The following is a 72,089-nucleotide window of genomic DNA, read 5'->3' on the forward strand; positions in this document are numbered from 1 at the left end:
AACTTAATCTACTGAATTAATCACAATGTCCATTTGACATTTACCATTTTAAAGCTCTTCCACTCTAATTACCTATTCTGACCCTCACTGGAATGAAATATGTGTTACTCAGAACAATAATGAAGTTCTGGTCTTCCCCCATTTTATACCAGTATAAACACAATTTATACATTTGACAAGCACTTACTGAGGGGCTTCTATGAGTCAGATTCTAGTAGGTGTTGTCAGGATAAAAAGATGACCCAAATTAGACAAAGATCATTCTCTGAATAAAATAAGCAGTCAGGGTATATTGTTAAGGGAGGTGGTGAGTATTAATATATGTATATGCATAACATATTGAAAATAAAATGTTAATAGGCATAATATTTACAGAGACAATAAAAGTAAAAACTATGTGTTAGTAACCTGCAAAGACTTTCTGAGAAACTTCGGTAGTATTATAAACTCTGAACTTCAGCTGTTTATGTAACTATCCCTGCTTCTTTTTCAGTGGTTCTTTAGAAACCTTATTGACTCCACAACCTTCTACAATGAGGTGTGATCAAGGAGCCATCACAAAGTTAAAGACAAATAGATCTGATCTTGTCAGGACTGTTCCACTCACTCACTGACTCAAGGAGTTGTTTATTGACCTCTCAGCCTCTATAGTAAACTACAATTTCTAAAAGTATTTCTCTTCCAACCTTACCACACACCATCAAGAGAAGTCAATTTTTCTCCCTTTGAAAGTGAGCATTATTTGCAGTAACTCAATAATAAGCTAAATAAATGTGGCAAAAGTTACTGCTACCATTATATTCAACATTATTCCTAAAAATGGACACTTGTTTCCCCTCCTCTCTTGTATTTTGCTGTCAACAACACACACTTTTCTAATCCATCCACTATGCTTTTAGAGAATACAAACTAACCATGAGACAATATCACCAAGAGATCCAGAGCAATATCACAAACAGATGCACCTTTCAGCATTAACTGCTGGACCTGAGAGTGGCTAAGACTTCCATTCATTGCTGACCTTGCCTTCAAACTTCCTTCCTCAGACATGAGGTGGAGAGACAAGCCATTCCTGTCTGAATTTCTGAGCCACAAAAATATAATAAATGACTATTTAGTGTCATTTGTAAAAAGACTACAATAACCGGAATACTCTCTAACCTTGAAGACCTATAGTACAGGATGGAGGAATATACAGTATATGACCAATTAATATGTTGGATGAAAAACACTTCTAAAAGTAAATGTCTAGCTAATAATTTTTCATTATCTAAGCAGAAACATACTTTTCATCATTCCTACTGCCAAGTCAATATTATCCTTTTTTGTCTTTAAGTCTGCACAGTCTGGCCCTGAACTCTTGGCTTAGAGAATTACTCTTGCCTCAACCCCTTGAGTAGCTGAAGAGTAACTCTTGCTATTTTTTTTCCTTCACTGGCACTTTGAAGACTTGCTTGCATAAGAGATTAATTCAGCATTCTGAATCTACTTTCCTTCTGGACGTCTTATTCCCTTCATTCCTATACACAACACTGCCTGATAGAACCTCTTGGTACTCTGAGTGCTGCCTGACTCATGAATTATTTTATTATTTTGATTATTGTTTTATATTTTTATTATTGTACAGCTACTGTACAGAGCAGTTACAGTTACATGAGCAAGGTAATGAGTACATTTTCTATCAAGCATTGTTACACCCTCCTTTGTATTCCCATACCATCCCTTTCCTCCCCAACTCCTCAACTCCCCCCTCCCTCCCAAAGTTATAAATTTCATTTTCAGCACAGTCTTGTACATCTCGTTGCAATGCGTCATCCTGCAAACTTATTTCAGCATTTTGTTATTTCCCTTCTCCTCTCCAAATTAGAAAAATGCATATACAAGATGCAGGACACCAGAATCAAATACAGTGACTACAGGGGTTATACTATGGGAGAACAAACAAAAGAAACAAAAAAATCACACAGTACATTATAAGTACATTTAAAAGAACAGCAAAAAAGATAAAATCTCTGTGTCCCTATCTTGGGGTTCATTTCACTTAGCATCAGCTTATATGATCATATGTACATAGCTTTTGACCATTTCTGGTTGTCCTAGACATAAACTAGTTATTGCAAATAAGAGAAACCATGGGACCTATCTTTCTTTGGATTATTTTGTTGTTCAAATAAATTATGCTAGTTTAAATTTCTCTAAAAGCATGCTTTTAACAAATAATTCAAATAAATAATACAGTGTAAATAAAGGTCATAAAAGAGTGCTTGCTATATTTAAGTATGACATGTGTTAACTATTATATTAAGTATAGTGGTGAATTCAAATCACATAATCAAATTCCTTAACACTCTTCCTAACAAAAGAGTTGAATTTGTTTTTCTTCAGATATATGCTGGTCTTGTAAATAGCATATAGTGTCTTCTTTGAAGGCTAGTTAGAAAAAGTGATATGATTTCGAAGTGATTCTCTTCCCCTCCCTCTCTCTGAACATCTATTTCTTGGAACCCAGTTCCTATGTTATGAAGAAACAAGGGAAAAGAGACAAGTAAAAGCTATGTGAGGTGCTTTGGTTCCAAGCAATGTGACTATCAATTGGCTGACATGCATCTGAACCAAATTCTTGGTGATCCCTGTCTCCAACCTTTGAACCACCCCAACTATTTTGATGGAGAATTGGCCTGAGCTGTATCTTCCATCTTATTTGCTTTTATGACAAACAGAGCAAAATAGGCATGCTTATTATATGTCTCTAACTTATGTTGTTTAGTTATGTATCAGTGGATAACCAGTTAGGCCTACAACCCCAAAATAAAAAGAACTAGTTTCTTCTCTCAAAGAAGAATAGAGTCTATTACAAACAAAAACATTATCTAGAAAGAAAAGGGCAGACATTTTATTCAAACTGTTCAGGAGCCTGTTCTCTGTGTTTCTGACAAAGACATACCTTAGCTTTCCTTATAAATCTGTCAGGGATTGATTCTAGACACCCCAACTGATAGGAAAAATCTACAAATATGCAAGTGTCTTATATAGAGTGATAAAGTAAGGCTGAGACTATGGCTCAGTGGTAGAGCACTTGCTCATTAAGAGAACTCATACAAGGCCCTGGCTTCACTCCCTAACATTGGAAGAAGAAAATATAAAAGGTATTACATTTGTGTATAATCTATGCAATCCTCTGGCAGACTTAAATGTAAATGTTTTGTATGGATGCAATTTTTTCAATATTTTTGTCCGAGGTCAGTTCAATTTATAGATATAATACCACAGATACAGGATGCCAACTGTAAAACATGTGCCTGGCATGTTGGACGAGACCACATCATTGAAATCATTTTGTGCTAGCTACAAGGCTATTTCATCTCATAAGTGACTGAAATAATAAAGAACTTTGAGAAGATGAACTGTAACATAGATACTTTTGTTTCTGGAATGTTCACTGTCACATCAAAGTGGAGACTAGATGTCTAGCATGGAGAACAGCTGAGCATGAGTGCCTAACGAGTGTATTCACAATGATGACAGAAGAGAAAGTAATATCAAAAATATTGAGCAACAATAGGAAATGTACTCATTACCCTACTCATGTAACTATAACCCCTCTTTACAGTATCTTTACAATAAAAAAATTTAAATTTTGAGCAAACAATTGACAGATCTCTTCTGACAAAGGTAAGGGAAATCTAGCATTATCCCAAATTTCTGGCTTTGGTTGATTGGGTTAGGTAACAATACCAAACAATGAAGAAAAAAAAGGAAAACGTAGTTGGAGAGAAAGAGACTCTAAAGAAATGATCTGTGGGACATATAAGCAGAAACATTTAGCTAACTTGTAGATGTAAGCCTACAAAAAAAAAAGCTCCTGCTTTTTCCTCTCCTCTTCCAGGGAAGGGAAAACTGAGGGTACAGTCAATATCATTGTTTCTCTGTGAGAAGTTTTGTCAGCAGACAGGCAACAGATGACTATTGTCATCACCACTAAGCTGCTACAATGAAGTCAGAACCTCTGCCACAGGGTCAATAGAGCAACTATTCTTCTTCAGTCCTTCTGGACACCACCTAACTTGAATTTCATTGCCTACAAATCCCAATGAAAGTGTCGGTGGGCCTTTGTTGAGAAGTTCTCCAACTATTCCAACTTTTCCATGAATTCTGCTCGTCTTTACTTGTGCAGTTAACTGGGACACTATCTAAATTCTTCTTCCTAGATGGATTCAAATATGTTTCATTATTGATCATCCTTCATTAGGACTTTAACTCTCCTTAAAGAGAACATTACTGATTTTCTAGCATTTATGCTCTGTTCTTTCATCCTAATAGGTGTGTGTGTGTGTGTGTGTGTGTGTGTGTGTGTATACCAGTACTGGGATTTGAACTCGGGGCTTGGATGCTTCCCATTAGCTTTTTAGCTCAAGTGAGCTCTCTACCACAACTCTACTTCTGACTTTTCATTTTCTTTTCTTTCCTTTTGCAGATTAATTGGTGATAAAGGTCTGAAGGACTTTTCTTGCCTGGGCTGGCTTCAAATCACTGTCCTCAGATCTCAGCCTCTTGAGTAGTTATGATTACAGGTGTGACCCACAAATACCTAGCATTAGTAGCTTTTTATTTTAATTCAGATATCCATCTGCACAACACATGCAACCTTGCATAAAGCTGGTTCAGGCCCCCAAATCAGGCATACACAATGGCTGATCAAGAAATCAAATACACTCTATTCCATTGGCCACAGTTACTATTGTTTTGTTCAAAGTGTGATTTAGCTTACTAGGGATAAATATCAGACTCTTGTTTAGAATATTCAGATAGAATTAATTTCTCTTGTTAAATAAATAAGGAAATATATGCACTTGATTACTATCAGCATCCATCCTACATCACAAGGTTAATTAGCCACAGAAAGCAGAATGGAGTCATTAAGTCTTGCAATCAACCAAACCTAAAATCTGTTCTACTTCTGTATTTTCTGGTAATTTAGCCAATAATTTTTTTTATTTACGTTTCATCAAGTTTGAGTCATAGATTCTATTACTTATACCCCTAGTACTATCTAATTTAAAACATAATATTAAAGTGTGAAGTCGACTGAGGGAAGCATTATAAAGAGCAACCTTCCAGGTTGAGAAGTTGGCCATCTTGATTATAAGACTGAAAAATATTGGTTAAACTAAGAGCTGTTGTAATGAGAAATATCCTCTTTCACAAGCAAGACATTCTCTAAGTAGGCACTGCATCTTCTCTTCCTAAATCTCTTTTGATAATGCCTGGGTGATCTTGGTAATTGGGCTAATTCTCTGATTTTAATTACTGATGTGTTATAACCTTAAGATATGCAGTACTTAGCAAGTTGTATCCACAGCTTTGAGTTTCAGCTGCCATTCAAAGACAACATAGAAATCTTATTTGTCACCCTGTTGTGCATCCTTATATTTATAGACATAACTATATCAAACCTATATCAATATACATGCTTATGGCTCTATTTGCATAAACATATCAATATGCATATCTAGATATAAGTGTATGCACACAGTTTTATATATAATGTTACTGCTAAATATAGGTTTAGTATGATTAAAAACATTGTGTATAGGTGTTAAATGAATAAAAAGTTCCTGTAATATTTTAAAGTCAAGCATTATTACCATTATTATTGTAGTAAAACTAATATCAATAGAAAAATCCCAACTTAGGCTTGCTTATCACTAGGAAATTTGTTCAGAAGCACAGTGGCCTTGAGGTACAGCACAATCAAAGGCTCAATGATATCTTTTTTCTATTTTTATTATCTTTTAGTAGTTGTCATTCAACAAAGCAATTTATGGAGTCAATGAGACATTTGATCAGTGTTACTGCTTTCAACATTCTCACCTATCCCTTTCAACCCACACATACTTTATCCCTCTTTACTCTTCCAACCTCACAATGGCTTCATTATGAAGTGATTCCCTTGAAGTTCTAAGATAATAACCAATGGCAGTCAGAAATCTGTGCTTCCTTGTATATACTTAAGTGGAGAAAAGATAGTAATTTCCCTTAGGACCAAGAAATAAGTCTTTTCCTTCTCTTCATCTTTCTCTTGACCTGTTTTTTCACATGCCTATGGGCATGCTCTGATATTTTTTGAAAGAAACCAAGTAGCTCCCATAAATTCTAGGAAGCTTGGGGAGAACACATCCAGGAACAAAGCTTTAAGCTAAACCACAAAACTGACCTTGGGATGTGCTTTACCATTAAGCATTAGACCCTGTATCTCAGGCACCTAGGTGGCAGGCACTTAAGACTTTTACAGGGGGATGTAGGCTCTGATTTCTTACCAGGGTTCATGAAACAGGGATGCTCAAGACACAGAGAAATTCAGAGCTGGCAGCCAATAAGGTCTGCTCCATAGTTACTACGGGAACTTCTGCCAAATGAGCCCCCCATATGCAAGGTGCTCCCTGGAGAAAAGAGGATTGTGAACAAAATCAAAAGAGCTGGCTGTTATGGACTCTGTTACACTTCAAGATTCAAGCAAACATGAAAAAAGCTTCTTCATTTCAATTAACAGCCGATTGCTGCACTGTGGGTCTCTGGATCAGGTAGCATTGCTGGAAGACTTCCAGCCTGAAGCAATGGTGTCAGAGTGTAAGTCAAGAGACACTGCATTTCTAATCTCCCTTAGGGCAAAGGCTAGTGTAGAGCTGTCAAGGCAAGCATGAATCAGCCAGCGGTGAAGACAGTGACAGCAACTCATCCAGCAACTGAGACAGAGAGCAAAAACCAGAACAGGTTTCCTGGAGCATTGAATGTACCCTTGCAGACTATGAGAATACTCAGGAAAGAATAGACTAGCATTTCTTAGCAAAAGAGCAGGAAGTGAGTATCCATGTTTAAAACCCAGTGATTCCAGAACGTAGGGATTTCATTTACCATTAAGGAAATATCTGGCATCTTATTTCCTGGAATCATAGCTTTTAGGAGTAGGAAAAGGGCATGCTTTTTGCTAACTAATTTGCTTCCTTTTTATCGCCTAAGGAATGTATGAAATAAACTTCCTGGAAGGTTAGACCACATTAGAATCACAGCAACTCAGACATATTCCCTAAGACACTTGGTTTGATGTCACAACCTTACAGTTGTTTCATTTTTCCTTGACACCCTTATCACATTAATCTGTTTTATTTTCTTCAACAAATATAAAACATACATCCAGCTATAGCTTTAAAAAGTTTATGTTTATTGAATATCCCTGAATAAACATTTACTAGAACCCCATTGGAACAATGGTGTTGCATTATCTTTTCACTAGGAAATTCCTGTAGGCTGAGGCTAGTAAACTGGCACAAAAGGTAACACTCAACAAATATTTACTGAATGAGTAATAAGATCTTCCAACTCATATAAGCTAGCTACCTGAGGTCTGTCTGTTCTCAAAATCATGAGTAGGTGAAGAGAAATTCTTCCAGTTGTTCTAGGAAATGCCTACCTTGCAAATAATAGGCATTTGCAAGTAGTGGCAGTAGATAATGGTGGGCAGCAGAAATTAGCTATGGGAGCTGCGTGCCTGATCCCAGAGTTTCTGGGCTTCAGGATCAGCCCTGAAGCTTGCAGTATTACGGCTCTTTTGTGCTTCAGGCTAGGACAGTGGTAGGAAGTATCTCTTAGCCATCAATCTCAGCGAATGTCAGATTCAGGTTCACTATCATTACTGCTGCCCTCTGTCAATTTCAGCTTTCCATCATTGGGATTCCTCTTGTACCAATAGGAACTACTTAGTACCACTGCTGATATGGCTGCCTCTCTATTGCTACTACCTCTGCTTCCTAGCCTGATGGCCACTCTGCCATTGTCTCTGCTGAGGTGGCAGTTGCCTGACAGCTTCCACTTTCACAGTCTGCTCTTATCACTGCCTTCAGGTCAGCTATCAAGTAAGTCTAACCATTCCTCTTGCTACTGAGGCTAGCTCTGAAACCACTTCTCTTTGTCTTCACTTTACCAGTTCAGCTCTTCTACTAATAATAAGAAGCAAAGCTAGGCAAAGAAGTCCACCAAATAGTAGTCTTTATTAGACTTGCTAAGAAACACCAGAGGGCAGCAAACGATGATATTTCCTGGATGCTCATCAAAGCAGAAAAGAGGTATGTCAAAGAAATCTATACCCATCATGGTATCCCTTATGCAAAGGAAGGGCTATGTTGTGCTAGTCACCAAGTTCATCTTCTACTGAGCCACTAAGAAGAGCTTCCCCTTTGCCCAGGGTAGAAGTGGCTGCAGCATCATCTAAAGTTCACCAAAGCTTGTAGTAGAAACACTCTAGCACATGCTGTTTCCTGGGGCAAGAGTTAGGGTCCTGTTTGGGGTTCAAAGGAGCCAGTGCTGTCAATTTAGTTGAATGCTAGAAGTTCCTCACTCAAGACAGTTGATCATGAAGAGAAGGCTGGAGAGGTGTCAATTACTGAGCTGAATCTCCCTAACTTCCAAAGTCTCAGCACATTTACAGGAAAATAAACTTTCAAATTATGCCCACAATAAAGGCTTATCAGTATCAGTGCTTATCAATATTTAACAATACTCCTACAATGTTTAATTCCTGTGCCAGTGCCTTAGAGCTGAGACCTTACCATCTCTTTCCACATTAGTTTTCACAAATACATAAAAATTCAAATTTCATTTCTATAATCTTTCATAGATACAAACAACAGTGTCTCATTCTAATAAATTTCTGATTAATATACTTTATGCCCTTCTGTCTGGGATAGTCCTCTCTCAACTACAACCCTAATCTGTGCTCTAAAAATGTACTTTGCCTTGTCAACTTCTTCTCAATATTTCTCCCATCGCTCAACAAGGAAAATTAAAGTAACATCAGATGAATGCCAGATAGTGAAGCATAAAACCATCAAAAAGCTGGGGATAGAACAAGCACTGGATAACATTTTCCAAGACCAAAAAAAAACCAGAGTGAGCTATAGCTAGAATGAATAAACTATGAATAACTATGGTCCATGGGAAAGCAAAAAACACTTGGACTAGATATTATCTGAGAGGAACCACAATTCCTGGAACGAGGTCAGAGATGAGTTGTCAACCAGTGTCTTGTCAGTATAGCTATTCGAAGGTCCAGCCTACACCCTTTATGATCATTATGCTTTGTTAGTTCTAAAACTATGACTGCTATTTGTGGAAATTATGTATTATTATGTTTCAGCAGGATTTCTACACATGCTACAAAACTTTCCTGGTGTAATATAAGCAAAACTCGCTAATCAATGGTAGCTGTTTTAATGTGCTTCCATCTCTATTATTATACACATCATGTAGTTCCTGCCTTGGATAGGTCACAGATTTATTGAGATAACTGAGCTATCATGTTGCCATGTTACCGACTTTGGTCACCTCTCATTGCTCTAATAATAGATCACTGTGGTTCTTTCTCAGGGATCATAATTCATGACGATGAGAAGGTAGAGGGCAAATAGAGTGCAGATCCTAAATTTAAAACTAAAGAAACACTACCCATAGAAAACAATATGCATGAATTAGGAAATCTATAAAATTAAACCAAAATAATTAATGGAATTATTTTTGATAAATTAATTTTACTTTATTCGTAAGTTATTGAGCAAATGTTTCTTCATATCATAAGCAGATAGATCACAAGATACAACACTTTGTTTTAAAATCTTAGTTTATGAATGTTTATGAATAATTGACAACTATTTGAACAGATAAGAAGTAGTTTTTACTAGCATTCATTTGCAGTTTATATCACCTCAACTTACTGTATTTCTTGCCCTTTGGTATTACGAAAACTAACTCTGGACAGATTTAAGCAAAATGCTTATATACTGAAAGACCATTAGGTTATCTATTAAGAGTTCAGGAGAAATTTGAGAAAAGGAAAGGATCTAATAATTTCAGAGAAAATAGCTGTGGAACTTCACAGGCCTTATCACAGAATTTTCTTTGGCCTGACTTCAGGTCTATTGATTTCCAACTGGTTTATTTCCTCAATTTCCAAATTTAGCTATTAGGAAAAACCATTGTTGGAAATAACTTATTCAAATGTTCCTCTTAGGCTCAGCTAACTATGATGAAAAGCCCCACAGTATAGGAGAGAGACTAATTCCTAAGAAAGAAAAAGTGTTAGAATCTAAGAAACCATTCAAAAGATCTCTACTCAATATATATGCTTTATTTTATGCTATAATTTTTAACTCTTCCTTCCCTTTTCTCCCCCACCAACTCCAGTTACTACACCACTATATGATTACATAAATTTATGCCTTAGGTAAACTCAAAATGTCCTTTGAAGGATATATAATCTATATAAAGTTATAGTAATTGAGGCAGAAAAACAACTTGATGTTATTCTTCAAGTGAAACTCAAACAATGTAATTTGATTATGGGCACTATATGAGACAGCTCAGACCTGAAGAAAAGAAATTGTACAAACAGTGACTAACCATAAAATATGGTTTATCATAATGTGTTATTTTTAACTTTGACCACTCAAACTTAGGATAGATAGTCTTTCTTGGTTAGTGAATCTGTTTAGTCATTTGAAGAAATAATATTTATCAATGCCAGAAAACATGTAGTGTATAGATTTTGTTATTCTTTGCTTAATAATTTGTACATGATTCAATGGTCCTTGGACAATTTAAATTCCCCTTTCTAGATCGTTATCCTCCTTATAACAGTGGTATTTGTAGGTTCATATTTTCAATAGGTATAAATGTACTTGTTCATTCTTTTTCTAAATATTTTCCCTGCCTTCCTATGCATTCAACTGTCAGATTTTCTTCACTACAGGTTTCTTTTTGGAACTCAGGCAGGATAGATCAGAATAAAATGAGACATGGGAAACAGCCGCCACAAATTCAGAGATACTTATTAATGAATAACAACTAAAAGCACAAGATGCTATTTCTTTCCTTTTGGTTTCATACTGTCTCATAAGCTTCAACATTTTGAAAGAGTCTTTCCTCCAACCTTGTCTGCTTCCTCAAATAATTTCTAGTGTGCTTTAGGAACCTGGAAATGATATCTTAAAGAAAAACACTTAAGCTAGGGAAAAAAACTCTTAAAAATGATTTCTTTCCATAAAAACTGTTTGTAAAAAAGTCATCTCAAGGATGGAAACCTGTCATAATAAACCATCTGGCAGAACTCATTAGGGTGAGGAACTTCTGGTCCACAGGGCTATAGCCCAAGAAATCATTTAGTTAAACATAGCCAAGGCAACTTCAGGTGGGACTCAAAACTCAATAACTTTAGGAGCTTTTTGTCAATGTGAGATTCATTCTAGACCCATGAATGATGTTATAAGTATTCAAATGGCTCTTAGCCAAAAAAAAAAAATGTTTCCCCACCCCTAGAAGAAAGGCTTTAACATCTTATGTCATATGCCCCCAAATTTACTAAATTGATCATTATTGAAATCACTAGGCATAATTGGTAAAACAGTGTAATTGTAATATTGATAAGGTATACCAAGTGTCAAATAAAATGGGAGCATTTATCCTCTGGTAAATTTGAATAAACCTCCCCGCTTAATCTTTTACCATAAATATCTGTGATGCTGGAGCTGTTTTGCATCTGCTATCAGATATGCATGTCCAAGTCATGCACTGTCCTTCTTTTGCTATGCTTTACTAGTAATTTTTTTGTCTCTACCCTGGTGTGTCCTAAAAACTCGAGGCAGAGGATTAACATTATGAACTTGGTACTCAAGGACCAGGTAGAAACCTCTTCCTCCTTGGGGAATCTCTCCTTCAGGTAACAGTTTGCCTAGATTGCAGCATTTCCAATTACACTGCCATCAACAACCTTGTCAATGATTAAGGATATTTTTTTCCAGTGGTAGGGCCTGAACTCTGGGCCTGGGCACTGTCCCTCAGCTCTTCAGCTCAAGGATAGCACTCTATCACTTGAGTAACAGCACAATTTCCAGCTTTTTCTGCTTATGTGATGCTGAAGAATCAAACCCAGGGCCTCATGTATGCAAGGCAAGCAATCTACCACTGAGCCACCTCCCCAGCCTGAGAAAAAATTTTTAAAGTCTCATTTTTCTTTGATTTTTTTTACTTTTATTCAGTGACATAGCTCAAGATATGGACACAAGAGGTTTTTCTTTGTTGTTGTTTTTAATGTACTATGTGATGTTTTTCTTAGTTCAAAGCTAATACTGCCAAGTATACCATGAAATAACATCTATAATAATCAGTCCCCAGTTTCCACAGAACACAATTTTATGTTTCATTTATATTTAAAGGCCAACAGTTAGTTCACAAACCAAGCAGACTATTATGACACATTTTCCTTATTACATTAACACTAATTTTTCCCAGTCTCAGAAATGCTCCAAAGCCCTAGAAATCATAGAATGACCTTTAAATCCAACTGCAAAACCCTAAGGATGACCAGGCCTATAGACTTATCTCAATCTTGATATTTAACTATCAAAGAATGTCGTGATTGATAACTTTGTGAGTTTTCACATGAGCAAGTGTAATCAACCTATTTATTTAATCATTTGGGATAAATTACTCCCCCAGAATATTTTTTAATTCAACAATTCAAAAGTCTGTAACTTTTGAATTACATAAGGCAAATAGATAAAAGTGAAGATCTCCGTCTGCCTACTCTTCCAATCAGTCGCTATCCCTTAAGGCCCTGTCAATTCTGGAAAATAATAACCTAGCAGAACCAGCCCAAATAGGTGGAGACTACAAGTCCCATGATGCAAAGCTAGAGTCCACACTAACGTCGCCCATAGTGCCTCCTGGGAAATGAAGTCTTCTAGTCACTTGCTGGGCAAACAACTCGTCGCACCGGTTTTCCCAGAAGCTACCACAGAAAAGTGCCAACTTCCTACCGCAGGATTCCATTTAAACCCCCAGCCAGAGAGCCAGGAGCAGACACTTCAACTGTGCGCCTCCCGGATGGTCGTCCTGGCGTGGCGTCACTTCCGGAGCGGCACCCCGGACGCCCGCCCTCCACTTGCCGGGAACCGGGGCCCAGTGGCGGGCGGAGGTGAGGAGCAGCCGTGTTCGGGGCTGAGGGTCACGTGTGGCATCCCGGTGCCGTGGGAGGCGGCGACCAGCTGCTGTCCGGTTGAGGACCGGCCGGCTTCACCTCCCCCGGGGAGCGCCCTGGAGCCTGGTCGTGGAGTGCTCTGAGGTAGGGACTGAGTGGCGGGCGTGCGGGGACACCGGGCTGGCGTGCGGGGACACCGGGCTGGCGTGCGGGGGACACCGGGCGGGAGAGCGGGGGACACCGGGCGGGCGGGCGGGGACACCGGGCGGGCGGGGTCACCAGGCGGGCGTGCCGGACACCGGGCGGGCGTGCCGGGACACCAGCACCGGTCGAGGGTGGCGGGAGGGGAAGAGACACCCCGGGACCTCTCCCCAGCCCCGAACCCCTCCGCGTAGACGGGATCCCCGGACTCCGCCCGCGGTCTGGAGCGCTGGCTCCGCCCCGGCCAGGGCAGACCCTAAGGCCTCCGCCCCCAGGAACCACCGAGAGCTGCAGATGTTGCCGCCCACGGAGCCTGAGGCCGGAGCCCGGGCTACCCCTGACCATACCTCCAAGGGGTCGGTCTGTGCCCACTGCCTAGCGTCAGTACCTCACCTGCCCAAGGTGAGGCCCCCGTGATTCTTCCTGGAGCATCTCCTGGGGAGGACCAAAGTAGAGGCCCTCCTAAGGAGCACAGTGCGTTTTCTGAACGCTTAGACAGTGTCCCCTCCGATGGGAGTTGGTGGTTGTGTTGATATGCCACCTTCCCCTGGCCTGGTGATCTCCGGTGGCGGAGGGCAAGGTCATCCCGCAGACGTTGAGAAGGTAGAGATTTCGACTTTTAAAAATTTACTCTGGGGTGGGGGGCGTAGGAAGAGGAGGAAGTGAGAGGCCATCAGGCAGAGCAGTACCTCGGTTTCTAGAATCTGTGATAATAGGGAAGGTTATTCAGAGCCACATGCTGAGTTTTAAAAAAAAAATTCAGTTTCAGCATCTTTCCAAACCCTACCTTTCTCACCCTAGGAGTTGCATGGATAAAGTTGGCCAGGCAGACCCATTGTTGCTATGTGCAGTCCTGTTGTTTGGTTGGTCTGTGGTTTATTAATTCATTATGAGTTTATTAACAGCCTAATGGTAAACCATTACCTCTTTGTATTGTTGTGAAATTATTCTGATACAATACTCTAATCCTTTTAATAACATCAAGTATGAATTACAAAGATTTGCTAAATGTTCTCTTGGTTACAAAGCAAACTATTATCAAGTTTACTCTTTATTGGGTTTTAGTAGTTTGATTAGGTTTATTTTTAAATATGTTTGATCCTAAATTTACAAATTGTTACTTTGGGGACAAGGCTCAAAGATTGAACTCAGGAGTCCTCACCCACAAGAGTAGTAGCAGGTACTCTACCATTTAGCTATACCCCACTCCTTTTGCACTGGTTTTTGTTTTTTGCAGTGGACTATGATCCTCCTATATATATATATTATTTTTTTTTTTTGCTTTCCTATGTAGTTGGAATGACAATTGCATACAAATACACCCAGCTTCTTCCTCTAAGGTGGACTGTGTCACAGATTTTTCTGTCCAGCTGATCCTTTTATATAGCTTGGATGACAGCATGACCACACCCAGCTGTTGGTTAAAAAGGGGTCTTATGAACTTGGCTACCTCGACTAGCCCCCAACTGCAATCCTCTCAACCTCCATCTGACCCTGGCTAAATGTTACTTTAAAAGCAATTGTTAGATATCACCAGTATCTAAGCTTCAGACTGATTGGTGGTATTATCTGTAAATCCTTAAGAGTTTTAACTACCTAAAGGTAATAGTGAATAATTTTCCTCTACCTCCTTGCCTTTTAATACTGTATACAACACTGTCAGGATAAAGCTTCAGGAGCTTCTTTGCCATTCTTTCTCATTCTAAGCTACTTTTCTCCCTCTTCCTATAGGGGATTGAATCCAATCCTCACACAATCCTCTTTTGTGGTTCTTAGGACCAAGTATCTCCTTCACAATATAAAAAAATGGGATAAGAGCAACAGGAGGATCAAGAAAAGGAATGTGGAATCATTTTATTCTTTATCTTGTAAACCAGAGTCCTTTGAAATGGTTTGATATTAAAGGAAGGGGTTCATGTTTGTTTTCATTTGAAACAAATTAATAGAGCATCACAAATTTAAAAGAATGTTCTGTTTGCTTTGGATTAGTCTCCCTATTAGCCTTTCATTGTGTTTTTCTTATTTTTAGATAATGAATTCCTAGGGAAAGAAACAATGGATTGCATATTAGTTGTTGTCTAAGTGCTAGGACTCTGCAGAATACAGGTTTGTTGCAAAGGCCAAAGAAGATGGCAACTCCTTATGTTCCAGTTCCTATGCCCCTAGGAAACTCTGCTTCCAGTTTTACAAACAACAGAAATCAGAGAAGTTCTTCTTTTGGCAGTGTCTCAACAAGCTCAAACTCTCAAGACTCAAATATGTGTAATTTTAAACAGACAAGTGTTCCTGATCGAATGGATAGTACTTCATCTGTCTGTAGCAGTCCTCTCATTAGGACTAGATTTACAGGAACCGATTCTTCCATTGAGTATTCTGCTAGACCAAGAGAACCTGAAGAACAAAATCCTGAAACAGTGAATTGGGAAGACAGACCATCTACACCTACTATACTGGGCTATGAGGTGATGGAAGAAAGAGCCAAATTTACTGTAAGTATTGCTTTCTGCTGTACACCAATGGAAAGTGAAAGACTGGATAATTCTGTATTTAAACTTGTGCTAATTAATATATACCTTTACTTAGAGGTCCTTGAACATACTTTTATTGTTATATCCTTGAAATCTCTCATGCTATCTATAATAAACTTTTATTTTACCTTAATGAATTTTCACAAACCAGTCGCACATATATCAAGAGAACAGAACATTATTAACATCTGAAAGCACCCTGTGCTGTCTGCCAGTCCAGACTCACTCACTCACCAAATACTTTTCTGATAGCCTGGATTCATTTTGCCTATTTTGTACTTTATATAAATGGAATTGCTCTTTTGAGTCTAGTCTCACAACATGTGTTTTTCTTTTTTCATTTCCTGTATTTTAGTTTAATTATTTAGAATATCTCAGTGCTATTTTGGATTTTCCTAATGACTAATGAAATAATGTTATTTTATTTATTTGCTGGTCCTGAGGCTTGAACTCAGGGCCTGGATGCTGTCTGTAAGCAATTTTGCTCAAGGCTAGCGTTCTATCACTTGAGCCACAGCTCCACTTCCAGCTGTTGGAGAGAAGAGTCTTAGTTCAGGATGGCTTTAAAACAGGGTCCTTATACCTCAGCCTCTTGCATAGCTAGAATTATAAGCATGAACCACTGATACCCAGCTAAGAATTTAAGTTTTAGCTTTTAGATAATACCTTGTGAGATAATCTGTTTAAGATTTTTCAGTTTGTTTCCTTGTCTTTATTTGTAGTTTCTATGCATTGTGGAAATGTTTTTTGTTGTTTTTTGGGATACATGCATTACAGTTCTCACATTCTTAACAATATGTTTGATAAAATCTTTTTTACTATTCCAATTTATTAATATTTTATGGCTACTTTTTATGTTGCTTTTTTTGAGGCAGGGTATTATGTAGCCCAGTTTGCTCTCAACTTTTCAGTTTTCAAATTTTCAAAATTTCCATTGCCATTCTGCCTGCATTTCCCATGTGCTAGAATTACTGACATGTACTGCCAAACCCAGCTTTCACTAACACTTTTTCAAATCTGTCTATACCAAAGTTATAAAGATGTTGCTTCATGTTTTGTTTTGGGGGTTTTTTTTGGTTGGTCATGGGGCTTGAACCCTGCTCCTGCGTGCTGTCTCTGAGCTCTTCAGCTCAAGGCTAGCACTCTACTACTTGAGCCACAGTGCCTCTTCCAGTTTTCTGATGGATAATTGGAGATACAGGCTGGCTTTGAACTGTGATCCTCAGACCTCGGTCTCCTGAGTAGCTAGGGTTACAGGCATGAGCCACGCATCCAGCTTCTAAGTTTTTAGTTAGGTCTTTCACATTAAATATATAAATCATCCAGAGTTATTTTTTGTCACTGGTGTAACATAAGGGTCAGACTGCTGAGATCAATTAATCAGGCTTTTAAAAGAATCACTATTGGGAGAATTATGGAAAGTGCTACTCTAATCAAACTGCATTGTATGCATAAATGTACATATTAAATTGAAATCCCTTTGTACATCTATTTGAAGATGACAGCACAAATGAAATTTTTTAAAAAGCAAGTTCAAAAGAACACCAATTTGAAAATGAGAAAAAAAAATGGTAACAACATGTATCCCTCTGCATTTTCAATGTTGCCTGTGGCATTAATCATGTGACTATAAATGTATACCTACCTCTATTTCTGCATTGTTTTCTATCCCACATTAATTTCACAGCCTTAATTAGTAAACCTTTATCATAAGTCTTGAAACCCAGCAGTTTAAATATTCTAGCTTTGTTTTCTTCATGATTGACTTGGCTGTTCTTGAACCTTTGTAATGAGATTGGTTAAATCTGTAAATTAGTCCAAAGAGAGCTGATATCTTTTCAGTATTGTCTTCTAATATATGAACTAGGCCTTAAGTATTTAATTTTTTCTAAATGGTGGTCAATACAGAGATTTTTTTTTCCTCTTAGTTTGAGTTACTTTTGGATATGGGTCTTGTTTCTTAGGGATTTTTTTTATTTGTTTATTACTAATTTACATACTTTGACCTTGTATGTTGACCTCTTTACATTTATGTATGTTATCCTTGCTAACATTAGTTCAAAGAGTTTAGTTTTTGGAATTTCTTTAGTAAACTTAGTTTGTCTTAGTATGTCATGCCACCAGTTTATGCCAAGATGGGAGAGCCTCTAAGGAAAAATGTTGACCCAAATTATGAAGAGATAGTCTTTAAAATTATTATAAGGTGGAAAACCTGCATAAAACTTCCTTTCGAGAACAGTTTTAGAAATTATGTAATGGCTCATTACCTCTCATTTACCTACCTTCTTTATGAAAGAATGAATATTACTTAGGTAATATGATTATGTGAATGTTTATGTCATCCAACCCCTCAGAATTCTAAACTCCAAGATGATGGCATTAAGATGTAGGGAATTTGTGGGTGATGGAGGAAGAGCCCTCATAAATAGAATTAGTACTCTTATAAAAAAGGCCCATAGAGCTCCCTTGTGTGTCCTTTATGCCTGTCCCAGGACACAGAAATTGAGCCCTCCTCAGACACCAAATCTGATATTATCTTGATTTTAGACTACCCAGTCTCTAGAATTGTGAAAAAAATTAATTTCTATTCCATATGAAGTATCTGATTTATGCTAAATTGTAGCCTAAATGGACTAAATTGTGATATGTGTGAAAATGCTAATTTGTAGCCAAATTTAAGGCAATAATATATAAATATAGGTGTCTTGCATGACGTTGTAGAAGAATACATAGTCTTCCTTGATAGTACTGTGGAAAAAGATGTAAAAAGATAAAAGTACTCCTATTCATATGCTCCTTAACTCAGCTTTTTCAGTTACTACTCTTTCTGGTGATGGTAGTTTGGCAATTTAAGTAAATGAATGAATCAATCAATAAATGATAACTAACTAAAGATATTGCTGGTATCCACTTTAGAGAAATGACAGACACAGATTTAAATATTGTTGCCAGTCATGATTTCACAGGAAAAAAAAATGTTAGTACTAATAGGCACTATCTGAGGCAAGAGCTTTCCATACAGATGCAACAGGTTCAACAACTCTTATGGCTGACAGAATAAGCAAATGGATAGGTCTAAGATAGTAGGTAAAAGGCAGGCTACACAGATTGTAGCACACAGATGGTCACATCTTTAGAATTTTGAATTATACCCAAAGTAAGATGGGAATATTTATAAAGGATTTTAAAAGAAGAATCATGTAATATGGCTTAATATTTTAAAAGGCTTATTCTGGCTGCTGAACTGAGATTAGATAATATGAGGACTTTTGATAGCAGGAAGCAGTTAGGTTGTGAAATAATACAGGGAAGCAGAATGACATAGACTAGGATGATTAAGAGGTTTCAAGAAGTTATCCTGAAAGTAAAATCCCTAATATTTTGGAAGTAGAATGTTGAAAGAAGTCAAAGCTGGTCTCAAAGTTGGCATAATCAACAAGACAAGTAAGATTACTGTTTAATCAGATGGCAGATTTATGAGGTAGATGAGGATTTGTTTTTGAAAATGATGCATTGGAAATGCCTAGTTGGTTTCAAAGTCCTATATGTGGGTAGACATACACAGGGATACTATGTATGTATCTTGATTGAGTTGAGGAAAAGATATGAGGTGGAGATAATAAGCTGAGAGCCTTAGATGTTCAAAATATTTTTTTCCTAGGTATGTCCCTTTGATCTTTTGTCCCTTTGATCCTTTGTTTCTCTGATCTCTCAACCTTTGAATTGGTAGCTTAAATAGATAAAAATTAGACTGTTAAGATCTTGTCTTTCACATTGTTACGTCTTTAAGGGGGATAGTTAGAAACTGAAGGTGGCTAGGAGGGATGGGGATTAGGATCTGAAAGGAGACAAGAGGGTCTTCAAGGGATAATGTAATGTATCAAGTTATACAGTTAAAATTATACTTTGTACTTTTCCATATATATTTTATAATTTCAGGCATGCTTCTATATACCTTATAAACCTTCTTTATATACCTTATAAATAAGGACTTCACAACTAAGCTTCAAATGAAATAATAGCTGCTATTAGAATGTAGAATGATTAGTACTGCATATAATTCTTTTTCATTAGAAGCACTGAATACAAAGTTAGAAAGAACTTTTTAGAAAAAGTAAGATACAAAGATCAATATTCTCTCTTTCTTAGAAAAATAAGACTCTTCACAGGCCACAGAAGAGATCACTTGGTGTGTGTATGAGGGGGCTACTTTCTAAAATAGGAAAACAAAATCAATATATGTTATTGATAGTTTAAATCTAACTATCATATGCCATTGACTTTTATTATTCATGAGTCATTCTCAGAAATTTTGAATCAATTTATCTCTTAAATCTTTTTGTGTCCTCATTATGACTTTCTTGAATCAAGACTTTTTTTGCATTCTTTAAAAGGTATCCTAGTCATCTCATTTTCCATCCTTATATTTTACAAAGGTAAATGTTTTTCACTTCTAAAAGATTGATACTATACCCTTGCTGATTCTTCTACTTAAAAGCTGAAAGGATAGTCCATAGAGGAAAAAATTCAAATGGCAAGGATGGTTCATAGTTCTTAAATAATGATTTATCTTTATAGCAGCATTGTCCAATAGGAGAATAATTTGAATTACAAGTATGAGTCACACGTCTGATTGTTTTCTTTGATTTTACTGGGGAATGAATTCAGAGTTTTGCATTTGTTGGTGCTAGGTAAGCACTCTGTCTCTTGAGCCACATTCACCAGTATTTTCGTTTTGTTTTTATTTATTTTGTGTGTGTGGAGGGGGGAAAACAGCTCACATTTAATTGTGAGTATTTTCGTTTTTAGTTTGTTTTTTTAGATAGGATCTCTTGCTTTTGCCAAAGCTGACCTTTGAACCTCAGTCTTCCTACTTTACCTCCCATGAGGCTTGAATATAAGCATGTACTACTATGCTTGGCTGAATCACATTTGTAATGCACACACAAATACATGCAGATACACATATACATATACATATATATGGGCAACATTAGAGTTCATACTTAAAAACTTATTATACTTACTAGGCACTTGAGATACACCTCTATTTTTTTTTCTTATTTTTCTTATGTCGTGTTTTATGCCCAGGCCAGCTTGGACCACAATCTTCCTATTTACTTTCTCATGACTATCTCTGAGATGATATTCATAAACCAACATATCTAGCAAGTTGGTTGAGATTGGGGGTTGTCTTATGAACTTTTTGCCCTCAAACTATGATTTTCCAAGTTTTTGCCTACTTAGTAGCTAGAATTTCAAGCATGAATTACCCCTTCAGCACATTTGTAATTTTTAATTTGATTTTTGGTTCATTTAATATATCTAAAATATCTCAATGTATAATCAGTATAAAATAATTTTAATTAAAAACTACATAGTGTCTTCACCCTATTTTAAAATCCAGAGTATGGTTTGCACATACACTACATGTCATTTTGGACTTCAGATTTCAAGTATCCGTTAGTCTCATGTGGAGAGCTGTTGAAAAGAATTCAGCAGGGGGCTGGGAAGGTGGCTCAGTGGTAGAGCGCTTGCCTTGCATGCTCGAGGCCCTGGGTTCGATTCCTCAGCACCACATAAACAAAAAGAAAAAAGCTGGAAGTGGCGCTGTGGCTGAAATGGTAGAGCGCTAGCCTTGAGCTGAAGAGCTGAGGGACAGCGCCCAGGCCCAGAGTTCAGGCCCCACGACCAGACCCAAAAAGAAAAAGAAAAGAATTCAGCAAAGTATTCAGCAGATTATATTTTAGCTTACATATAATCCTATAACAGACTATTAGCATATGCTTCTCTTGAAATTTTGTCTTAAAGAACAAATCCACATATTAAATTCTAAACATAAACTTGTGTTTATGTTTCTCTGTGTGTGTGTTTCTCTGTCTGTCTGCTAGAGCTGGGGCTGGAGCTGAGGGCTGAACTTGAACTCAGAACCTAGAGATTTTGTGCTCAAAGCTAGCACTCTATTACTTGAGCCACAGCTCCTGCCCAGGCTGGCTTTAAACTGCCATCCTTGTATTTCAAGCTCCTGAGTAGTTAGGATTACAGGTGTAAGCCACAGATACCCTGCTTATACTCACACTTATTTATTTATTTTTGTCTGTCCTGGGGCTTGAACTTGGCCTGGGCGCTATCCCGCAGCTCTTCAGCTTAAAGCGAGTGCTCTACACTTGAGCCACAGCACCACTTCTGATTTTCTGGGGTGGTTTATTGGAGATAAGGGTCTCATGGACTCTCCTGCCCAGGCTAGCTTTGAACCATGATCCTCTGATCTCAGCCTCTTTAGTAGCTAGGATTACAGGCGTGAGCCACCAGCGCCCAGCTACTCATACTTTAAAAAAAAATAAAATATAGGCTAGACTTTGGTGGCTCACACCTGTAATCCTAGCTACTCAGGAGGAGATCTGAGAATCTCAATTTAAAATCAAACCAGGCAGAGAAGTCCATAAAACTCTTACCTTCATTTAACTTCTGAAAAGCTAGAAGTGGAGATGTGGTTCTTTAGTAGCATGCTATCCTTGAGCAAAAAAGTTTAGGGACAGCACCTGGGCTAGAGTTTAGTCTCAGGATCAGCTCATAAAGAAAAAACAAACTATGTTTTTCTAATGTTTTTTGAAGATGTTGGCTTGCTTCAACTGAATTTTTCTACATAGTATCCTAAATAATTACACATAGTTACAGAAATGGAAAGTTTTTATCTACTATGTATAATTTTTAAATATTTCTGAACTTACTTGAGAATTTAGTTTGGTATTAGATTTAAAAATTAAATTACTTATGTAGAACAAAAAGAGCTATTTTTATAGCTTGTTCAAACATGCATGATTCTTATTTCAATTTTAGAATATGTTGACAAACATTGAAGCTCATTAGTTTATTATGCACAGAAAAAAATCTCAAATTTGTTCTATTAAGAACTGTTGCTGCACCTCCATTAGTTTTCTGTACATTTAATAATCTAAATAATTTCTGATTTTTTTGCAATAATTGTTAATAGTTTGTGTTCTCTGTGTATGTGTGTGTGTATGTCTCTTTCTCTGTCTCCTTTCTCTTCTCTCTCTCCCTTCTCCCCTCTTCTCACCCCAGGTGTACAAAATATTGGTAAAGAAAGCCCCAGAAGAAAGCTGGGTCGTTTTCCGGAGATACACTGACTTCTCTAGGCTTAATGACAAAGTAAGTACTTTAATGCCTTTAATACAAACTGTCTTTTTATAAATTATTTACCTTCTTCCTATGTCTGTCATAGTTGTACCTTTTCTTTTCCTTATAAGTTGTGCCAAGTCAAATCTTCGGATAAGTTTTTAAAAATTGTTTCATTTCACTGTAACACTATTAAAATCATCTACATTTATCTTATTTTTATGGAAGAAATCACAATTATTTTAGTGCAAATTGTATCACTTGAATTTTTATAAAATGACTAGAAAAGAATGAACAAAAAAATAACATATTAGTTTTTTCTTTTAAGCATTATCTCAGACCTTGTTAGTTTAAATAACACCCATTTTATTTAGTTGGGTGGATTCCCCTTGGTTTGGTTTTTTAGGATCATCAGACAAGCTCAAAGTCAACCTTGTGTCTGAGTTTCCTCTTATCTCCAGTCTCTGGGGAAGAATCAGTATCCAGGCTCATTGAGGTTGTTGGTAGAGTTTAGCTGTTTTAAGTTGTAGAACCAGGGTGCTATTTCCCTGCTGGCTGTCAGCCAGAGATCATTCTTTGCTTAAAGAAACTGATCTTTGTTCCTTATACTTGGCGCTTCCATCTCAAAGCCAGCAACAGAGACCTAAGTCCTTCTGGTTCTAACTTTCCCTTTTGCCACAAGCCAGAGAAAATACTCCAAGGGTTCAAGTGATAATATTAGACTCACCAGGATAATCTCTGTATTTTAAGGTCAACTGATTAAGAACTTAAATGCAGCAGCAAAATCTTTATGCTCTAACATAACAGAATCACAGAAGTCATGGAGAGCCAGTTAGAATAGGATAAAAACAATCCCTAATATATTAAGAACCCTTAAAATTAAAAAGTGAACCCCACAGTAAAAAGCATAAACAGTGAATATGAATACATTATTTCACAGAAGAAATATAAATGACTAACAGATATGAAAGCATGTAATACCACAAGCACATTAAGAAAAGTAGAGAATCAGACTGGGAAGGTAGCTCAGTGGTAGAGTGCTTGCCTTGCATACATGAGGCCCTGAGTTCGATTCCTCAGCACCACATAAGCAGAAAAAGCTGCAAGTGGCGCTGTGGCTCAAGTGGTAGACTGTTAGCCTTGAGCTGAAGAGCTGAGGGACAGCACCCAGGCCCAGAGTTCAGGCCCCAGGACTGACCAAAAAAACAAAAGTAAGAAATTATGTCTGTCAAATTGACAGGTATTTAACTGGTATTACATAGTATTAGAAGTATACATTTTCCCAAAGGACAATAGAAATTTTACATGATTTGACATGTTACAGGTAACACTTTAAATATTTAGTAATGTAGATAAGAAATAACATAATGCCTACATGAGATATACATGGTATGAAGGAAATGGCATTATAACAGCTCATAATACTATTCCTCCAAATAAGAGGTTCTTTGATCACAGGTAATGCACTATAATAACAATAAGATAAAACAAGGAGGGTAGCTAAGTGACAGCTTATTCAATGTGGATTCATGTATCCAGGAATGATTGGCACCTTGTCAGAGCAGGATGGCATGAAATTTCATCATGTTATCCAAAGCAACAGGTGATTTAAATTTAATTTAAATTATGAATTGTTTGTTTACACAACTTTTCAGTTAATAGTTTTTGAACCACAATTGATCATGGGGATTCTGAAATCAGGGGAAACAAAACTATAACTAATGAAGGACTATACTAGGTACCAGAAAGACTGGTACCCATCACCTACTTTTGCTGACAAGATTAAAAATGTGTGTCAACTCTAGGCATATGCATAGGTTAAGCTATAGTTCTTTCATAATAGTTACATATATAGTAAAATCTTGGTATCATCTATAAGTTAAATCTTGAAATATTAATGAAACAAGTACTTTCAGGACAATCTTGTACTTAACATAGCTCAAACAATATTGGTTAGAAAGGGAAATTTCTCTGTTAATCACTAATCCTACCTTTTTTTTTTTCAATCTCCTGGATTAAGGTAAGGCTCCAAAGTCTGGAAGTCTGCTGAGGGTGCTCTAGAATGTGGGGCTTACCTACAGAGGCATCATGGCAGCATTAGGGTTAGAGAGTGGCCTGGGAGATGCATTGGTTTAGCCTTAAGAATGAGTTTATGTAAGTTCTTCTGGAAAAGTCAGTATTTTTTAGCTCTATGTCACAGCAGTCAAAGATGAATGATTCTGGATAGTGAGAGTGGAAGAGTCCAGCCAGCAGAGAATAAGAAGCAAGGAAGTGGTACTATTAGTTCAGTCAGGGCCAAGTGTTTAAATTCCTCCTATTTAGTCATCAAAATAGAAAGTTCAGTGCTAGTCCTTGACATGTCTGATTCCTTAGACAAATTGCTCTGTCCTGAACTATTTTACCCTTAATCTCAGTTTATCTGTAATCTCAATCCTGAGATTGACTGTCACTGTTTTTCTAGGGGAATTTTCACTTCTTTTTCATTGGATAATTTTTAAGAGAAAAAAAATAATGAACATAGATGGCATTTAGTTGTTAAGCCTGAAGCTAATAAAAAGACTGAATTTCCTGATTGTTGTGTTTATTACTTTATTTTCATTACAAACATGTTAAATAACATGAGGTGGCTAACATGGGCGACATTGTGAGAATCTGTCTTAAAACACCAAAAAGAAAAAAGAAAAAATTATTTTTTCTGTTTCTAGAAAAGGAAAAATGGATGATTGGATTAGATAAACTAAAAATTAAAATATCTGCTCAGGCATGACTTCAAGTCACACCTGTCTGGGGGGATATATTTGTAATACATATAAAGACAGTTCTGTTATTTTTAATGTTCTAATCAAATATTAGGACAGGTAATTTAAGAGAAAATATGCAAAAAAAAAAGATAGGGAGAAAGAAGCTTTTCTACATTGTTTTTCAGTAGAGAAATGCAAATTACAGCCACAATGAAATACTGCTTCACATCCACTCAAAATATTAAACAGGAAGATGACTTCCACCAGGATTTGGCAAGGATGTGAAGCAACTAGAACTCACTTCTAGATACAAAGGACTAATAGCAATCAAGACATAAAACAAGGCATAAAAAGCTTAGCCAAGCTTGACTATTTTAAGTTTATTTCATGAATGATTTCACATACTCAACATGATAGACTTTATAGAATTTATTTGACTTAAACTTTTTTTTCTTTTTCAGTTAAAGGAAATGTTTCCAGGCTTTCGATTAGCACTTCCACCAAAGCGTTGGTTTAAAGATAATTACAATGTCGACTTTTTAGAAGACAGACAATTAGGATTGCAAGCATTTCTTCAAAATTTAGTAGCTCACAAGGACATTGCTAACTGGTATGTAACAAAGTGAAATAAGAGATTATAAAAGCATTCTAACAACTGACAAACTAAGAGTAAATCTGGGACTATAGTTATTTAAGCACATAATGTAGAATAGTAGTATAGTTACTTATCTTCTGCAATAAAGCACTACGTTGGATTTTCTTTCTTTTATGGAAGATTTTAGCATCTATTTTTCATTAAAAATTTTAAAGTTAGTGAAGATAAAAATTCATTGTACCATGTATTCAAACTACCCAACTGTAAACTTGATTTTAGGATTTAGCTTCCTAGTAATCATTTGAACACAATGACTTACATATTAGTCATCTTTTGGGTAATATGACACTAAATATGTTTCAGACTACTCATATCACTCAAAAATAATGTAAAAATATGAAAGTTGTAGAAGTTGTGTTATTTATATAGAGTGTGATGTGAAAATATAGAAGAAAGATCCATATGGGGTTCTTTATGAAAGAAAATTGCTAATAATTACAATTAACTATTTCATCTGAAGACTCACTTTACCAGATAAATTTTGGAAAATTTTTCTTGAAAAAAATCTTTGATTTAAAAAGTAGAGAGCAGCCAGGCACTGGTGGCTCATGCCTGTAATCCTAGTTACTCAGGAGGCTGACATCTGAGTTTTGCGGTTCAAAGCCAGCCCAAGCAGAAAAGTACATGAGACTCTTAACTCCAATTAATCTTCTGAAAAGGAGAAATGGAGCTGTGGCTCAAAGCAGTAGAACACTAACTTTAAACAAACAAAAAAGAAAAGAAAAATGTAGAGAGCAGAGCCAGACATTGTTGGCTCATGCCTGTACTCCTAGCTACTTGGGAGGCTGAGCCCTGGTTCAAAGCTATCCCTAACAAGAAAGCCATGAGATTCTTATCTCTGATTAAACTCCAGAAAAGCCAGAAGTGGAGCTCTGGGTCAAGTGTTAGAGTACTAGCCTTGTCAGGAACAGCAGCCAAGCCATCAGAAGCCCCAGGACTGACACCAAAAATAAAGTATAGAGCATTTTACTATGTAAATAGTGTGACATTACTGGGTGATTCAAAACGAAAGCCCTACCCCAACCCTCTTCACGTGGTTTGACAACCTCTTAGTAGTTTGGGAACTCTTACTTGTTTTGATGAAGACAGGTGCCTGTGAACTTGATATTCTTTGCCCCTTCTAGCTTAGCACTTTCCAGTAAAAGGTAATTAACTCGGGAAACACATGCCCAGCCCTAATACAGAGAGTGTGATCTATAAAGAGGATATAAGACCATAATCATGAAATCTGTCCAGAATGTTAGCCATCTGGGTTTAAGAATGGAATCTTTTAAACAGGGCATTTCCTCCTAATTGCTCATGTCCACCTCTTTACCCACCCACCCACCTTGCAAAAGCATTCTTCAGTTGTTTAGAACCCTGAATCCCTACATACTTGAAGGAGTATGTACTATGAGGTCTCTCATTGACATTTCCCTCCGATACTCAAAAGTTTCATCAAACCTAAAACAAAAGCATAGTCTCTAAACAATTTCCCCCTAATTTTTAGCATCTTCGTGTCCTCTTTCACACATCCCTCACTAGTGTGTATGTGTGTATATGTAGTGTGTGTCTTCTAATCCTAGGGCCTGAACCCAGGGCCTGGATGCTGTCCTTGAGCGTTTTTGCTCAAGGCTGTCACTCTACCATTGGTGGTTAATTGGAGAGATCACACTTTTCTACCAAGACTGGCTTTAAACCATAATCCTCAGATGTCAGCCTCCAGTAGCTAGGATTCAAGCATGAGCCCCCAGCACCTGGCCATCCTCACTATTTTTCCTTCCTTTATGTTTTACATTCCACCAGATTATCTGTTTTACTCTATCCCTGCCATTACCAACCTAGTCCAAGAGAGTATCTCTGTTTTAATTATCATAGAAACCTTAGCCACTGGATTTTCCTTTTCCAGTTTTTCTTTTTTAATTTTATTGTGCAGGTGATGTACAGAGGGGTTACAATTAAATAAGTAAGGTAATGAGTACTTTTCTTTTGGAACAGTGTTACCCCTCTTTCATTTTCTACCACTTGCCACTGACTCCCCTCCTCCCCAAGTTATAAAGTTCATTTCCAACATAGTGTCTAGTAAGTAGCGCATTGTCCCACCGTTTCTGTGATTCCTCTTCACTTCCCCAAATCAGATAAACTTATATACAAGACAAAGGGTACAGAAATCAAAAATAGTTACAATAGAACATAAACCAAAGAGGGGAAAAAGGAAAGAAAAAGAACTGCAAGCAGTACACTAAAAAAAACCTCTTGTTTCCATTTCTTGGAGTTCATTTTGATAAAAGATCATTTTATATGGCCACATGCACATATCTATTGAGCTATTGTGATCCTCTCCTAAGAATATCTAGACATATTCTAGATATTACAAATGAGGGAAACCATGCAGCCATGTTTCTTTGTGTCTGGGTTTCTTTGGGTCTTCACTTAATACATTTTTTTTTTTGTCTTATAGCCTATTAGGATACTATTGACCTTTTGTGATATACTTTGATTATTTCTGATCCCTATCCACTTGCCTTTCTAGTCCTGTATCTGTTTTTCCTCCCCACCCTCATGCCCATTTTGAGAGGTAATATTAGTCCTTTATAATCACCAAAGTTACTTTGCTCCTTTATCCTTCAAAGATGCTGTTTCCTAGAAAGGCAACACTTGATACCACTACTTCACCCAGCAATAGCCTAGGGATTTCCTAAATAGTCTTATATTTCAACATCTTTATTTCTTTGGATAACTTATTCAGCACACCTTTAAGATGTTTAAAATGTTGTGGTGATGGGCAGGGAAGGTGGCTCAGTGGTAGAGTGCTTGTCTTGCATGCATGAGGCCCTGAGTTCGATTCCTCAGCACCACATAAGCAAAAAGAAAAAAGCCAGAAGTGGCACTGTGGCTCAAGTGGTAGAGTGCTAGCCTTGAGCTGAAGAGCTGAGGGACAGCGCCCAGGCCCAAGGTTCAGGCCCCATGACCAGACCCAAAAACAAAAAAGATGTTGTGAGTTATGATCCCAATTTATTCTCTAAATGACTATACTGTATTTTTACCTAATCAAATACTTTGACTCCTTTTTTGAACTCTTGGTTTTATTTAAGTAGCAAAAATGTATCTTAGTTGAAATATTCACATTTTTTTCTTTATAATCATTGATAATCAATCTTAGTCCTTAAAAGTCAAATATTGCATAACTAGTGTATGTCTAGGACAAGCAGAAGAGGTCTAAAGCTTTGTACATATGACCATATAAGCTAAAGCTAAGCAAAATGAACCCCAAGATAGGGACACAAAGAGATTTTATCTTTCTTGCGGTTCTTGTTAATATACTTATAATGTACTATGTGATTTTGTTGTTGTTGTATAACCCCTATTGTCACTGTATTTGATTCCGGTGTCCTGCTTCTTTCTAATTTGGGGAGGGGAAGGGTAATAACAAAATGCTGAATAAGGATACAGGCTCACACATTGTAATGACTAGATGTGCAAGACACTGTTGAAAATGAACTTTACAACTTTGCGGGGAAGGAGGGGAGTGGGGAAGAGTTGGGGAATTGGGGAGGAAAGGGATGGTAGGGGAAAAAGAAAGTCAGGTGTAACAATGCTTGATAGGAAATGGACTCATTACCTTGCTCATGTAACTGTAACCCCTCTGTACAATATCTTTACAATAAAATATATATTTATAAAAAACTTAAACATTGCAGGCTGAAATCGTAGTACTCAGGAGGTAGAGGCTGCAAGATTCAAAGTTGGAGACCAGCTTAGGCTGCATAGTGGACCTTGGCTCAGATAAAAATAAAAGAAAAAAAATTACTATCTCTGCGTGACTAACTCATCATTTAATATTACTTACATAGGAGTTTTTGTTGTTCTTTCACTGTCCTTTCTGATGTGCTTCACAACTTACAGCACAGTGATTTCTTAGCCTTCAAGTTGGCCAAGAGCTTGACATTGCACAATAGCATTTCTTAATAGACAAGAGCTTCAACTGTAACAGAGCAGAAAGCAGAAAAATAAGAAGTGAAGGGGCTCATGCCTATAATCCTAACTACTCAGGAGGCTGAGATCTGAGGATCTTGGTTTAAAGACAGCCCAAGAGGAAAGTCTGAGACTCTTACCTCCAGTGAACCACCAGAAAAACTGAAAGTGGCATTGTGGCTCAAGTGGTAGAGCATTCACCTTGAGCTGAAGAGCTGAGGGACAGCGCTCAGGCCCAGAGTTCAAGCCCCATGACCGACAAAACAAAAAGAATGAAGGGATAATAAGGATCTTATTCTGAATGTATTAAGAGGCTATTACTATTATATGCACTTATAAAATAACAGGCATTTCATAATAAAAGAATTCACTAGAGATATTTATTTTTTAACAAACATTTATTTACAACATACTGTACCTACATTATGACCACATAAAGTATTTGGATGCTTCTCTTGTTTTATTTAAAAAAAAAAAAACTGGCCAGACCCTGTGTTGGAAATTACCTATATACAACTTGGGGGGAGGGGAAAAACTGGGAGAGAATGAAAGAGGGAGATGACAAAAGGGGATTTCAAAAGGAAATGTACTCATTACTTATGTAGCTGTAAACTCGCTGTATGTCACCTTTACAATAAAATTTAAAAAATCTAAAAAATCTGATTGAAACCTGACAAAGTGATAATACATTAAAATTTTAAATTTATTTTGTTTTATTATTTATTTTTTGTATGCCAATACTGTGGCTTGAGCTCAGGGCCTGGGAGCTATCTTTCAGCTTTTTTGTCAAGGCTGGTACTGTATACTTGAGCCACAGCTCTGCTTCCAGCTTTGAAGATAAGTGTCCAATGGATTTTCCTGCTAGGACTGGCTTCAAACCACAGTCCTCAGATCTCAGCCTCCTGAGTAGCTAGGGTTATAGTAGTGAGCCACCAGCATCTGTCCTTAAATTTCCTTTAGAGAAAAAAAAAATACAGAACTTTTTATTGAGAGAATTAGAAAAGACTTCCTAGAAAAATGGCATTTTAGGTGAACTGTAAAGGTAATAATATTTATGCCATCAAATAGAAGGTGACAGTACTTTCTCAATGAAAGGATTTTCTAGAAGAAATGTAGGAGGTGTAGGTCTATTCTGTTTGTGTAGGTTGAAAGTACATAAAGGTTGTCTTACATTCTATAATCTGCCATGGCTAAAATGTAGCTATTGTTTTATACTTTCATGTACTACTGTGAAATTCTTAGTGAGGACAGCCAGATTTTAGTATCCTTTTTTTAGTATCCTTTTTTCCTGTGTGTGTGTGTGTGTGTGTGTGTGTGTCTGTGCACGTGCGCATGCACGCGCTAGTTGGAGACTTAAACTCAGGGCCTTGTACTTTCACTTAGCTTTTCACTCAAGGCTGGCACTCCACTTGAGTCACACTCCACTATCCTCTACTTTCAAACTATTTCACATATACTCTATTTACCGATATTTTTCTCTTTTAGGTGCTTTAAAAAATACAAGTTATAGCATAATAAATCCAGTGTAAAGGATATGCAAGGTACTGTGATAGTATGCAGAAGACCATCAAATCTGGTAGATAATAGAGAAAGGAGAATTAGTCAGAGAAAGCTTTGATGAATGAATAATACATAAGGTGAGTCATGAAAAATAAGAGCCACTTAGAAGTGGAAAGAATGGGCTAGGATATTATCAGCCAACATAAGTTAAAGGCATGTACACATGACATACCACTATAGATGTAAAAGTGCACTGTTGGCCAGGGTATCAAATAAAAACAAATGCACTGTGTGTATGTATGGATATATCACAATGAAACCCTGAGGCTACAAATGTATACTAATTACAAATATTTTCATCTATAACTGATAGTTATAGATGTCAGTGAGCTAAAAGTGTCTATGTGAGGAATGATCAGTATCTAAAGTATGTTCTCTCTGCCAAACTTAATATGAGTCATTCAGCCTCACACTCATCTCTCTTCTCTTATCCTGACCACCTCTGTCATTAACTTCATCCTCAAGGTTATATTTAATACCTGTTTGTTTGTTTGTTTAATACCTGCACTGTTGCTCCCACTGGTCTTGAATATGTAATGCTCCTGCCTCATTCTCCCAAATAATGGAGTACCTCTACACAGCATTTTACCTAATTTTTTATTGGCCTTTTAATGAATTGTAAGCTTGGTTTTATAGTTGGGTTGTTTTTGAAATTTAAACAGATAAAAATATTTTAAAAATATTAAATATTAAAATATTTAAAATTTAAAAAATATTAAATTACTAAGCTTTCAAAAAAGATTACTGACATGTAAACAAATACATAGCTATGAAAGAACACAAAGGAGAGAAAAGCAGCAATAAATATAAGGTGAAAGTTCACCAGATAGAATACTATGTTAAGAAAATAGTTAAAAATATAACAAGACTCTTTGAAAAATATTTTTTAAGAAAATAAAAGGAAGAGTTTTAAGTGTTAATGCAAATTTTCTCTAGATGTAAAAGTGCAGAAAGATCTGATCCCTTCTTCAGGTAGTTTAAATCAACAGCTGGTCTCCACTTTGAAATTGCTTCTTTGAATACTTAGCCAGAACTCTTGGTAATAAAAGGGAAAGAATGTTACAGATCTTTGTTTGCCTTTTAAATCAAGATAAGTTTCCCTTCAATAGATTTCTCTCCAGTTATTTTAGTTTTATATCCATTATCACAGTCCAAATAGAAACAGAGATTAGGGCAGAACAGAGATTAGAGGGTTATCTTGAATCTATCTAAAAAGGCCTAGGTCTTGAACTCCAGGACTGCTGTCTGGCTTTTTGGTGGCTATTTGGCAATAAGAGTTTCATGGCCTTTCCTGCTCTGTTTGGCTTTGAACCATGATCCTAGATCTCAGCCTCCTAAGTAGCTAAGATTGCAGGCATGAATTACCAGCACTCAACAAAAGAGTTAAGACTTTTTTATATATACATGATTTCAATTTACTCCACATAGCACCTACTGATATTAAATTTGTGCTAATGTACTACTAAAAATTCCTTGACTTGTTTATAACTCATGCATTAATAATATGTTAAAATATATAACCAGAACCATGATTCACATAAACAATTGGTAAGTATTTATTGACTCTATATAAGGTTTTCTAGACAGTGACTACCAGGCAGAAGTGAGAGCTTCCTTTCTGAGAAAAGAAAGAATAAAAAAAAGAAGGAAGGAAAGAAAAAAGGAACAAAGGGAAAGAGAAAAAAATGTGAGACAGAAGTAGGAGAGCCATGATTCCAAGACAAACCTGGCAAAGTTTGTGTGAGACTCTACTGAAAGACAAACTAAAAAGCAAAAGGACTAGATGTGTGGTTCATGTGCTAGAGCACCTGCTTCACAAGCATGAGGCCATGACTTCAATTCCCAGTGTCTCAAAAAAAAAAAAAAAGTTCAAGGACAGCTTAGGCTACATAGCAAAAGTCTATCTTGAAAAATATTTTTTAATAAAGTATAATGGAATCTGGTGTAAATCAGCATAAGTCTTACATTGGGCTATTATATACTGAAATTATTAAACATCATATACTTCTTAGTGTTTTCCTTTCAGTCTGAATTGTTTTCTCATTGTTTCATTCATACTTTTATCATCTCCAGCCCAAGTACAAGTTATTACCTGTGGTTCATTTTTTATCTAGTAATAGATAACTCCATTATCAAAAATGAGTGCATGTATTCTATGCTGTTAAGCCAATTGCAGTATTCTAACCACCAGCATACATACAAGCAATACATCCAGATTGAGCAATTAAGAGGGATGTGGGCTGCAAGGACAAGGAATCCAATCAATCCAAAACATAAAACATTTTATAACTTTTACAAAAGGACACATTTACAATTTGCACTGTATATGTGTTGACTCATTCTAACTTGGAACTTATTAGTAAAATGCATAGAAATTGGCTATCCTAACCACACATTATGGCTGTGAAGACATAAAAGTCCTATGTGTGCAATGCACTGTGAAGTACTTCTGTTACTAATATTGTTTCTTGGAGACGTAACATTCTTGACATGCAAAAGAGCTCTAAATGACACCAAAAAACATAACTAAGCCTCATAAATAGAAGGTACAAGGAGAAAAAATTCCAATTTAATGAAACAATTTTTAGTTTTATTCACACAGAAGATACTTTATGTAAAGGGGAAGAATATTACCCATCTCTGATAGTGTTCAGATATACTCTGGGGTAAACCATATAAAAGGACAAACTGTACTATGGATAGTTTGCATTTAATGTCTCTCCATTTCTTATTCTGTGATGATGAATGCTCAAGTCTCTTCTCAACCTCCCTAAATGTGTATTCTTTTGTACTATGTTGTTAAGATTTTATAGTCAACAGCTTGTTTTTCTTGCTGCCATATTATTACCAACCAACTTCATCTGTCTTTGAGATCTTTTTTTATTGACACTACTTCTCTAGTAATTCATACTGATTCTTCTTTTGGAAAAATTTCACTTAAAGTCCCATTTATCTCTTCATGCTTATCCCTGTCATAAACCTTTCTGGTCCAGTCTGAACCCACGAGCCCTATTCCTTTTCAGTGTAGATTAATATCTTTTTTGTGAAGTACATCAATTATCTCTTGTGATACTGCATATCTAAATTTTGTCACAAGCTGTCTTAGACCAAATCTTGCTTTTGAAGAAGAGGTGGGATATTTTTATTAGAAGTTTGGTTACCTGCCTTCTTAACCTACTTCTGAGTATTAAAATGTACAAACGTAACAAGTATACTCATTATTGTCAATTTCTTGGTACAACAAAAATGGGAGGGTCATTTTTTTTCTATTAAAATACCTCAAAAAAATTAAACTACCTCAGATTAAATGCTTTTTCAGTTCCTTTACAAACATCTACCAAAGAAGACATAAGTAGCACATAATCTAACATTCTATTTGTTCATAATAAGACAATGACTTTGTTAAACTAATTGGAGCAAACAATTCTTTGAAAGTCAAAAAGAGGTAATTCATAACTTAGGTTAGTTTCCTGTTCCATCATGCTAAATTATGTTTTTTGTCCTGTAGCTTATATGTAACAATCTACTTGTAGTTTTTATTTATGTCCATAAGATTTTAGATAATAGTTTAACATACTTTCATCTTCTATAGCTTGATATTTGAAATTTGTTACTTCCAAGTTGGCACATAACCAACTTGTTAAAACACTGTAGCTTCAAAGTAATTTTTGCTTTTTACTATCTTTTGTAAACTTCTTTGTATGCCAGCTAACTTTTTTTTTTTAACTTTTGAAAAGCCTTGCAGTGAGAGAATTTCTTTGTCTGGATGACCCACCAGGTCCATTTGATAGCCTAGAAGAAAGCAGGGTAAGTGATGTATATCACATGAAAGAGGAATGAATAATACAGTACAAGTACTACATTGTTTCTTGAATGAATTAGCTAAAGCAAAATATGATCATTTTGCTTTATTTTTGTATGTTTTTTATGGTAAAAATTTTGCACAGAGGGGTTACAGTTACATGAGCAAGTTAATGAGTATATTGAGCATTGTTGCCACCTTTATTTTCCCCTTACCATCCCTTTGCTCCCACCTCCACAACTACCCACCCACTCCTACCTCTCCCACCCCCTATCACCCCCAACAAAGTTGAAAAGTTTGTTTTCAACAGTGTTTTGTACATCTCATTGTTAAAATGGGTGAACCTGTATTCTTATTTAAATTTTTTGTTTTTTCCCTTCTCTCCCCCAATTAGAGAAGTGTATATATAAGATGCAGGGCACCGACATCAAATACAGTGAAAATAGGGGTTATACTGTGGGGGAAGAACATACAAAGCAACAAAAAAAAAATCACATAGTATATTATAAATACATTAGAAACAATAGCAAGAAAAAAAAAAGATATTTTTGTCCCTATCTTAGGGTTCATTTCCCTTAACATGATCTTATATGGTCATATGTACATAGCTTTTGGCCTTTTCTGCTTTTCCTACACATGTCCTAGTTATTGCAAATAAGGGAAACCATGGGATCTATGTCTTTTTGGGCCTGGCTTACTTCACTTAGTATAATTATTTCCAAGTCTTTCCATTTCATAACAAATGAGGCAATGCCATTCTTTCTGATGGAGGCATAGAATTCTAGTGTGTGTGTTGTGTGTGTGTGTGTGTGTGTGTGTGTGTGTGTGTGTAAAATATACATCACATTTTCTTGGTCCGTGTGTGTGTGTGTGTGTGTGTGTGTGTGTGTGTGTGTAAAATATACATTTTCTTGTCATCCACTAGGGAGCATCTGGGTTGGTTCCATATCTTAGCTATAGTAAATAATGCTGCAATAAACATAGCTGTGCTGGTAGCTTTAGTGTGGTCTTGGTTTTTTTTTTTTTTTTGCCAGTCCTGGGGCCTGTACTTAGGGCCTGGGCTCTGTCCCTGAGCTGCTTCTGCTCAAGGTTAGTGCTCTACCACTTGAGTCACAGCACCATTCTGTGGTACTGGAGAATTGAACCCAGGACTTCATGCATGCTAGGCAAGCACTCTGCCACTAAACCACATTCCCAGTCCTAGTATGCTCTTGTTTGTGATCATTTTGGTAAATGCCCAAAGGTGAGATTGCTGGGTCATAGAGGAGCTCTATGTGATGTCTTTTGAGGAACCTCCATACTACTTTCCAAAGTGGTTGAACAAGTTTGCACTCCTACCAGCAATACAGTAGGGTTCCCTTCTAGCCACATCCCCTCCAGCATCTGTTGTTATTAGAGTTCTTGATTATAGCCATTCTAACTGGGATAAGGTGGAATTTTAATGTTGTTTTGAATTGCATTTCTTCATATGTCTATTGGCCATTCTTATTTCCTCTTTAGAGAAGTCTCTAAGTTTTTAGCCCACATATTAATCAGGCAGTTGTTTCTTTGAGGATTTGTTGTTGGGAGATTTAATTTTTTGTGTTCCAAGTATATTTTAGATATGAGACCCTTATCCGATGTGTGGCTAGTGAAGATCTTCTCCCAATCGGTGGGCTTTCTACTGATCTTGCTACCTTTGTCCTTTGCCATGCAGAAGCTCTGGAGCTTCATGTAATCCCATTTGTCCAACCTTTCTTTGATTTACTGTGTTTCTAGGCCTCTATTAAGAAAATTTCAGTCTGTGCCAAGAAGACCTAAGGTTCCTCCTGTTCCTTTCTGTAATGTTTTCAGGGTGTCTGCTTTTATTTCGAGATGTTTAATCCATTTGGAGTTGATTCTGGTGCAGGGTGATATATAAGGATCTAGCTTTAGTCTTCCACAGATGAATAGACAGTTTTGCCAGCACCATTTACTAAAGAGGTTTTCTTCCATTCTATTTTTTTTAACTCCCTTATCGAAGATTAGGTGGCTATAGGTCTGTGGATTCATTTCTGAGTTTTCAGTTCTATTCCATTGGTCTTCAAGTATGTTCTTGTGCCAGTACCAAACTGTTTTGATTACTATGGCTTTGTAGTAGCGTTTGAAATTTGGTATTGATAATCTTCCACCACTATTCTTTCTGTTAAGGATTGTTTTTGCTATTGGGGTCTTTTATTGTTCCATATGAATTTTTAATTTCTTCTTCTATTTCATTGAAGAATGGGGTTGGAATAGTGATAGGTACCATAATGAATTGGTAGATAGCTTTTGGAAATATTGCCATTTTCACAATGTTGATCCTTCCAATCCAGGATCATGGGAGCTTTTTCTACTTCCTAAGTTCTGCTCTGACTTCCTTTTTCAGGTTTTTAAAGTTTTCATCATAGAGGTCCTTCACTTCATTAGTTAATTCCTAGGTATTTTATTTTTTGTGGGGCTATTCTGAAAGGAATTGTTTTCCTGATTTCAGCTGCACTCTTGTCATTGTTGGCATACAGAAATGCCATTGATTTTTGAGGGTTAATTTTATACCTTGCTACTTTGCAGAAGTTTCGAATCAGCTCAAGTAATTTGGGAGTGGTGTCCGTGGGATTCTTTAAATACAAGATCATGTCATCTGCAAAGAAGGAGAGTTTGACTTCATCTTTTCCTATTTGGATCCCCTTTATGTTTACATCCTGTCTTATTGCTGTAGCTGGCATTTTAATACTAAATTGAAGAGAAGTGGAGAGAATGGACATCCTTGTCTCGTTTCTGAGTTTAGAGGAAATGACTTTAGTTTTTCGCCATTAAGTATAATGCTGGCTGTAGGTTTGTCATATACAGCCTTTATTTTATTGAGGAATGTTCCATGAATTCCTAATTTTTCCAGAGCCTTCATAATGGGGTGTTGAATCTTGTCAAATATTTTTTCTGCATCTATTGAGATAACCATGTGGTTCTTATCCTTGCTCTTGTTGGTGTGATAAATTATATTAATTGATTTGAGTATATTGAACCAGCTTTTTGCATCCCTCACATGAATCCTGTTTGATCATACTGTATCATTTTTTGATGAGTTGTTGAAGTCAACCAAAATTTTGTTGAGAAGTTTTGTATAGATGTTCATCAAAGAAATGGGTCTATAATTCTCTTTCTTTGATGAGTTTCTGCCTGGTTTGGGGATGAGGGTTATGATGACTTCATAGAAAGAGGCCGGTAGTGAACTTCCACTTTCAATTTCATTGAAGAGTTAGAGGAGTATTGGTGTGAGCTCTGCTTTGAAGGCCTTGTAGAATTCTGCTGTAAAACCATCTGGTCCTGGGCTTTTCTTAGATCGGAGGTCTCTTATTGCTGTTTGTATTTCAGTGCTTGATATGGGACTGTTAAGTTGGTTTAACTCATCTTGTTTAGTTTCAGCCATGTCGATATTTGCTAGGAAATTGTCCATTTCTTCCAGATTCCCAAATTTATTAGCATAATGATTAGAGAACTATTCCCTTACACTGTTCTGAATCTTGGTTGTTTCTGTGGTGATGTTTCCATTCTCATCTCTGAGTTGGTTTATTTGGGTGTGTTCTCTTCTTTTTCTGATAAGATTTGCTAAGGGTCTATCAATTTTGTTAATTTTTTCAAAGAACCAACTCTTTGTTTTGTTGATTCTTTGTTTTTTTGGATTCTAATTCATTTAATTTTAATTTTTTGTTTTGGTCTACTGGATTGGGGCTTAGCTTGCTGCTCTTTTTCAAGGAGATGGAGGTTCAGATGTCTCATTATTGTTGGTTTCAGATCTCTCCAATTTGTTCATGTAGGAACAAAGAGCTATAAACTGAGGACTGCCTTTGCTATGTCTCAGAGGAGCTGGTAATTTGTGTGTTCATTTTTGTTGAATATGTTGAACATATTTTGTTGAATATTTGAATATCCTTTCTAATCTCTTCCATGACCCACTAGTGGTTCACCAGTGTGTTGTTCAACCTCCATGTGTTACAGGACTTTGTTTGGTGGCTTTTGGTGTTGAGTTCTAATTTTATTCCCTTGTGGTCTGAGAGAATGCAGGGCATAATTTGAATGTTTCTGAATTTTTACAAGTTTACTTTGTCACCTTAAAATGTGGTCTATTTTGACCAATGCTCTGTGTGCTGCTGAGAAGGACGTGTATTCTGATACTGCTGGGTGAAATATTCGATAGATGTCTGTTAAATCTAGTTGATCTGTGCAGTTGTTTAGATCTGTGGTATCTCTGTTGATGATTTTTGGCTGTTTTGATCTGTCTAGTCGGGATAGTGGTGTGTTAAAATCCCAACAATTAATGTCTTTGGTTCTATGTGATATTTGAGGGAAAGTAGTGTTTCTTGAATGAATTTGGGTACTCCATTGTTTGGTGAATAGATATTTAGAATTGTAATATCCTCCTGAAGGAGAGATCCCTTAATTAGTATGTAGCAACCTTCTTTTTCTCTTCTCACTAATTTTAATTTGAAGTCTATTTTATCTGATAGTAGGATTGCGTCTCCCACCTATTTATGAGCTCTTCAGCTCAAGGCTAGTGCTCTACCACTTGAGCCACAGCGCCACTTCCAGCTTTTTTCTTTTTGCTTATGTGGTGCTGAGGAATTGAACTCAGGGCCTCAGGCATGCAAGGCAAGCGCTCTACCACTGAGCCACCTTCCCAGACCCTTGCCTTCTTTTTACTATTTCAAAAAGCATAAAGATGGAGAGACTTAGTTTTGCTGCTTTTAATTGTATTATTTATATGCTGAGTTTCTTCCACCTAAGTATCTAAGTAAAGTAACAATTATTGAAACTCGAATTTAAAGTTCTTCAGCAGCAGAAGTGATTGTCTTGTTACCAGTTCAGTTCATGCTTGCTGCTATTCAGATTACATTAATTGACAAAGAGTCCTATTTCTTGAAGCAAGAGGCTAAATACACAAAGCAGATTTGGAAATAATAGATTAACTAGGGATTTTATGCAAGTTTTCTCTCAAAATGTTTAATGGTATTTAAATGAAACAAATTTAATTGATAGGTTTGTGATGTTTTCCAGTTAAACTGTGACAGTTCTTTGTGTTATAGTAAATGCCATAGCTTTAAAAAAAAAAAAACTTATTTGCCCAACCAAAGTAATCAACATAGAATCATTGTTTCCTGCTTGTTATTCCATTATAATTGTATAGTTTAGTATTTTAAGAAATTTACAGATATGTGCCACCATCATCATGTCAGTTTTATAATAGTCACATCACTTCAATAAAAACATTTTCAATGGGTACTAATCTCTTATACCTGCAATCCTAGCTCCTTGAGTGGCTGAGAACAGGAGAATAAGATGGTTTGAAGACAGCCTGGATGAAAAAAAAGTACACCCCCTTTTAAACCAATAGTTGAACATGGTGGCAAATGCTTGTTATTCTAGCTTTGTGATGGGCTAAGATCAGGAAGATGATGGTTCCAGACAAGCTTCAGGCAAAGTCTATAAGAATCCATGTCAATGGAATAAACTGAATATAGGTCACGTATCTATCATCCTGGCTATAACAGGAAGCCTAAAATAGGTGAATGACAGACAAGGTACATTCCTTAGCAGGCATTGATACCATCTCAAAATTAACCAGTGCAGTACAGGAATGGAAGCATGACTCAGCAGTAGAACACCTGCCTAGCAAGCACAAAGCCCTGAATTCAAGCCCTGGTACTAGAAAAAAAAAAGCCATTTTAAAAGCAGTCTATTACTCTCAATACTAGACAACCACTAATCTGTGTTTAGACAATAGAAATATTATTTTTCTGGATATGTTGTTTACATAGAATAATACAATATTTATGTGAGTATGTATTCATATAACTAGCATACAGTGTGCATAATCTTTTACTTATATAGTTTGCACAATATGTAGTCTATTATCTGTAATCTTTTGTATCTGCCTTTTTCCACTCAGGATATTTTTGAAGGTGATCCATTTTATAGCTCCTATTGTTTCATTATTTTAAGTTATAAAATGGTTTCATTTATTAAGTTAACACGAGAAATATTTACATTTTGTCTACTTTTGTACTATTATAGATAGTGCTATGAATTATTATTATTGTTATTTGTTAGGATGTTTTTTCCTACCAGTTGTAAGCTTGAACTCTGGGCCTAGCACTGTCCCTGAGCTGCTGCTTTGCTCAATGCTAGAGCTCTACCACTTTGAGCCACAGTGCCACTTCCGGCTTTTTCTGTGATTTAATTGGAGATAAGAATCTTACAGACTTTCCTGCCTGAGCTGGCTTCCGAACTGCAATCCTCAAATCTCAGTCTCCTGAGTAGTTAGGCTTATAAGCATAAGCCACTGCCACCTGGCTCTATGAATTATTTAATAAAATGTTTTGTGTGGGCAATTATTTTCACTGCTTTTGAGTTAGTACTTACTAGGGTTATTGTTTAATTTTATAACAAGTTTATGTTTCCCTATTTAACGAATCTAGCAAAATAATTTTTTTGAAGTGGCAATACCTACTGTAGGCAAGTTTCAGTTTCTCTTCACAATACTACCTTCTTTCATTTATCAATAATGGCTTTGTTGACAGTCTCTTCTTCCAATGCATTCAAGATGTCATTCCACTGTATTCTGTTTTGCACTGATTCTGATGAAAAATCAACCTTTTGTCTTATTGTTGTGTCCATGTATGTGATGAATCGTTTTGTCCTTACTGCTTTCCTGATTTCTGTCTTTGACTTTAATTTGATTAACATGTGTTAAAATGTAAGTCAATTTGAGCTTCTTGGACTTAGCAGAGTAATATTCTACATTAGATTTGGGAAATTCTTCACCAGTTTCTAAACTTATATCTTCATATTGTGCCACATATCCTTGAAGTTCTGCTCAGTATTCTTTTTTTTTTTCACTTTTTTCTCTGACCTCAAAATTGGATAATTTCTTGAAGTTGATGGTATTCGATTTTCTGTCATGTGAGATCTGCATCATAAACCCCTCTTGTTAGGAAATTTTCATTTGTTACTATATTTTTCAACTCTAAAATTTCCATTTGCTTATGTTTGCATTTTTTTATTTTGAATTACCTGTTTATTGAATAATTTTGCCTTTCATTTCATCTTTTACTGAACTTATATAATAGCTGTTTCAAAATCATTCTCTGATATACCTAATATTTGAAGTCATTTAGAGATGGATATCTATTGGCTGCCTTTTGTTCCTACAAATACTTAAGATTTTCCGTGTTTCTTTTTATGTCTCATCATTGTTGTTGAACACTAAGATTTCTCAAGTAATACATTTGAGTAGCTCATGTTTGGAATCCCAAGATGTTATTTTATCTGCATGTTTACTCACTTGTCTGCACCCATATGTGATATTGTCTCCCCAGCAATATATAATCTCTGATTCTTTGCTCATTTTCTTACTTTGATTCTCTTTTAAGTGTAAATTGGGCTGAAGAGATTATTGTCATTCCTTCCCAAACTTACAGATTCCTTGAGTTTCACTGCTTTGAAATCCAGTATTCTTTCTTTTTCAAAAGTTTTCGACTCATTTTTAGTTTTTACATATGCCCTTTTACAAGCAAAACCGTTTATCTTTTCAATATCTATAGTGCAGAATATACAGTAGTTAATGTATAAGGTGGTGTAACTGGGTAGAGAAAGACTAGAAGCTGGATTGAGCTAGAGTTTCAGCTTATGAGGGACTGAATAATTCTTTGAAAAAGAGGATGACCATCAGTACATTATGAATAGGTTTTCTTAGTTTAAAATCACCCTGGTTTGGTTGGAACAATTGAATTAATAAATTACCAAAGCCATATTAAACTTATATACTCAACAAAATAATATGGAATATCTCCTAGAATTTTTTTGTAAATTTATCTTCTTAAGCTTTACTTTATGAAAATAAATATTTATTTGGACAATAAATTTAAAGAAATTCTGCATTAGCTCTTTTTTTAAATAAAATTTATGTGGCCTTATCAGTTATCTTTTTAGTCTAAAGAATTCCTTAAACAGCCACTCATTTTAAGAAAAATCTCCAAAAGACTTCTTTCAAGTGACACTTCCTGGACTCTTATTTCTGACCTACTTCTCCCAACCCCCTATGAAAGGAGTGTGTCTATTGTATACCTATAGTAAAAGAGGAGAGTTAAGGCTAGGGACATAAATTTAGTCTATCTTCTATTAGGGATATTCAGATCTATTACTTGTATGGACAGAATTTGAAGAAATAAGGTCTTACTATACTAACATTTTAATGGCTTATAATTAGAAATTACTTAATTTTTTTTGGAAAAAAGACACAAGTAAAAATGAAACTAGAATCCTCAAACCTTATATTCTCCACCTAAATTCCAATCAGTTAGTATACAGGTGAAGAACCTAATTTCCTGGTTCCACATGTGAGCAACTCAGGCAAGTGAAGAATGTAATGAAACTTGCTTTTTAGGTTCCTTGCTAGTAGACTTTCCAGTACTGATGGAGCAGGGTGACCTCTCTTCTAGAAGTAAATTACGTATATCACAGTTCGTTTTCTTTTTTTGTTTTTCTTTGTTGTCTGTGGTGGGGGCTTGAACTCAGAGCCTGGACACTGTTTCTGAGCTGTTTTTTGCTGAAGGCTAGCATTATAGCACTTTGAGCCACGGCTCAAAGTTCTTTGATGGTTAATTGGAGATAAGATTCTCATGGATGCTGGCTTTTGAACCACAATCCTTAGATCTCAGCCTCCTGAGGCACGAACCACCACCACTACCACCACCCCCCACCACAGTTTCTTTTTAATTGATATGATTCATTGTGAAGTACAATTTGGGGGGGAAGGTGTTTCTAAGAATACAAACTTGCTTTATGTTTTCATTTATAGGGTTAAAAAGTCCTAGCAACATGAATTTCTAATGACTATTCTAAAACTGCAATCTCCTACTTTTACATCTTTCCTAATATAACACTCCTTTACTGGAATGGCTTTTAATTTGGGAAGAAATAGAATTTATGTAAGATGTTGCTAGGAATGGAATTATTTCACTATTACATGTTTTTGTCTTCAATACACTTGCAGAATTATTCGCCAAATATACTATGCAAATATACACTTCCACATCTTTCTACTGTTGTATATCATCAACATATAATACTGTGCATCTTTTAATTTTAGGCTACATTTCTTGATTTCAAGCTGGCTTAGAAATCTTTTGTATATATAGTAATTGCTGAGGACTTGGCAAATTTCCCATTCTTATATATTTTCTATGATTGTTTCTCTGCACTCCAAGTTATCTCTTAAATTATTTTCTAAGAGCTATTTTTCCCTTAGGATTTTATTAACATATATTAGTTGTTACAAAGGCAGTTTCTTTGTGACATTTACATACATACATTCATACATACATACATATATATAGTAGCTTTAACTTTTGCATTTCATACTTGGCCTTTAATTGACTCATCTCTTCTGTATGTATAACTAGTGATCCCAACACCACTTTCCCTTATTTGAAATCTTCTCTTCCTTTCACTAATTGGAAGAATGTTCTCAACTCTAAATCATTCATCAAAGCTACCTTCTGTTTCAGTTGTTTCTTTGTCCTTCTACCACTGCTCTAATATGTTAATTATAATAGTTTTATAAATAATCTTAGTATCTGTTCAAACAAGGGTTTTCATTCATATTTTTCCTCAAATTTCACTACACTTTCAAATAAATTTCATTGATTTTTTTCATGTGAATTTTAAATCTGCTCATTCGTTCCTTATAAAATCCTATTGGTATTTTGTTTGGAATTATAATACATTCCTTTATTAATTTTGAAAAGCATTGTCTTCATTGATTTAAATCTTATCAATAGATCTTTGATCACTTTGGTCTTTAAAGCCCTTCAATGAAATTATAACTTTTTCCTAAACTCTTAACTACAACCAAGCCATTCTTATTTTGTGGATATTGTAATTAGTGTTTTTACTACATTCTAAAGTATTACTGTTGAATTATTTATTTTGTATGTTTGGGTTTTTTTCTTTCACACCCTTGTTGAAAGATTTCTGTAATTATATCTGCTTTCAGTCTCACTGGCTTACTACTATAATAGTTCTCAAGAAAACAACTTATATGTCCCCCTTGGACATAACTACTAAGGGATGTAATATATCTGTAATCTACAAAGGTGGTTGAAGAGAACAGATCATTTGTATTGTACGCATATTATTTTAATTGTGTTTCTTGACTCTTCAATAATGCTCTTGAGAAAAATAGTACTTCAGTAAAAAGTGTGTTCCTTTTCTTTTGTGCTTATTTTCAAGGCTTTCTGTGAAACTTTAGAAGAGACTAACTACCATTTACAGAAAGAACTACTTGAAAAGCAAAGAGAAGTGGAATCACTAAAGAAACTGCTCAGTGAAAAGCAACTTCACATAGAAACATTAGAGACCAGAATCAGGTGTGTGGTGATAGTTGCATTTGCGGTTGGACTGGTTCATCTCCTAGTATTTTGGGCTAACTGCCAGTTAGGTTTTGATATCACTTAGGAAGCTTCTGATTCTAAAAGTTAGAGACTCTTGGCTTCCTTATAAATTGGAGAAATTGATTGTTAAGTTAGAAAGCTAAACATTGGAAACATGGGCAACAGGAAAATCAACCTATAGCTGTCCAACCTGGTATTTTTCTTTATTTATTTCAATCTGGTATTTTTCTAAGCTTTTGTATTGACTTCTCACATATAAAAGTTCTATATGAAAGTTCTGATAATCATTTACAGTTAACTATAGCTACTGAATTTCTCTGTGGCTCCCACAGTATACAATTTATTAGCCATGTTGGTCACATTGGACTTAACAGTTAAAAACTAATAATGTTGTATATATTCACAACAACAAATATATATAACTGTTTATTAATAAAAATGACTTTATGCTATAATGTACTTTTAGAACATTGGCTTTAGAACCTGAAGAATCACTGTATGTGTCAGGAACAGATCATGGACAAAGTCTAAGAATGGAATCTTCTGCATTTGAAGTTGATCAGGATGTCTTGGATGAAGAATCTAGGTATATGTTTAGTTTATTACAGCCTAATTTATATAATCAGGGGGAAGTTTTCTAATACTATGTAAAGTATTCTCTATGAAATTCAGTGTTACTGTATCATAAATCTGATGAACAGTTAGATAAAAACCATTACGTTTTCTTTCTCCCTAAAAATTCATCTCCGGCCACAGCCCTAAGTTTTTCATTGCTTACTTTGAAGCTATATCTGAATCAACAGGGGTCTCACAGAATTCATTAGATTTTTGAATCTTGACAAATGAATCCTCTTAATAACCTTCTTTTTCCATTCAGAAGTAGGAAGTATGATAGGAAACCACTCTGCCTAACAGAATGATTGAAAGATTATCTTTCAATCATTGGATATAAGTTGAAGGTAAAATTGTTAATACATAATGATAACATTTGAGCTATAGTATGAGAACCATGTTTAGACTGGTTAAAGGTGAAAATAAACTAGAATCTTATTGGCAAATGGTAGTTTGAAGAGCTAAATTTAAACATATATTCATCAGACTGGGTGGCACTTAAAACATCAGCTATTCAAAAGGCTGAGGCAAGACTCCCATTCCATAAGAAACCGCATGTATAGATCTCCAAAAATATGTACATGGTCCTTAAATTTCTCGTTGAATATTTAAATATTTTTATAGTAAATGTTTAGTCATTCCATAAAGTAAAAGATTTTTAAGGAGAATAATAAAGTGAAATAGTATGGTTCTGTTCTCTTCATTGACATTTTCTCTATTTTTGCAGTGCTAATAATAAGCCACACTTAAGTTCCCATGAAGCTGAAATTGCTGTATCAGACATAGAAGTGGCAGAACTGGCATATAATGCTGAAGAAGACTAACACTATACAAGCAGTGTCCTCCATTTCCACATCTCAGCAACTTGGAATAGAGAGGCAAATACTGTTTGAAAAGAAAGTGGACTGTGAAACCCAGAAAAGCAAGAATGCACATGTATAAAGTTTACATTAAAGAAACTTTTTAAAAAAAATTATTGGAATAGGGAATATATCCATTGCTGCTTTTGTCTTCTATCAGCCTTGTATTTAATACACTGAAAAAAAGTTAGAATTCTTTATCAAGGCTTATGTCTTTAAATACTGTGTATAAATTATCCTGGTGTTTTGCCTGTATATTGCTTCAGTCTAGTGTGCGTGTGTGCACACGTGTATGTGTGTGTGGGAGACAGCAAAAGTGTGTTTTAAATTATCATATTTTTGTCAAATGAAAGTTAATTGCATGTTACTATCTAGGCAATAGTTACTCTGTGTCTTTGACATGACCTACTTTCATAAATCAGTGAACATCATAGTAAAGGTAAAATAAGTTGAGTTTTAAATGCTGATATGTTTATCATCTCTAAATAAAAACTGCTTGTTCCAAATGTCAATACTATTTAAAGGACTTCTCATACCAAAGGGAAACTGTTGTAAAGAGCTATAATCACTTATGTAAAGTAACAAAATAGCCTTGGTTTTAAGAGCCAATTCATTAATAATAAGATACTTGATCCAGATTTATTAATTTGTTATACTCGGTTGTTTTCCCATGCTTTTCATCTTAAACCTCTACCTGTAGATTTGGTCAGTTTGCCTTTCAGAACATTACTCTTTTTGTTAATATAACACAGTCTTTGGAAAATAAAATATTAGACAAAAAAGAGAAAGATTGAAACCATCTATACTGCACAGTTTCCTAACTAGCTTGATTCCTGGCATTGCATCTTTATGTATATGTAAAGTTGTTCTTATACTGTATCATGGCTATTTTTCTTTCTTAAGAAGCCAAGTGATGCACTTTATGATCATTAAACTCTTTTGTGCCAAGTTTAATTGGTAGATTTCTTTATGGAATTAGCTGAATAAAATATGTAGTGCCTTTACTGTTTCACTTTGTACAAACTTTTGTGAGGGTCTGTGAGCCAAGTTTGTGAACAAAAATGTCTATGTTTCAGTTTTGTGTATAGTTATGGAACGTGCCTTGTTTTGTTTCTATAGTTATGTGAAGTTATGTGGTTATTTTCTGTTTATACTTTTTGCTTAATGATATTTGCATTGTAATTGTACTATCATTTGGGAATCCTGGTGGTATATTGAATTAAACTCTAAAAATAATCTTAGTAAGGAATGCAATAACAATACTTTTTTTTCTTTACTATTTAGGAGTTTATAGTATCTGAATGAACATGTCACATTGTGGTTGTTTCAAATTACACTGACAAAAATGAGCACACCGGCTCTTGTTAACTTCCAGTCTTACAAAGGAGACTACTTGTTACCAAAGTATCCAAATTCTAAGTCTCTGTTAAAATGTATTAGTATGTTCTGAATCAGAACATTTTGAACAAAGTGTATTAGGAATGTATTTATTATCCTTACTCAGAAATGAATATAATAATCTGGTCTGTGTATTTATTTTAAATTATTCTAGGTGTTCCAGATAGCTTAAAAAGAACAATCACTGAATATCATTTGAGTCTAATGAAACAAAATGATCTTTGCCAGATTCCAGATATTATAGTGCTACATCTGTTTTAAAAGTACCCAAATACTTATAAAATGTGGCTTTTCAGAAGATTGTATTTAGAGTTCTGGATGGGCAATGAAAAACTGTTAATTAGCTAACACATTATTTATATTTAGAATTTACCTTTTTTTTTACTTTTATAATGTGTTTTCCTTCCAATATTCCATTCATTTAATAAATTATTTTTTCATGATAACAGTAGCTGTGTCACTCCAATGTGGAAAACCATTTCCTCCCTCTACGTTTTGCATTCTCTGTGTCCTCTACAATGCTTACTGGAGATTGAATTCTGTTAAGATTTGCATTTCACAGGTGTGGGATGAGTCTGATTTACTTTCTAAGTTGACACTTTACATCCCTGATCTTCTTTTAAAACTTAGTAGCTGTGAGCAATATACTACAGATGAATTTAGTATTAAAAAAAAACAATGTAATTGAAACAGAAAACCTTTAAATCTTGTACTTCAGCATTTAAGAATTAATTCACATATTGATAATATAGTCAAAAGTTAAATGTTTTGAAATGTGTTTCATCTGCCTACCACACCAAGAATAGCCACATAGAACATATTGATTGAGAAAACTTCCCCAGGTAAGTTACATAGTCCAGTTCAATTGTCACATAGTCCAGTTCAATTGTCATATTCAAAGGAAAGAGTGGATTTAGATTTAAAAATAAGTCTTCTGGTTTTGAAATGGATTTTATTACTTATAAAATTGTGAATTGTGCTAAAATGGATGTGTCCATCCTTTAGATATCCAGAATACCTCAAATCAACCACTGCAGTAATCTTTCAACTGATTTTCTGAAGGCCTCCTGCCTTTACCACACTACAATTCATTCACTATGGTAGTTGATTTTGAACATCTTAAGTCACATCTTGTTTTCTCCTCTTTCCCTAAAGCTATTAAAGAATTCCCATCATGCTGTAAGTAGGATAAAATTCAAACTTCTAAAGCTGTGGCAGTGGCTCAAGTGGTAATGTGTCTGCTTAGCAAGTGCAAGTCTCAGTCCAAACCCTAGTATCACTGAAAACAAAAGACTGTCTTACCTGACATCCAAACATGGTTTCACTTCTGCCAATTGCTCTGATTGTGATACCAACCCACATGGCTGCTTTAGGCTCTGCTCTGTCAAACTCTTCTGCTTTCCAGCTCTGCCACATCCCTTGACCAGAAAGCTGTTTCCAGACTCTACACTGGTGGCTTCTTCAAGTCATAAGATTATTCCTCTACTGGCAACCTACAGTGGTCCTCAGTCACTTAATGGGCTGGTATGGCTCAAGTAGTTTAACCTGTGGTCAAACTTCAGTTCCACCAAAAATTAAAATTGAAAATTCACTGGACCTCAAATTGCTTATTTATATCGTGTGTCTGTCAGAACCGTCACTCCAGGCTTTATACTTTTTGCTCAGCCTTTTTGCTCCCAGTCCAGCTTTCTTCGATTGGAGACAGTCTCTCAGACTTTTCTGCCCTTGCTAACTTAGAACCAGGATCCTCAGCCTCCTGTATAGATAGGATTACATGCACAAATCACTGATGCCCAGATTGTTACTTATTTTTGTTGGTTTCCCAATCCCTTTGAAAAGCAAGGCCCTGTCTATTTTCCTCTAATCTTTGCCTTTCTCCCAGCCATTCTTAGAAGATAATATCACATAGTATGTGCTCAACATTTATGGAATTACTAAGATTATAAAAGCATGAACTGAAGGTTTATTAGAGAAATTAGAATTCAATCAACTACAAAAGATATTTGGAAAGAAAATGTAAGTATTGGGGATTGATATTCTGAACTGTTGTACTAGTAACTGAGGTAGAGATAAAGAGTGAAGGACATTTAAGACCACAGGAAAGATCCCGTTTGGGATATGCTGAATTTGGAATATTGTAAGCAAACCAGGTGAGACTCTTCAGTGCACAGTAGTAATAGAGTAGTCCAAAATTCAATGGAAAGGTCTTAATAGAACTGAGCTCAGAATAATAAAGAGGTATTCCTTCTCTTTATTTTCTTTTTTCTTCTCTTGCCCATTGTACAGTGGTAAAACACACATTAAGAAGTCTTACTTGTTAGCAGGACTTAAAATCAAGAAAAGAAATGCCTGATTCCACATGTGCCATAGTGACAAGCATCATGGAAATATGCCTAATGGGCTCAACTGTCTTATGCAGTTAATTTGCTTTTCATTCAATGAGTAATTTATTGTCACAGAAGATTGTGGCAATCACACAGTAATAGCATAATACAACAAGTTTCACCTATATTCTTTGCTTATTTTAGTAGTATATTGTTTTTAGAGCTAAATTTAAGAGACATAGTAGACAACAAAATGGAAAGTTGGTTCTCACTAGTAATCAAAGAAAAACAACCACAACTTCAAGAAAGCTGTCTGTTCAATTGCAGGAAATTTATTTAATGGTGTTTGTAGTGTAGTAAATGATCTCAGTGAATTGCTGGTGGAACTGTATTAGTTTATTTATTTAATTTATTCTTGTCATTCATGGGCTTGAACCCTGGTCCTGGACACTATCCCTCAGCTCTTCAGCCCAAGGCGAGCACTCTATCACTTGAGCCATAGTGCCACTTCTGGTTTTCTGATGGTTTATTGGAGATAAGAGTCTCTCAGACTTTCCTGCCCCAGCTGGCTTTGAACTGTGATTCTCAGATCTCAGCCTCCTGAGTAGCTAGGATTGCATGTATGAGCCACCGATGTCCAGCATCGTGACTCACTCCACAAATCCTAGTTACTCAGCAGCTGAGATCTGAGGATCATGGTTCAAAGTCAGTCCAGACAGGAAAGTCTGTGAGACTCTTATTGCCACTAAACTACCAACAAAGCCAGAAGTAGAGCTGGTGCTCAAAGTGGTAAAGGACTAGCCTTGAGCAAAAGAAGCTCAGGGCCAGTGCCCAGACCCTGAGTTCAAGCCCTAGGACCAGTATACACATACACGCATGTGCGCGCACGCGCACACACACACACACACACAAACAAGGAATGAGGTGGGGAGAATTCAGTCATAATTTAGAAAATTGAGGGGAGGGGTGGGTTGGCAAGTTGGAGAAAAATAAAACAACATTTCTGGAGCTAATCTGGCAATATAAACTACTAGCTGCTCCTAATGCTCCCATCCCTCAACCCAGCAATTGCACTTCCACAGACATACAGAGATACATGAGGTGTATAACGATCTGTGGCAAAGGATATACAATATACTTACCATAAATACCTCAACATTCAGTTTCTAGGAATAATATTGTTTAATATTGTAAGGCATACAAAAAAGTAAACTCTTCATGAAGCAATATTGCAATATCACACCATCAGCTGAAACAAGCAGGTGACAAAACTAGCTTTAAATTTATAAGTGAAAAAGTGTTCCTTTGTAGAAGGAATAAATACAGTAGTAGCTATGGTTATCCCTACCTGATGAATTAGGAAAATGCTTTTCTTTTTTGTGAACCTGTTACAAGTATATTTTACTTTGTAATTTTGAGAAGTTGTTTTGCACTAAAAATTATTTTAGCTAATAATTAATATGTATATTGCCCACCTTCTGTTTAATTTACAGCAAATTCTTCAGCATGTCTCCTGTTAAAGGAAGAAAATGACACCAAAATTACAGTATTGGACTGTGAGCATGTAATACCCAGAGCTCAGACTGTAACACAGTAATTACTTAGAAATGGATAGAACTTGATACCCAATCTCCTCCACTGACTACCAGCATTATCGGTCATTCAGCAGTCTCTGTAAAGCTGAACTACAGTGTAAATAATTTCTTAAACTGATATTATAACCTTAATTAATCATGCCCTTCCATTCACTTTCCCTGTATTATAAATGGCAATGGCAAGGGACTCTCCAGTTTAGAAATGGATTGTATTGTAACTGCATTTTCAAGGAACACATTCAATAAATGGCAATGATTAAACTACTGTGCTTTTTGAGTCTAAAAAAAACTGGAAATTCGTATAATGTTTCCAATAGGATAAAACAACTTTGAACTAGTAAGTAAGCATGAATAAAGCAATCGTTTTACTTGGACACAGCGCTTGAGGGAAGCAGTTGAGAGACCAAAGGAAGATGAGCCTTGTAACAACTCTAATGAGGAATTTTAAAGTGAACTAGCCCAGACCCAAAGGCTTGACATCTGCTAAAAACTCCTAACTCTGATCACCCCATCTACACATGCGAGCCCGCCAAACGTGACAGAAAGGGGGGGCCCTAAAGAAAAAAAAAAAGGAAAGAACAAACCTCCCAAATCCTCCCAGGATCTTCATGTTTACCTCAGCCAGCTGAGGCTGGTGGTCACTGCAACACACACACACAGACACACACACACACACACACACACACACACACACATGCACACACAGGATCATAAGCATGCCACAGGTGTACTGTAAGTGTGGCAAAGTGTACCTCAGTGTACCTGTTCAAAGGAGTAAAGAAGCCTCTTCTCCTTCTCCCTGTTAAATGTGCTGTTAGGCTGAGTGAGGCCACCCAGCTCTGAAGACTGTCTAGAGCACAGAAATGAATTACCTGTCATTCTGTTAATTCTGTGCCTGTGTCTTCATACTGGCAGTAAGGTAGGCCACAGAGCAAGAGCTTAGGAGAGGTGCTACAAGGTTGGTCTTTCTGTTTGACCTATCTCTGTTAACTCCTATTCTGGTCCTGGGAATTGAAGTGAGGGCCTCAAGCATGCTAGGTAAGCTCTTTACAACTTGAGCCATGCCTGCACCCCTTTTGTTTCTGCTTTAATTTTGAGATGGGGTCTCCCTATCTTTGTCCATACTGCCTCTTCTTCCTGAGCAGCTAGGACTATAGGCATGCACTACCATACCTGGCTTCTTATTTATTCTTATTAGTCAAAGTAAAAGCTACACTTTTGCATAAAAGGAAATAAAATTTCCTATAGTAGCTGGGAGAGAGAAGACAAGAAATGCGAATTTTCCTTCAGATGAATTAAATAATGTCTGGTAAAGGAAGAGGAAGAGGAGGAGGAATGGAATGAGGAGGAGGAGGAGGAGGAGGAGGAGGAGCAATGAGAGAGCAAAAAGGTGACCAGAGAACAAAGGTGGATGAGTGTGAGACAGAAAAAAGAAGAGGGCACTCAGTCTGGAGATTTATAATTCACATCAACAGCCATTTATTCGTTAAACACGTAGTGGCTGGTATATTGTTTAGCAGGAACTTGAAGGAATTCCTTTTATATGTGAACAACTTTCCATTCAAAGTGAGACTTGCATTCTATGTGCTGAAGGATATAACATGTTTAAAACTCATTTTTCAGATTGTTGACAATTACTAAGGTCTGATATCAGTTACAGGGACAAATATTTATAAGATCTTGCTTGGAATACATTTTAAAAACCTGTTGGTGTTTACCTTTCTGACTTTGATGGCTACAAAATGATTCTTGTTTTTCTCCATTGCCTAGTAGATCAAGTCCTTTCTAAGCTTACCTTCGGCTAATTCTAATTAAAATTAGACTTTCATTCTTTACTAATTCTAGACACACTTTAAAATCAGACAGACCTACGTTTAATCTGAATTCCATTTCTTTCCGAGGAGGGACTCTCAGCTGGCATTTCTGAGGTAGGAAGAGCAGCCACCAAGCGGGCTTGTTGGAAGAATGCGGAAAGTTTTAGAACATGCTGGAGAGAGCACGCCCCATCGACTGTGGTGCAAAAAGTAGCAGCAATGGATGCCAAGCAGATGCTGGGGCCTGCCTGCTTTCTGTCCCCAACACCTTGTAATCTGTACACAGTCAAGCATTTAATCCGCAAACATGCCTAACTGTCTCTGTGAGGTCAGCCATGTGTTTCTCCCTGTCAGATGTCTATGCTTCACCCAGTGCCCGCTGGCTACACTTACAGAGATAAAACAGTTCAGTCACAGTCTGGAGCCAAGCAGAGAAATTCTCCTGCAATACTGAGTTACCATATTCAGACCTCTGTAAGCTTACTCAGTGATGGCAGAATAGATATTTTCATGGTGACACTTTTTCTTTTCTTTTTTTTTTGTTGGTCATGGGGCCTGATCTCTGGGCCTGGGCGCTGTCCCTCAGCTCTTCAGCTCAAGGCTAGCGCTCTACCACTTGAGCCACAGCGCCACTTCCAGTTTTTTCTGCTTATGTGGTGCTGAGGAATTGAACCCAGGGCCTCACGCATACAAGGCAAGCACTCTACCACTGAGCCACCTTCCCAGCCCCTCATGGCGACACATTTTGAACAACACCAACTTAAACAATAAATTGGAGTTTTCCCTATCACCTTTCTGATTCACTGAGCATACTGGCTCTTTTCTGCTCATGGGAGTGTTCTAAATACTTCCCCCCCTCCAAGCTTTGACATAGGACATGCTCTCCACATTTTCTTCCTGGAGAAGAATCACACCAAAGTTTAGCCAAGCAATTCTCCACTTCCTACGTATGTGGCCTTTCCAATATATCATGTGTCATTCATGGAAACTCCCAGATTGTTTTATGTGAACTGAAAGTTAAATTGCAATTTCCCGCCAAAGAACTCTTGATACTGTGGAAGGACACAAAGAACTAAATGAAGCTGACTTATTCATGATCAAGTATCGAATTATTTTAAATTTTACTTCTATATCCTTTTTGCTTTTGGTTCAACTCTAACCTTTAACTGTATCAAAAGAATGTGTATGTTGATTATGTGTTGTTGAGATATAACAATATGCTATGGACAGCTCTTGTTATTTTCAAGATACAAAATAATCACCATGACTAAAACTATATATCTTTGTACATGTGCTTTTCATTCGATTGCATAGGGAAGTTTTTGCTTTTTGTTTTTATTGGGGAGGAGTTGTTTTGTTTCTGTTTTCTTTTTATTTGGGGGTCTGGGTGTGTGCAGGTCTTGGGGCTTAAACTCAGGCCTAGGCACTGTCCCTGAGCACTCTACCATGTGCCACAAGCTCAACTTTCCGGCGTTAGGGTGGCTTATTGGAGATGAGTCTTATGAACCATGATTCTCAAATCTCAACCCCCTAAGTAGCTAGGATTACAGGTGTAAGGCACCAACTCAGTACAAGGAGTTTTTAACCTTAAAATATCTTAAAGTAAACGTTTGAGCAACTTTATTCTACTCTTTTTTTCACTAGTTTTGACTAAAATTGAAGTGTATTCTCTAAGCAAGTCAACTACGTTTTGCAACATGAAGTAATAATTCCCTTCCATGCAACCAACACTCAGGACATGTGGACATTTCCATCCTTACGTGTGGAATTTCTGAGAAAATGGAGGTGATTAAAACATAAAATGCGTGCTGGCCTTGGCTTCTGCCTACAGAAAGATCTCAGAAACATTTTGGGAAAGAAATCCTTTTTCTCAACACTTTGTAATCTGTAAACATACAAGCATCTAATCCCCAAATATCACTGGCCATTTCTGGGTGGTGGTCCATGTGCCAAGGACCAGGACATTGATGACCCTAATTCTTCTCCTGTCTCCTCTATCAACCAGTCCTCCCTAGGAGCCCTAAACTCTGCACATGCTCTGTCTCTTCTCCGTATGTGAGGGACTAGCTCCACAGCACCTGTTCTTTCCTCTTGTCAACTCCTTATCAACTTCAGTCTAGGCCCAATTATCCCCAATTATCCCAGCACCATGTCAAGATATTCTCCACAGGACTCTGCATGGGGCTTCATAGACATCTAACACCTATGAACACACCGAAGCCAGTCTTGAAAATAACATTTTTAATTGAATAGTTGGAACTCTTTGCTCCAGCCAATGAACACTTTATTATCCACTCACAAGGAATGAGGACCTAGAAACTTAATACCCAGCAGCACTTCAGAGAGCAGCCAAACCACACTGACACTCAGCACTCCATTGTACTCCATTTCTTGCACTGGGGTTCCACAGGTCTCCTGCAGGGGTGTTGTTTCCTGACCTCCTGCAGAGTTCACCTCATTGGACTCAAACCTTAAGACGTTTATACCAGAAGGCGCCAGGCAAGTCTTCTGCTCCAGATTTTACAGATGAAACCTCAAGCCAGCAGAGCTAAGAACACAAGGAGTGACACAGCATGATAGGAGACAAGGCTCTTTGGCTCCCTACTTATTCTTAGCTCCTTACAACTCTCTCTTGCTTTGTATTACAGATATATAAAGATTTCATGGATGGTGGGTTCTAGGCCTGAACTGTGAAGGATAGTTTCACCAGAGCTGAAGGAGGGAGAGTTCTCAAACCACCACTGATTCCGGATTTGAGTTCTACCTTTTGGGCTACGTTAATAGTAAACCACAAGACATGTTTGAAGGTTATCAACCATCGGTCAACATCCTCCACCATGAGCCCATGCACCTCCCTGCAGTCAGAACTGCAGCCTGAGCCAGCAGCTCTTATGCTCCACAGCCTCTAAAGGAAAGCCTTGTCCTGAGCCCACCAGAGCACCCTCAAGTGATACAGACGCACTATGGACAGGGATAGACTGTGTGAGGCTGGGACTTGAGGATCAGACGGCAGAACAGAATGCCTCCTCCATGTTAAACCCCAGCAGACATAGACAGTGGGTAAGACACTCTTCCATCCTGCCTTGAAGCAAGCAGAGCTCCTTCATGACAGTTTCTCTCTGACCCCTGTCTCCACAGTCCATACTCACTTCCGGTACCGGTTTCTGAAAACGGATCTTCACTCCTGCTCTTCCGCTTCAGCAGCCCAGGGACCCAAAGGTTCTTCCTCTTCTCTGTGTCACAATGAAACGTGGCTGGGAGTGAGAGCAATCAGCCAAGTAGTTGCTCGTTGGCAATGGTGTGACTTCAGTGAGTTACAAGCACCCACCTGGTGCAGATTCACAGCAGGACAGCATGGTTAACTCGTGCCATTCATAAAGGGATTTTGTCCTTTCCCACTGGGAACAAATAAGATGAACTTCCACTTCGGATCAGTCTGCAGAGATTCCTTCCAAATTCGGGGCAGGACAGACTTCCAACACTCAGAATATGAGACAGACGAATAAAAAGGAGAAGAAGGAGCGCATGCACTCAAGAATTCAAGATAGAGCAGACAAAATTAAGAACAATGAGAGAAGGGGTGAGTAGAGAAGAGATGGGTGAGAATGTTGAATGGGGTGACGCTGATCAAGATACATTGTATTCATAAACCGCTTTGGTAAGGGACGACTCCTTTGTACAACTACTTAAAGATCATTTTTTAAAACAAATTTAGAAAATGAATGGAAAAGTAGTAGATAAAGGTACGTGTGCCTGTAGAACACACTTACCCTTGGTCACAGCCCCGGGGAATAAAAAGTTAAATAATTGCAGGAAGTGGATGGTTGCTTGGGAACGTGTAAAATGATACTTTTAAACTCCTCACCCTCTTTAGGGCAAGTTTCTCTCAGGACACCGGTACTACTTCACTCCACATATTCATTTCAGCAACTCCTTCACCCAACTATATAAAGCGAGAAGACTCTAGTTTTCCACATTTTATTGAGTGCATACTAATTGCAGTGTGAGAAGAGGCCATGAGCCAGGGCATACACATGGTCTTTAGAGCTGGAAAAGGCCAGTAAACAGATCCTCCCCTTCCCCCACCCAGAATGCAGTACTATCCATCCCTTGATTTGAGGCCCCTGAGATCCAGTGTATTGGACTTACACCTACAGAAATGTAGGATGGTGGCTCTGTGTCATTTTATGCTGCGTTTTTTCAGTAATTGATTTCACACTAGTAGAAAATTAAATACACAATCCAATTTCTAGCCATTCAGAATCCAGACTGAATCTCGCTGAAGTTCCATTTCCTCATGTACCGAAGTAGGAAATAATAAATGCTCATCAAAGAGGAATCTTGAAAGAATACCAAGAAGAATGTGGATACTAGGACAATGCCTGGAACCACTGAAGTAAGGAAAGCTTTTCTCTGAATCAATTACAGGGTGAGATACTACTGAAGAGTTGTCCACCAGTGAAGAAAAGAGCCATTCCCTCTGGGACTTTTAACAAGCCACCTCTAGTCTCCTGGACATGCCTAAACAAGATCGTTGGTCTTCTATAAATTCCTGGAGAACATAGTAGATCCTCCAGTACTACCTCCCCGGCTACCTGTACTGAGGAAAACGGGATCACTTGTTTTTCTTTTTTGTTAACTCTCCTATTGTTTGTCACCTGAAGTCTCCCTTTTGTAGTCTGCAGGTTACAGTGAAAAGGGAAGCAAAAGATGAGGTTTCTCACGACTGCAGACACTGACTCCATTAAAGCATATGGCCTGCTTTCTGGCCTCATTTACAAACAGCGATTCTCCTTCCCCCAAATTTCAATTAATAAAATCCAAACCATTATCAATTTCCCACAGGAGATAACTGCAGAGAAATTTTGTTGGTGCCACCTTAACATTTGCTATGGGTCTATCCTGCCGCCTAGTGGCAAAGATCAGTAATCTCATCCCATTCTGTAGCCTGAGCCAAAAACTACCAAGGGAGTAGGCAGGAAGCTAGCAATTGAAATTGCTAACGTGTGAGCAAGTGACTGACTGGCTCGTTTTATGGGCTTGCCCGACGTAAACAAAATACATTCCAAGAGGATTTCTTAAAAGCATGATAACCTCATCTAAAATGCTACACTAGTTAAATCAGAATAGGCATCCCAACTACCACTCCAATAGCCTAAATAGACATATATTTTCTCTCATGGAAGAATATTTTAGTGAGCTCTCCCCTTTTTACCTCCATAAGATAAGAACATTGAACATGGAACCTTTATCTCAGTTACTTTTGCAGATCTGTGACCAAAATATTTTCTGAGACAACTGGAAGGAGGAAATGTTTTCGCTCATGGTTTTAGAGACTGCAGTCTACAATCCCAGAGTCTTCGTTGCTTTGGGGCAGGAGCTGAGTCAGAACATCCCGGTGAGGTAGCAGGGGAAGGAAGAGGTTGCTCTCCTCATGCTGTCAGGAAGCAGAGAGTGAGGGAAAGGCTTTGGGCCAGGAACGACCTTCAAATACACACCCCAGTGTCCTATTTCCTCTCCTTGTGCTCTACTTCTTTTTCCATTTCCACTAAATCCTGAGGTTCCCACCATCTTCCATGTTCCTATCACCTCCCAAAATAGTTCCACCAGGCATTCTACTCTAGCCTGAGAGGAGCAGTTCATATGTAAACCATCATGTCCAAACTATTGCTTTAGCAAGAATGTTTGAGCTTTAAATATTTTCAGTTAATTCGCTGCCATGTTTAACTTCTTTTCCAACAGGGAGCCAGCTATGCTGTGTTGGCATATGCCTGTTTTTAGCAGGTGTTAATAATTCTTTCCCAAAACTAATGTATTACTCATTTCTTTTCCTCACATTCTTGGTTTTGTGTGTGTGTGTGTGTGTGTGTGTGTGTGTGTGTGTGTGTGCGCGCGCGTGCGTGTGTGTGTGAAAACCTTACTTTTGCTTTGGTTCTATTCCTTTCATTTTCTCCAGCTAATTTTCTAAGAATGGTATATTTATAACTTTTATCACCTGATTGAAAGAATAAAATTCTTGTTGATCCCTATCTTCCTTCTGAGGGAAATTTTGATACTCTGAGAGAAGTGTCTTTAGTTGAAGAGTTTTAAAGATAAAGGTGGCTTCTTAGTTAGCCAGAAATAAGATATATTAACATATTACTAAAACTCACAATAGAACCTTCCTAGATTCTCTCTTTATATACATCCTCTTGTTTGGTTGCAATTCACACTAACTGGCTGTTCACCAGTTGTATTCTCCTCTGTTCTTCTCTCTGCAGTGCTAACTCCCTGTCTCTAGACTCTGGCTCTTCCACAGATCATCCTAAGTGAACATTTCAGTTTCAGTCTTCAAAACCAAGTTGAACCTCTTCTTTCCACCTGAATTTGTCCCTGCTCCAGACATTGCTCTTCTCATAAAGAATGCCACACCTGTGCTAGGTGCCAGTGGCTCAGGCTTATAATCCTATTTATGAGACTGAGATCTGAGGGTTGTGGTTCAAAGCCAGCCCAGGCAAGAAAATCTGTGAAACTTTTATTTCCAGTTAACCACCAAAAAAGGTGGCAGTGGAGTTATGGTTCAAGTGGTAGAGCAAAACACTCAGAACCTAAGTTCAAGCCCCAACATTGATGTGTGTGTGTGTGTGTGTGTGTGTGTGCACCCCCCCCACACACACAGAATGCCACCCGCCTCTGCTGCTGAAACACCTGCAATTCCAGGGGACACCTAGAATTTCCTCTCACCTTTGGCCTCCTAGAAATTCCACTCTCCCATTTCCCCCTTTCAGTACCTTTGCCATGATGATGCTGTATCCTCTTAGCTGGTCTCCTGATATTCCCTTTTCCAATCTATTCTCTATTTGTGGAACAGACTGAACTTTATAAAATGTAAATAGGTCACCATTCAAAATATTTCATTGGCTGGAAAAGATACATCATGCAAGGAAATTCAAAAAACAAACAGGAGTACGTACTGATATCACATGAAGTAGGCTTTAAAAATTTCATAAAGAGCCAAAGAGGGTCATTATATATTAATAAAATGGTCATTTCTACAAGAAAATATAGAAATTGTAAATACATATACCCAATACAGAACTTCCACATACATAAAGCAAATATTTGACCTAATACACTAATGCTGAAGAATTTCAATATTCACTTTCTTCAATGGACAGATTATCCACACATAAAATCAACAGAGGAACATCAGAAATGAACCATACTACAGAATAAATGGACCTAACCTACATTTACAGAACATTTCACCCAACAGCTGTATAATATGCATTTGCCACCTTAGTGCTCAGAATATTCTCCAAGTCAATTCTCAATAAATCTAAAAGCATTGGAATCATAGCACATATCTTCTCATACTACAATATATTAACACTCCAAGTTGACAGAAGATAAGAAAGTACACACCAATGTTAAATGGCAGGCTCCTATATGACTAATAAATTAAAAGAAAAATCAAAAAGTCTACAAGTTAACTAACATGGCACCACACTGTTCCAGAATCTGTAGACAATAGCGCAGAACAGCAACAAAAAAATATATGAAATCACTGTGGACAATAGTGTACTTTAGAAAAAAAATTAAAACAAATGGCGATGCCCAAATGTATGCAACCTGTCAAAATTGAATCAAAAATGTTTCCAAAAATTAGGTATAGATATATGTTCAAATACTAAAGGGTGTATATGAAAAATTCACAGCCAGTATCATACTGAAGGGGGAAAAGGTGAACACTTTCCTTCTAAGATGAGGAATCAGACAGGCATGCACACTAGCTACCACGACTCTCATGTAATTAGTATTAGAAGATGAATGAAGCAAATTGGAAATTATGAAAGTTTAAATTATCTATGTTTTCTGATTACAAGACTAATATGCCATCAAAATTGTCAGAGCATATGAAGTCAGTAAAATAGTCAAAGACAAAAATCAGTATACAAAATCAATAGCACACCTAGTTGCAGCAGTTCAAACCTATAATCCTAGCTACTTAGGAGTCAGCAATGAAGGACTGGAGTTGAAGGCCAGGCCAGGATAAAAGTTCATGGATTCCATCTCAAGCACTGTTTGAGCACAGTGGCTCACACCTGTCATCTATGAAGAAGCACACATAGGAAGGTCCCAGCCCAGGCTGGTCTAGACATAAAGAGAGACTTTACCACAAAAAACAATTCAAAAAGGGGCTGGGGGCATGGCTCAAGTAGTAGAATGCCTGCCATTCCGGTGCAAAGCCCTGTGTTCAATCCCTAGGGTTGGAGAGTGGGAGAGAAAATAGTAGCATTGTTTTCAAACTGTTTAAAAATCCCACTCATAATAGCTACACAAAAATTAACATTTAGAAAGAAGTGATAGATTTTTACATTAAGTAAATTACAATAAACAGAGGAAAGAAATTAGAGAGGACATGCACTAAAAAAAAAAGGGTAACTTATCCTTTGTTTATGGATTGGAAGAACATTGTCAACATGTCCATGCTATTTAAGGTGATCTATAATTCAGTGTAGCTCTCTTCAAAACTCTCGTGACATTTTTTACAGATACTGAACAATATCTTAATTTACATAAATACAAGCCAGGTACCAGTGGCTCACACCTATAATCCTAGTTACTCGTGAGGCTGAAATCTGAAGATCATGGTTTGAAGTCTGTAAGACTCTTATTTCCAATTAAGTACCAAAAAAGCAGAAAGTGGCGCTATGGCTCAAGTGGTAGAGCACTAGCTTTGTAAAAGCAGCTCAGGTACAGCACCCAGGCCCTGAATTCAAGCTCCAGGACTGGCACAAAAATAAAATTACATGAAAACAGGGCTGGGAAGGTGGCTCAGTGGGAGAGTGCTTGCCTCGCCTGCATGAGGCCCTCAGTTCGATTCCTCAGCACCACATAAATAGAAAAAGCCGGAAGTGGCGCTGTGGCTCAAGTGGTAGAGTGCTAGCCTTGAGCTGAAGAGCTGAGGGACAGTACTCAGGCCCAGAGTTCAGGCCCCATGACCGGACCCCCCAACCAAAATAAAAAAAAAAAGAAAACACAAAAGATCCAGAATACTCAAGCCATCCTAAGGTGGAAAAAAATTACAAATGAACAAGCAACACTAACAAAAAAGAAAGAAAGAAAAAGCTTAGAGGTAGCACAATGCCTGACTTCAGACACACCAAAGGTCTACAGTTATTAAATCAACATAGTGGAGGCCTAAAACTGACTCAACAGGCCAGAACAGAATAGTGAACCCAGAATTAAATCCTCACTCCCACCATGTCAATAATATACTATAACATGGAGAAAATATAGTGGTGCTGGCAAAATTGGATCGGCATATATGCAGGAGAATAGAACCAGATCCATTTCTTCCACCACCAACAACAATCAACTCAAAATGGATCAAAGAGACAAACCTTAAAAATGAAACTATACAAGTATTAGCAGAAATCATATCTGAGAGCTTTGTGAAAAATAAACTACATAGAAATTATGAAGCTGGAAAACATAATAATTGAAATGAAAATTTCACTAGAAGGTATGATAAGAGCAGGGAGCAGGCAGAGAAAGAATCAGTGGACTTTTAAATAAGACAAATAAGATTATGTAGTCTACCAAGAAGAAAGACAAAAATGAACAAAGCCTTAGAGACCTACATAAGAAATATCAAATATCCCAACATATACATAATATTAGTCCCAAAAGGAGAAAGAGTGGGAGGGATAGAAAGAATGACTGAGGCTATAACGGCCAACAACTTCCAAATTTGATGGAAAACATGAATGTTACCAACTAAACAGCTATTTCTTTATAAGAAGAATGAGCTCAAAGAGACATTATATTTGAAGTATCAAAAGATGGATATGAGAGATGTACAAGACACCATGTTGAAAAACGAACTTTACAATTTAGGTTGGGAGGGGGAGTAGTTATGGAGGAGGGAGGGAAGAGATGGTAAGGGAAAAACAAAGGAGGAGGCAACAATGATTGACAGGAAATGTGCTCATTACCTTGCTCATGTAACTGTAACTCCTCTGTACAGTATTTTCACAATAAAAATGTATTTTTTAAAAGATGGATGTAATGGAGGTAAATAATAGAGCGTGTGTCCAGGAGACGCATGGCTCTGTGGTCAACCCCCAGCAAGGAGAACAAAATACTGACAAAGAGAATTTTTAAAGCAGGAGGAAGGAAAAGACATCTTGTGCAAGACTTCCTCAATAAAAATTAACCATGAATAAAAGGTCCAAGGTCTTGGCATTATTAGCAAGTTGGTGTCTAAGAGAACATTTCACAGTGCCCCCATGTGGCAGAAAAGGGAAGTACTATGTTCTCAAATGTAAAGGCAAAAGAGGATTAATGGTATGAATACTACGTACTCACATGGCATGAGACTTGGAAGGATAGGCGGTTCTCCAAGTCTCATTTTAAAGGTGATTAATCCTGTTTACAAGGGCAGATTCCTGATAACATAAGCACTTCCCAAAAGGCCCCAGCATCTCTTAACTACCACCAGAATTAAGTTTAACATGAATTTTGGAGAAAGATACAGACATTCAAACCATAAACACAGCAAGTATTTAATATTGATTATGCAAGTAAGTTTCTATATGTGCCCTCAGTCATTCCCATAGAAGTGATGATTAAAGCTATATTGAAGTAAGATCTACGGAGACTAGAAAAGGGAGGGGACAAAGAACTAAATCATGGAACATATGGGAAAGATTCATGTTTATGAGGCAAGAGAAAGAAAACAGATATATATATATAAAGATATATCATATATCATACACACATGTGTATATTGAATATACAATATTACAGTACTTCTTCTTTATGGGTGGGAAATAGGCTAAGAACCCCAATGGATACCTGAAAGTGTGGATACAATCAAACCCTATATATTCACACCATTTTTCCTACGCATACCTGCTTGTAATCAGGTTTCATTTTTGTTAGGCTCAATAAAAAATTAACAATAAGAACTAATAATGAAGTAGAACAATTATAACAATACAACGTCCTATAATAAAATCACCATTGCTACTACTCTTGCCCTTTGAGACCATCATGAAGTAAAATAATGGTTATTTGGATAAGAGAACTGTGATGCTGTGACAGTTGGCCTTAATAATTAAGATGACTAGTGCAGGTGGCCTCTGTAGCCTGGATACACTGGATAAAGATGATATATATCCCAAGAGATACAGAGCAAGATAGCTCTGTTTTATCATGATACTAAGAACAGCATATAAGTTATATGTCAGGAATGATTTCTGAAATGTTCCCTTTAAGATTTCTGGACTATAGTTGACCTACAGACATAATTGAAGATGTGGAGAGCAAAATCAAAGAGAAGGTGGTGATATATTTCTGTAACAAAAAGAATCAACCATGTACATGCCATCCCTTCCACACTCCACAGAGCCCCAAAACTCAAGTTTTTCTGCTGCAGAGAGGAGACACTTCACCCTCCTGACATAAATAATTGAATAACATACTAGAAACAATCCAAAGAATCATTCCTAATCAGAACCATGTCTATTTGCGCAGTATTTGTACATCTCTCTCTCTTCTAAATAAAACTTGGTTGCTTCGTCCTTCTTAACTCCTTTAATGTATACTGTCTTTTTCTTCTGAAAAAATAGCTCATGTCTTTTACATAGTGTAAGCAAGCTTTTAGTAAGCCAAGAAACTAGTGATATAAAGGGAAGCTGAAAGTGGCCACAGATTTTTTAGCTACTTAAAAAACACTTTCTCCAACAGAAAGATTAATGCCTACCCCTCTGTACACTATTTTTACAATAAAAAAATAAAAAAGGAAAGCAAAAAAAGAAACATTAATGCCTGTCTCAAATTAAGTAATTAGGAGAAAGAAAGTGAAGCGATGGGATAGAAATTGACTAACATTTCATCAATTCATCTCCTAGGGCTGTAATATAATGGTACCAAACCAAGTTATCTTTATTAGCCTGTCTTATTTGAGTCCCCTTCCTTTTTTTTCTTTGTACGGACTTGCTAATTTTGATGCATTATCCCATTTGTTTACTAAAACTCATACCCTGCTGATCTATAAACTATTTCTAGCTCCTATTTAACTAAAGAAGTCAGTGCTAAGACTCTGTTTGACAAGAAGGAAACAATGTTGCAGTGAGGATTAAATTTTCTCAGCTATTGAGTGGACATCGATATTTTTCATTGATGGGTTAGGTTTTAGGTGACCATCTTTTGTTGACTCTTCATTAGGTAGGATCACCTTGATTTCAGCACTTTAAGTCCCTTCCCTTCCTGCTTTTGTTTAGGAGGGTCTAAATGGCTAGGTGGATACATGAGCCAACTTTTTATTTCGTTTCATCTATAGTACAAAATTACTTTCTAATGTTTTAGCATACTTCACACATTATCTGTATCCTCCTTGATAATGAGGAGTTTGTCCAGGATTAATCAGCATAATTGTAAACAATCACGTGAGTGATTTCTCAATAGCTACCTGTTTAAAAAGGAAAATGAAACCTGAGATAAATCTCCAATCATACATTTTATTGAACAAAGTACATCTAAATTGTATTCCAATATGTAACCAATATCAAATTACTAATGAGGTATTATACATTCTTTTTATTGTACTAAGGCATTGAAATCTAAAGTGTATTTTACACTTAGATACACACATCAGATGTAAATTTGCTCTAGAAATCTTGATCCAGGACTGGGTGTAATGGTTCATGTTTGTAACTCTACCGCTTGGGAGGCTGACACAGTAGGATCATGAGTTCAAAAACACCCTGGGCCTACATAGTTCCCCATCTCAAAAACATCACAAAATAATAAAAAGTCTTGGCTCATACATAGATTTCATAAATTTTACGGGAGCAAAAGCAGATTCGCACACCCACATTGTTCAAATAATAAGGTTTTCTAGTATATGAATCAAGACCCAATTTTTAAAACAGTATTTTGAAATTAAAAGAATGCAATCCTCCGATTTATACTTCCTGTGTAGCTGGGATAACAGCTACATGGTCACCACGTTCAGCCTTTATTGCTTGATAGGGAGTCTCATGAACTGTTCTACCAGGGCTAACTTCAAACCATATTTCTCCTGACCTTATCCTCCTGAGTAGCTATGATTACAGGCATGACCCACTATACTCGACTTGAGAGCGTATCAACAACGAAAATTTATTTAGCACAGTTAGAAGCTGAGAAGCCCAAGTTCAAGGCAGCAGCAGATTGGTGAGGGCGCACTCATTAGTTCACATTCAGCATCTTCGGCTGTGAGCACAGTCTCTTGGCCTCATTTGTGTGTGGGGTGTGTGTGGGTGTGTGGGTGTGGGTGGGTGGGTGAGTGTGTGTGGGGGGGGTGAGTGTGTGTGTGAGTGAGTGTGTGTGTGCATGCGAGCGCGCGCTTGAATGCGTGCAATCCTCAGATCTCAGCCTCCTGAATAGCTAGGATTACAGACATGATCCCCTCAGAGCCCAGCTGAGCCTAAATTTTATAAGGAAATATCTGCATTCCTGAAAGTTCTGCCTCCCTGACGTTAATACTTTTGGAAAGGCCCCACCTCCTAATGCCATCATCCTGGGAATCAGGATTACAATGCATTCATTTGTGCAACCCAAAGCTCCAGGTCATAGCTCACGCTCCCCCCCCCCCCCCCCCCCCCCCCCCCCCCCCCCCCCCCCCCCGGCAAAGCTACCTCCTCTGCAGGACTTCTGCCTCCAACTTTCCACAACTCAGCAAGCAAAGGGGCCATCTGGGTTCCCCTTCCCTACGAAGACAGAGCCAGGCACCGACAGCGCTCACGCCATTGATGATTTCCTTCCCTTAGGAATCACCATGCAGTCATTATCATCGAATATCTGAAAACGGTTGTTTTATATCAACTTTGTCCGGTTTCTGGTTATTTAAGAGCAGAGGTAAGTCTAATTCCAATTAGTCCGTCAGAGTCCAAAAGATATAAAATTTAATTGTGGTTCATTTAATAAATATTGATTGAATGCCTGCTGTACCTGAAAAATGGCAGAGAACTAGGAATGAACTATTGAACTACAAAATAAATGGTGTCTGCCCTCAGGTTACTGCAGCCTAGCAGAGAAAAACAACAATAGTTAAGTAATTGCTCAAGTGAATATGTAATATAAATCCTGAAAAATGGTCTGAGAGGGAGCAGAGTGCTGTGAATAAAATATATAGTGGGGATATAATATATAATGGGAAGACATAACTTAGACCGGGAATCAAGAAACGTTTCCCAAGAAAAAGGGCATTTGAACCAGGATCTAAGGAATTAGAAAGCTGTGAAATTAGTGATTTGTAGGGCAGGAAGATTCCCAAGAAAACAAAACAGCATATGCAAACCACCTAATGGAATCATTAGGGGTCATCAAGTCCACCCCTTAAACTGTGCAGTACTAAGACAAGCACACAGGGAGTTTATGGCATTGTGTAAATGACAAGGCAGGGACTGGAACCCAGGACTCTCAGACTGAAATCTTTGCGACTAGTAGTCTTTGTATTCCACTATCACTAAATAGGATAGAATACCTGGGTGTTTTATATAACAACATTTGTAATTGTATGCTCATACATTATGGAGGGTAAATCATTTTATAATTTATTTTCCTTTAAAAAATAATCATGGCCAAAATTTTAAGATAAATGTTTAATTGCCAATCATTTTATATACATTACAGCGTGTATTCTGTGAAGTATTAAAAAATGTACAAGAGAACACAAAATAGTAGAGAATGAACAGGCACCACGAAGCCAAAACAGCATCATAATGGCCTCAAAGTGGCCATACAGCTCCTAAGTGGCTCAATTACCCCCAGGAGAGTCTCACTCAGCGGTGGAAACCATTAGAGCTTTCAGACATTTTGGGAAGTGCAGCTATTGCCCCATTCCAAGCTTAATTGGCATAATAAATGTCAATTAGAGCTGCTTTAAGATTTTAAACAGCAAAACTCAAGTGAAGCTATGTATGTATAGACTCATACAAGACTTCTCTACAAGAAGCCTCTTCTAAGAGAGGCTAAAGAGTCTATTCCTGGGGTATTTACATTACCTGGGGTGATATGGACGCACTTGGCAAACTTACCTTCACATAGAAATTTTCCCAGCTATCCTTAAAGTATGCCGTATAAATGGCTTATAAATTGCTATATGTCTAATATATTAGCAGAATTAAATTCCTTTGCACAAATATATACAGAATATCAACTATGGACCAAAACTAGAAATTCCAAATGCCCTGCCCCCCATCCACATGCAAGGCTCCTCTCCCAACCTACTAGGAAGTCCTTTCCTAACCTTTCCTTCTGAAGCTTAAAAAACAATATTCACCAAGGATGAATATAAAATAAAGTCATTATTTACTTTTAAATTTGGCAAAACTAAACAACATTTTTTATGAATAATTGGTTCATTTTGGCATCCAAAGGAGAAGAAAATAAAATCCATTGTAGTTTAAGTAGCCCATGCTGCCAACTGTTTGAACTCATCATCGTCTTCTTCTGCTCTCCTAGATGAGGCTGAAACATAAAAGTGATGTTTAAAAATGGGTCATTAGTATCACTTATAGTTTCACCATGAAAAAAAGCAGGTACGAATTACATACAAAAATACATTTATGAAAGCTGGCACCAGTGGCTCACACCTGTAATCCTAGGTATTCATGAAGCTGAGACCTGAGGATTGAGGTTCAAAGCCAGTCTAGGCAAGAAAGTCTATAAGATTCTTATCTCCAATCAGCCAGCAAAAAGCTGGCTAGAGATGTGGCTCAAGTGGTAGAATGATAGCCTTGAACATATAGTTCAGAGACAGCATCCAGGCCCTGAATCAAGCCCCAATACCTGCACCAAAACAAATTTATTTAGTAAGTGAAATATAAGTAAAGTGATGGGCTTGGTTATATTGAAGGAATTATGGGAACCTAGGTAATGGTGCTGGGTAGCAGACCTGCTCGGGATGATGGATGTGCAGAGGAGGGCATACTGTGCTTTCTAGCTGGCTGTGCTGGAAGAGAAGAGGAAGGCACATTTGGAAGCTGTATATTTGTCATCTTCTGATTTAATTCCTCTTGCTCCAATTCTTCAAACTCTGCCATCAACTCATCCTGAACACAGGAGAAAGAAAGAATTACAGAGCTAACGTTTCAAGAAGTGGGTTTCCCTAAACACAATAATGAGAACATCTGCTACCCAATTGATATGTGAGAACCCAGTGAAATGGAATATTTATTTTAAAACTAAGTCTTTGTTGCAACACTGAGCAATGATTAAAAATGAATATTTGAGGTTGTGCAAATTTGTTGTAGTTAATCTTATAATACTTCAGTAAACAGCCATTCAAGTAATTTGTGCTAGCTGAATATATAATCTCCTCAGTTTCTGAGAAATTTACACCTTGCCTGTCATTATTGCATTACATTCTTTTCTCTTCTCCTGATGAGAACCCATGAAACTAATTGGAGAAAATAAATATTTTTTATTGGATTAATACTACTAAATTAAAAAAACATCCAAGCACAGCAAAACTACGGTGCATACAAAAAAAGATTCAGAGATATTGTGGTTCCTTTGTAAATCATCAAAGTCAATATAAATTGTACTTGTTTGGGTTCATCAAACACTTCTTTCATTTCATAAATTGTGTTTGTTTGGGTTCATCAAACTCATCTTTCCAACAATGATCCCAGGGTTTAACCTTAAACAATTCCCTATCCAAACAACAGTCACTTGAGAACTTCCAATACCAGATCTGAGCTAATGTAAGCAGTTCATAACTACTGAGCTCTGTAAGTCCTTGGGTAGAGATCAACTCCCCTCAGAAAGAGATTGGGTATCAAAACTGAATTGATTGTAGATGGATCATAACAAAGAAAAATTACCTGTCCTTACAGGCCATACAAAAACAAGCCATGACGCCAGGCCCTAGCTCATGCCTGTGGTCCTAGCTCCTCAGGAGGCTGAGATCTGAAGATCACTGTTCAAAGCCAACCTGGGCAGGAAAGTCTGTGATACGCTTATCTCTAATTAACTACCCTCGAACAAAGTCAGAAGTGGAGTTCTGGCTTAAGTGGTAGATCCTTATTCTTAAGCAAAAGAAGCTTAGGGACAGCTCCCAGCCCCTAAGTTCAAGCCCCAGGACCACTGCGTGTGCATGCACATACACACATACACATACACATACACACATACACACACATGCGCGCACACACACACACACACACACACACACACACACACACACACACACACACCAAAAATGAAGAAAAGAAAAAAAACTGGCCATAGGATGATTTGGCTGGCACATTCTATTTTTGCCAAACTCTGGTCCATACCATTTTAAATAGGTGATAACTGTCATTTTGTAGGATTACATGGAGTCACACTTTATTTGCTGGATGTATTTTGTTTACTATCACATAAAAGCAGAAACTTGGATTCTTTGCTGTGTTACTGGAA

The 72,089-nt window shown here is 37.0% G+C and overlaps 2 protein-coding genes across 2 annotated transcripts in view; one reads left to right on the forward strand and one right to left on the reverse strand.

Annotated features, from left to right (window-relative positions):
- The first annotated feature begins 12,911 nt into the window (after positions 1-12,911).
- Snx16 (sorting nexin 16) lies at positions 12,912-49,389 on the forward strand. Its single transcript, XM_013012589.1, has 8 exons — positions 12,912-13,168; positions 15,255-15,714; positions 22,837-22,923; positions 26,093-26,241; positions 35,538-35,607; positions 45,887-46,023; positions 46,514-46,633; positions 47,387-49,389. The coding sequence occupies exons 2-8, from the start codon at positions 15,355-15,357 to the stop codon at positions 47,481-47,483; spliced, it is 1,020 nt and encodes a 339-aa protein (XP_012868043.1). The 5' UTR covers positions 12,912-13,168; positions 15,255-15,354; the 3' UTR covers positions 47,484-49,389.
- A 19,042-nt stretch (positions 49,390-68,431) lies between these two features.
- Chmp4c (charged multivesicular body protein 4C) overlaps positions 68,432-72,089 on the reverse strand; it is a 30,168-nt gene continuing 26,510 nt past the window's right edge. The window contains exons 4-5 of the mRNA XM_013012419.1: positions 70,582-70,738; positions 68,432-70,154 (exon numbers count right to left, since the gene is read on the reverse strand). Of these exons, the coding sequence (XP_012867873.1) occupies positions 70,090-70,154; positions 70,582-70,738 (222 nt within the window). The 3' untranslated portion in view covers positions 68,432-70,089. The remainder of the gene's footprint in view (positions 70,155-70,581; positions 70,739-72,089) is intronic.

The sequence above is a fragment of the Dipodomys ordii genome, unplaced genomic scaffold (genome assembly GCF_000151885.1).
Source record: "Dipodomys ordii isolate 6190 unplaced genomic scaffold, Dord_2.0 Scaffold17, whole genome shotgun sequence".
Lineage (NCBI taxonomy): Eukaryota > Metazoa > Chordata > Mammalia > Rodentia > Heteromyidae > Dipodomys > Dipodomys ordii.

Excerpts from the sequence above, each read along its gene's own strand:
- Snx16 (XM_013012589.1), top strand. The coding sequence starts at position 15,355 with ATGGCAACTCCTTATGTTCCAGTTCCTATGCCCCTAGGAAACTCTGCT. Across the intron at positions 22,924-26,092 it reads TCTCTAGGCTTAATGACAAA|TTAAAGGAAATGTTTCCAGG; the intron begins GTAAGTACTTTA and ends TTTCTTTTTCAG. Across the intron at positions 46,024-46,513 it reads ACATTAGAGACCAGAATCAG|AACATTGGCTTTAGAACCTG; the intron begins GTGTGTGGTGAT and ends ATGTACTTTTAG.